Source organism: Oreochromis niloticus, linkage group LG8, assembly GCF_001858045.2.
Source record: "Oreochromis niloticus isolate F11D_XX linkage group LG8, O_niloticus_UMD_NMBU, whole genome shotgun sequence".
In the NCBI taxonomy this organism is placed as follows: Eukaryota; Metazoa; Chordata; class Actinopteri; order Cichliformes; family Cichlidae; genus Oreochromis; species Oreochromis niloticus.
Window position 1 is genome coordinate 6299422 of NC_031973.2, and position 72089 is coordinate 6371510.

At 40.2% G+C, this 72089-nt stretch overlaps 1 long non-coding RNA gene across 1 annotated transcript; it reads left to right on the forward strand.

The window, feature by feature from the left end:
- Positions 1–32236: 32236 nt before the first annotated feature.
- LOC112847665 (uncharacterized) lies at positions 32237–41536 on the forward strand. Its single transcript, XR_003221366.1, has 3 exons — positions 32237–32492; positions 32699–32764; positions 40699–41536. It is a non-coding gene; the product is annotated as an uncharacterized LOC112847665 (long non-coding RNA).
- The last annotated feature ends 30553 nt before the right edge of the window (positions 41537–72089 follow it).

The window sequence follows — 72089 nt, forward strand, 5'->3', positions numbered from 1 at the left end:
AGGGATTACTTTATATATCCTGACTTTATTATCTGAAACATTGACCCTGATTAACATGAGCATCTACCACTGTAGCAAGATACATATGACCAAAAAAACAAGGAAAACCAAAATGGGCCCCCTTCAAGAGTTACAACTCTACATGCCAAGCACAATAGTCTCTTCTGTGTCATTTTGATTTGGTTGTTTCAGGTTAATCTCCTTCTGTGTAGTAACGTTGTGTTTTAAATCATTCAAATGTTTTAAGGGGGAACTAAGAACGCAAAACCAAATCACAGGGGAAACACCTTCAAGTGATTCATAGGAAACATCGGCAGTTTCTCTTTAATGTCGTAATATTGCTCATGCAAACAATGCCAAATGACACAAATAGCTCCAAACATAACGCTCGCCCAACAAGATAAGCTTCCTTATAATGAAGCTCAGCCAACCTGTGGGAACACGAAGTCATACTGTCACATTCCCACGGCTTGAAAAACACAGCTGAGGTATTAAAGTGTGGTTTTGTGGAGTAGAGATATCATTTATCATCTCTCATTATCATTCCATCTGTTGACACTTACAGTTTTATTAACCACACCCACATCTGTTTGGCAGGTGTTGGCACATTAAAAGCTATTATTAGTACAGGCACTGATTCTGAGCTGCTTTCCTCTGAAGTGCTCTGAAGCTTTATTATTCTGCCAGTGAACCTTAACAAGTAGACACAACCTGAAATACTAGAAACATTCTAAATATCGGGATAAAAAGCAGGAAGTATAACATTTATATGTCTTTCATGGGTTCAATAAAAGTGTGAACTTGTTTTGCCTTTTTTTATTGTATCTTTTTTTTATTTCCCTGAAACAACTCAAAGTTGTGCATCTGGATATGTTCTTTTATTGTTTTATATTGATAGTCTATAGAGTAAAATTTTTGTGTTGGGATTTTTGCTTTTACAAAGCATTCGTACAAGGTTGTATCCTGTGCTCTCTCTCAGTTTTAGCTCCCCATTAAGGGAGTTAAAATCCATCGCAGCTTTCTTTTTAGGCAACCCTAAAGAAATCAAGCCTTTTCAGTGACTAAAATGGCAGAGTTTTTATACATAAACATATATATTTACAGGCACTTTATTAAATACACCTAGCTAGTACCAGCTTTAGCCTTCTTTTGCTTTCAGAACTACTTGGCGTAGATTCAACAAGGTGATGGAAACATTCCTCAGTGACACAAGTCAAGTCAAGTGGCTTTATTGTCATTTCAACCATGTGCAGTGGTACAGTACAGTGAAACAACACAGACCATGGTGCTACATATCACATATATAACAGACAAACAACACAGGACTACATAAAGTGAAAGTGTGCAAAAATTGCAAAAAACTAAACAAAGACAGTGCAACACCAGACAGAACAGATACAGACATGATAGGATCACAGAGTTGCTGTAGATTTATCAACTGCACATCCATGATGTGAATCTCCCACTCTACCACATCCCAAAGGTGCTGAGGTCTGATGACTGTGGAGACTGTTTGACTACACTGAACTCATTGTAATGTTCAAGAAACCAGTTTAATTTGATCTGAGCTTTGTAACACGGCATGTTATCCTGTTGGAAGCAGCAATCAGAAGATGATCACACTGTGGTCATAAAGTGGTCATACTTAAATGATACTCAGTTGGTAAAAAAGTGTGCCAAGAAAAGATCCCATGACACCATTACACACTTAAACCACCTTTCTTCATCTTGAGCATGTCCTTATTTCTAAATGCTCTGAATTGCTGTTGAACAGGTGTGCCTAATAAATCGAGTGTACTTGAACTAGTTGCGTCATCATACCGTTACTGTTTCCTTGATCCATAACAGATGTTCTAAAAAGGTTCTACTGTAATTAGTCATAGTTTTCAATCAGTTCTTTTATGCAAATGGGAGTTTTTACATTGACAATTCCAGCAGATAAGTATGACATACTTGCCTGGTTTAGAATAAGATAAGGCCTGAAACTGTTCCTCCACACAAACATTACTCAAAGATCCCTGATAGCATCACACTTGTCTACAACCCGCCTCTCTACTCCCTGTTTTTACTTTAGGATATCTCTAATCTTTTTCTTTTGGCCTATTAGTCATGGATCACTGCACAACACTACAATGTTGGTTATAGAAATGGAAAATTACAATAAAGTCATGGGCTATTATGTCAGAAAACATATTTCTATAAAACAACTTTCCAGGGTTTTTGCCACACCAACACCAACAGGGCCAGTTCTTGTAAAAACTGAAAAGTTGTAGTAAGCTGGGGTCATGAATAAACCCCCTCCATCACTTGGAGGTTAGATGTGAACAAGGAGAATGAAGGAGAGTGCCTCAGTGTTTGTGTTTTTTTTTATGTTTTCTTCCTTCCTTGTTGTTTTCCTTGTTTTCTTTCACATTATAAATGAAAGAGGAGCGACACTAATACCAACTTTAACCTGAGGTGCATGGTATATATGAATACCTTCTGAGTATATGTGTTATTCCTCTTTCCTTTTTTCTAATCTTTCTATATATAGTCTAAGGTATGACCTGGGTGGGATTTTTCTGATGAGCAGCGATGTTGTTGTCACTGGGAGCAGCCATATTCAACAATCATGACACAATGGCTGCCAGAACATAGCGGTCACGCGATGCTCGGAGAGAACCCCCGTGTTTGTATTTGCTTGTCTCTCCCCATGTGAGGTTGACCCAGATTACACCACCCATGGGTTGCTTTCTCCCTCACATCTGTCTCCAATTGACGGCAAACCAAGCGAGACCATGACCACTCATTATTCAGAGACAACCAGTTACTTACGTGACTTTACACCAGTCCGGTTACGTCATATTTGTTTATGCAGTTTGACAACGAGCCCCTGCTGAGTGGAAAGGCCACATTGTGAAACATTTATTGAAGTTTATTTCCCAAAAATGGGTTCCCTCATGAGTTAGGTTGTCTTGTATAACTAAGACTAATGGCAAGTGTTATGTTGTTAGATCATTAGAATTTGTTTTGGATTTTGTTGTGCTGAGGAGAAACAGATATTTTACAGCACCTCTCGAGTGAACTGACTAAGTGATCTGGGCAGGTTGTATTTTTTCTGTCCACAAGTGGGAGCTGTGTCACTGCAGAGCACACTTCATGTTCAGCCTCTTAGCCTGAACCACATTCACTCCTACCTGCAGAGAAGAAAGTGAAATTTTCAGGTAAAATCCAACACTTTGATCATCTATCTCCAAAGATGTCATATATAATTAAATGTATTTAGACAAGCCAGTAATTTAATATAGACAGAATGATTGTACTTTAGTATTTGGGAAACAAACTTGCTCTACAGGTGCCCTTTGGACTTCTGTACAGATATAAATCCACTGAATTTCATAGAGGACTTAAGCAGGCCAGTTGCCTTTTTTTGCACAGCACACAGATGGATTGTTGTAGCTTTTGGAAAAGGAGCAGCACGAATTCATCTAGTGAAAAGACTGCGATGTAGCCTGGTCAACCTCTTACAGGACAGTCTCCAGAGCAAACTTGGACATGTTGCATTAGGATATCTTTCACACAAGGCCCAGTCTGTTTCAACACTTGTGAACCTCCTCGCTCCTCGCTGGAGGACAATTTAACATCCGACTCAATAAACAGGAGTCACTTGTGTGTTTGCAAGTGTGCGCAGAGGTGCATATGCAGTTAAGGAGGGAGACGTGTGTTACTGTACGTGTGTGACCAGTGCAGTCTCCCAGCAGTTTTTATCTATTGATTTGTGTTTGTGGACATAAATTTTCGAGTTTTTCATCTTCCTGGACACAAATGTCCCACTCTTATTTTTGTCTCCCTCTCTTGTCAGTCTACTGGTTAGTGTTCATGTACATGGATTTATTATTTTCCATTTTTAAAGGGCCAAAAAGTCCACTTTTGGAGCCTGGAGGTATTGAAAGTAGCATTAATCATTTTATTGATTATGTCTATGTAGGCTCTGAGTTATTCAGGTCATGGTAGTCTTAAAGATTATCAACACAGGAAGCAATTCATAGCAACACTGTGACCCGAGATCATGCAATCTCAAGTGAGAAGGGGTGAAAAAGTGGGTTTGATTAATGACAAGGAGGCAAATAAATTAGATGGTTACCTAGGCAACCATAGCCTGTAATGTCCACTAGTTGCTGACTGCAGGTGACAAAGTCATGCTTGATGAGCGGCCTATGTGGATGTCCATTTAAGCATTGGGTATGAAGGCAGCTGTTATCCCCTAGTGAGGCTGTCACATTGGAGGTCACATGGGTCAAGATTAATAACTCACATGATGGCAGAGTAGGGCAATATCTAAAAAAGAATTCACACCCTGGCTCTTGTGGCCCTTATTGGTCAGTCATATAGGAAAAATTGGTGGTTGCCCGGTGAATGCACTGATTTTTTTCCCTTTTTTGTATTGAGGATTACAAGTAGTTACAGAGAGCACATTTGTTGCCAGAGGTTGAGGGTGCTGCACATTCATCCTCTGTGCAACCACTTGGACAGGTTGCTTGGTACAGGAGCACCGACAGTCACTCTGAGAGAGATTGGAAAAGGTTTGCTGGTAATTGGTGTCTAATTAATATAAATGCAAACAGAATACCAAAATGCTGCAATTAATCTAAGTCAGTTTGTGCTGAGGAACACAACTTGTCTGTGATGTGTCTCTTTGCAAAAAGGAAGCTGCCATCTGACTGTATTGTGGTTATATTCCATTATAAATGCCAGGTTTCTGTGTTTCTGTGTGATGCTGCAGGACAGCAGGTTAATTGCAGCAGCTATGTCACTGGAATGGCTGTGGCTCAGGTGGATGTAGAACGGGTTGTGTACCACTTGGGAGGTCATTGAAGCCATATCTGACTCCTCCAGTTGACATTCTTACTTAGCCCCAAATTGAGTGGTCAAATAAACAGAAAGGAGCTATTTAAGTCCATTTATTTGTGAAGAATTTGTGTCAATGTGATTCCAGCTGGACTCTGAATGCAAGTAGTTATGGTGACTTTCTATGTATGCAGTTGGCAACATTTGGGACTTCCATAGATTTGTCGCAGTTAATTGCCATTTTACCACAAACAGATTACATGTATTTTGCAGTTTAACGCCATTCACTCGCTACAGACTGGCTTCATTTTGTTGTTGCTGTTATCCTGCTGTCTTAATGCAACAAAGTTGCTTTAAGAATGGCAACTGACTACAACTACTAGCAATCATTTAAAAAGCAATGAGATTCATTGCACACAGTTGCAGTAATTTTATTCGTTATGTAGTCCCCAACCACTGCTTTCTTTAGTGTGACTGTAGCATCGACAGCTCACATGATGAAAGGATGGGTCAGCAACTCTCAGCAGAATATCTCTGTCAGCTTTTAGAGCTGAGGAACCTAAAAGGAAATCTTCAAAAGTGTTTAACATCACATTACTGACACTAATGATTGGTTTGTCTTAGGCTTTAACTGATTTTCTTTCTTAAATTTGTGTTATAAACAGTCATTAAAAAGTATTTCTTTACAGTTAGGCAAAGTAAACAAGTCAGTTAAGGTCATTCAGTAACAGCTACTCTCTCAGGAATAGGTAATAAAATCAACTTGGCTAGGTTCAAGCATAAACAACTGGTTAGGGTTCGGTGTTAAAATCTATTTGGTTAGGAATAGGTAATAAAAGCGACTTTGAGAGTTAGCAGAGGATGGTTTGTGTTTGGTTGCTTGGGTCCGTAAACACAAACAAATTCATTACTTTTGCGTGACTATTTCACATTTATCCATGACACCAGGCTGGAGTGACAGTTTTGAGCACTTGTGCGTCAGATATGGGACAGTGAACACTTCAAGGCCCGAGGGACATCTCGTTAAGTTCAACATCAGTGTTTCTACGCTGCTGTCTCGACCTTCCCTCCCCGCTGCTCATCACTCAGCCGTGGATAACTGGGGAAAAATAAAACCAAAGCCCACACCCACACAGCATTCACACCATACTCACACAGTTTTGTACACACACACATATATACAGTACAGGATGTTCTCACATCAGCCAATCATAAATGACAGATCCCCCCCCAGCTAAATCTCTGTTCTCTACACCATTGAATTTGAATGGGCATGGCAGTCAGGGTCACTGAACACCACTCACCGAAGCATATCCAGTGTTTGCCCTGAATTTGACAAATTTTGCAGACATCCCATGCCGATATGATTGACTGAAACAAAACAAATGCATTCATTTTTAGAACTGTGGCTTGATAGTCATCTGAGCTTTATTTTTTCAGAGCCTAAGCTTGTGACAGCTTATGCATAATATGCAGCTCAGTTCCAATAAACAGTAAAGTTGAGAAAATAGTAGCATTTACAGTGCAAGCATTCATGAAGTTTGGTAGGCAAGTCTAGCTCTGCCCTTTGCCTTCTCCGTGGCGTCCCTCTGTTGTACCTACTTTCCGTTTCTTGCTTGCAAAATAAACACACCGCGCCATAGGAATGTTATCCCAAACCTACTAATTGGCCTTGATTACATTAATATTTTTTCGGTCGAAATTGGCCTTTTCCCTTTCCTACTGCCGTTGTTTATTTTCCTTTTCTCCCCTCCCGCTCGGCTCCTCCTTCCCTGTATTGCTTTCACTATTAGCACACAATTAAGGGTGATTAGCTGTTAGACAAATGCCCAGTATTTCCTGTGTGAGAGTGTGTGTGTGGGTGTTGGGGTGCTTTTATTGTTGTGTTTTTGTAATCATGCAAAAGGAGTCATATATTAAGTGGGCGTATAAAGATCTTTTAATGGGGTAGAGGATTGGAGAGAACAGGCAGCAAACAGCGTAAACCTTTGCTGCCTCAAATGAGGTTATTGTACAATTATGTTGCGATCTGTAGTTGTATATTATCTTTGTATGGACTAAAGTACATCAACGTCATTTTGACATAAAATGTCAGGTTCCTACTCGTTGTGTTTACATAGAGACTTGTGGGATTTAAGACTATTAACTAGTAATTATTGATGTTTTGACATGCACCAAGTCCCCTTATCAAAACTTACTTTGAGGCTACGATGTGTTTGTTTGCTTTTGCAGCATTTGGAAAGATCTGATCCCTCCCTGTTTATCCTCACATCACCCGTTGCTCATAGATGGAAAAGTAGACTTGATATGAAAACAGAAGCATCAGAAAGTCAGGATTTTCACACAGGTCCTTTATAAAGTTAGAATTTCTTTAAATTTCTCCTCAAATTACTTTTTAGAAAAAAAGCATGACGGTCAAAGGCAGGTCTTTGCTGACCAGATCAGTGTGGATATAGGTTCAGATTCTTTCAGATTCAAATGCAAGAGTAAGAAAGCGGAGAAGCAGCCACTGCTTGCTATAAGGAAATTATGGCCAAATCATGTTTCAGATGTCAGCTTGACATGCGTCACGATTTTGCGAGGCTATGAATCCCTTTATTGCTATTTGTGTAGAATGAAAGACCACTGCTTGCTTGCGGAAGATATTAACAGGTGTTTGTCTGTTTTGTGAATCTGTTGCAGCTGCGTTACGTCCAAAAGGACATTTCTTTAAATTGTGACTCAGATCGTAACGCTGGTGCTTTTCAGGTTTGCCTGAAAGCATATGGTGCTCACAGCCTTGACCGATACCTTATATGCTCAAGTAATCCTAATTTTCCCAGTGATTATTTATACAGATTCAGGATCAAGACCGTGGCTCTTAGTAAAAGCAGACAGCCCATAATTCAACAAGCCAGTTTTACTAATTTTTTTCCTCTCTTATCATAATCCCAGTGAAACCCACATTGATTTATTGTGTTTTGAATTGTGCTTTGCTTTCAGCTATGTCACTGCTTGGAGTAAAAGGGAAAAGTCTTTCAAAGCTTGTCTGCATTCCTCACTAGTATCGCTATCACATGGCTGCGACACAAGGCCAAAGATCATCGTAAAAAGCCCAAAGGAACATCCACTTTATCTTTAACATCAGTTACATGAAGAGCAAGAAAAATAAAAGCAAAAGCAAACTTGGGACCAGAGTAGAGAATAAATATAATAACAAAAACTGTTTTGTGTTTTTTTTGCTGCTGCAGAGCAAGAGTCTTCTTTTACAACCGGGTTTGGAGACGTTCTTGTGTCTTTGATGAAGAGGCTGACATTCAAGGCAGGGAGAGAACAAAAAAGAAGAAGAAAGAGGAGAGGAAGAGAAGAACAGAAGAGCAAGAGATTAAGTTTGCGGTTCGAGCTGAGGCACCATGCCAACAGAAACTCTGCTCTGTTTTTGTGACACAGATAAACAAAGTTATGCACAACTGTGTTCACTCACATGCGCACATGCAAAAGCAAAACAACATACACAAATGTAAAGACACTGACACCTACACAGCGCGTGCTTTGCTGTATAATTGGATAACGGGGCATGTGTTTATTCATTGCAATGTTTTATTAAATATTACTCAACCTAGTACTAACAATTTAATACACAAGCCTAAATATTTGGAAAAATCTATATGGCAAACTTTCAAAACCAACAGGGTTGCACAATGGGTGAATTGGTTTCACTCGGCTTCACGATATTTTGTCGAAAAGCGATTAATATCACAAGTAATGTTTGAACAATTGGGGACATGTTTGAAACAACCCTGAAGATTAAAATCAGATTTCAGAGTCGATTTTTTTTTTCATTGAAACAGCCATAAACATCCTGATTACATCTGTATTTGTGCAGCAAAACAGTTATGGAAAGAAACAGGGCTTTCTAAGAAGCAACTTTCGATTGTGATTGTTGCACTTTCAAAGTGTCACTTGCAATACAGTACCGCATTTTGCATGGAGAGTTTCAAAATGTATACACTTGTTTGAAGTTTGCATGGGTCTGTGTGGGTTCTCTCTGGGTACTCTGGCTTCCTCCCACAGTCCAAAGACATGCAGTTAGTTGGGTTAGGTTAACTGGTGATTCAAAACTGCCCATAGCCTTGAATGTGAGTGCGAATGGTTGTCTGTCTCTATATGTTGGCCCTGTGACAGATTGGCAACCTGTCCAGAGTGGACCCTGCGTCCAGCCCTATGGTAGCTGGGATAGGCTCCAACCCCCCGACCCTGAATTGGATAAACGGAAGAGATGGAGTTTAAATGGTAATTCTAAATTGCCCCACAGGCGTGAATGTAAGCATGAATGGAAGGAAACTGGTCTCAAACTCAGGATGTTGTAGCAAAGACTCTAACAACAGTAAGTCAACCTACAGAGAAGAGTTAGAGTACCTGGAGTAGTGGAGCTGCCACGGCCAGGAGGCCAAACCAGGAGACTGGACTCAATTGCAGACAAAGATGGAAGCACGGATAAAATTGGTAATAGAACTTTATTTGCAAACTGTGAAATATAACTTGAAAAGTCAACCATGAACTGTGAACTTGAAACTCTGTGACTTGGGGCTTATAGGGGTAGTCAGACTGAAGGGTTGGAGTGGGAAGCTCAGGGTAATTGTAATGAGAGGAGACAAAGGTTCAGTAGGGGTTCCAGTGCAGTTCCGGTAAGTGAAAATGAGGACGTGAAATGTCTTACTTGTTGCAGGTGGAGTAGAATAGAATAGAATAGAATGCCTTTATTGTCACTATACAGTTGTACAATGAGATACAGAGCATCTCCTACTCAGTGCAAACATGCTGGGGGGGTACAGTTCTGCAGCGCTATATACATATGGACAGTATTAACAGAGGGAAGAAGATATATATATATATAAAATGTACAAATATACAAGCCGGTTTTAAAAAAAGTAATATGTAATAAATAGTGTTGTGTATATACAGTTGGGTTATTGCACATAGAATTGGTATTGCACAGTGGTGGTCCATAGAGGAAGTGGGAAGAAAAAAAAATTGGGGGGGGGGCTGTGTTATCGGTGCATGTGTGAGTTCAGGGTGGTTATGGCTTTGGGGAAGAAACTGTTTTTGAGTCTGTGGGTTTTTGTGCTGATGCACCTGTAGGCTGAACATGTTGAAGCCAGGGTGGGAGCTGTCCTTGATAATGTTTGCTGCTCTGCTGAGGCAGCGGGAGGAATAAATGTCCATCAGGGAGGGGAGAGGGCAGCCGATGATCTTTTGTGCTGTCTTGACTACACTCTGAAGCCTCACTCTATCCGCCTTGGTGCAGCTGCCGTACCATACCGTGATGCAGTAGGTTAGCAGGCTCTCAATGGACGAGCGGTAGAAGGTCAGCAGCAGGTTGGAGTTCAGCTTGTACTTCCTGAGGACTCTCAGGAAGTGCAGCTGCTGTTGGGCCTTCTTGATGACCGCTGAGATGTTGTCTGTCCAGGAGATGTCAGCAGAGATGAGGACACCAAGGAACCGGAAGGTGTGGACCCTCTCCACACACTCCCCGTTGATGTAAAGGGGGGCTAACGGCATAGAGAGGGTAGGCAGTCCGGGTGAGCAGAGGAAAATCCAGACAGAGGTGATCCAAGAAATCCAAGAAGCTGAAGCAGGGAGGTGAGGGAAGTGAGCATGAGTGCAGAGAAGCTGCAAAGAAGACCAGCGTCCTAATGAAGATGAGTATTGTTAAGGTTTGATTGAGGTGACCAGGTGGATTACTGAAAGCAGAGAGAACGCAAGGTAGGTAGAGATAATCGCTATGATAAATTGAACAAGAGCTGTGGCGGGCTACACTAACACAGGTTAGTTGAAGATCTGGCAAAGAGTAGTTGCGAGCACTGGTGTTAAGTACCAGCAGCTTGATTGTCAACAGGTGTGGACAGCACGCTGGAATGCGGTGACTCCGCCAGCTCTATGGAAAAATACATGCACTCACCCGGACCATGACAGGAGCTCAAACAACAACTTTGCTCTGAACTCTAAGAAAACAAAAGAACTGTTCCTGCACTTTAAGTGATGGAAGTTCATAGCTTCCATTTCCTTAGAGTACATAACAGCAAAGATCTCTTGTGGGTCACCAGTTCATGAGTGATGGCTAATGAAAGTCCTCAGAGGGACCACGTCTTGAGGAGCCTGAAGAAAGCACAACTCAAATAACAGCTGCTGGTCAGTTTGTACAGGTGTACTGCAGTATCTGCCATCACATGATTCATCCCAGCACAGTACTTCAGTTGCACCTCTGAGAACAGGAGGTCATTCCAGCATATCATAAAAGACGGCTCTTGGAAATCACTGGCAGCTGGACATTAACACTGGATGAGATCTATCAGTGGTTAGCAAGTGTTTTCAGATCAATTCAGCATTATTTATATAGCACCAAATCCCAACAACCATTGCCTAAAAGTGCTTGATATTGTAAAGTAAAGAAAACCCCAATAATCAGACAATCCCCTATGAGCAAGCACTTGGCAATAGCGGGAAGGAAAAACTCCCTTTTAACAGGAAGAAACCTTTGGCAAAATGAGGTTTAGGGAGGAGCAGCCATTCACTGCCAACAGCTAGGGAGGGAGACAGGACAAGACACTGTGGAAATGAGGCGGAGATGAATAACCTGATAATAATCAGGTCAGGTATGTTTTTATACAAAATATTTCTTTCTCATTTTGCATCAAAAGCAGGAAAAATATGACTGCAGAAACAAAGAAAAAAAATCTGCTGTTGGTCTAAGCCCATAATTTCACAATCAGCGCTTTCATACTTTGTGATGCTGTTGTGTGAGTAATGTCTCTGATTCAAAATACTTCAGTTTTTTATTTCAGAAGTATATGATTGCAGTGACACTTCAACAGCTTGCATCATCTATCTGGTTTGTGTTTTAAAATGACAGCTCCAGAAGTTCTTCTTCTTTGCCAAAGTCACACAAACAATTTTTTTTTCTTTAGCCTCCATCGTTTTGGTTTGGATCATCCAAAATGTCACCACATCTCTCTCACAGCTGTCATCTGATACAGCCAAAAATCTCAGCACTGAAGGGGCTTTTTGTTTGACGTCATGCCAGAATCAGACATGCAAATGAGGGAATACGTTAATCCAGGATGATGGCTCTCTGAGTGAAGTAATGACAGAGATGGGGCTCGTGTCTATTTATGTTGTCTGCGTGTGCTGTGCGTGTGGAGCTGCATTCAATGAAGCCTACAGGGGATTTGCCTATTCAGCTAAATCAAGGAACTCTTATCGCTCCCATTTTGTTATCGCTAACATGGTAATTGCTGACTTCCAATCACGCTTCTTTTCCTTTGATAGGACAACTTTTCCTCCTTAGCGCTGAGTTCACTTTGACTTAGAGCCGCCCCACCTCCTCACCGACACACAAGAAATACCCACAGGAATACAAAGACGCACACCCGTATGCCCTTTGTTCATGCCAAGACTAAAAAGGAAATCATTGGAACACAGGATATAAAAAATATTACAGCATCCACAGTATCACAGAAGTCTTGCTACATTAAGCTCTTACATGAAAGCATCATTAAGCGGATGTAATGTAGCATTAAGGAGAATTTGAACTTCCAAAGGTGATTGATGATACAAGTAAACAGCAGGGATGTGTTCTTACATGACACACTGGATACTGCTATTTAAGGTTTCCAATGTGTTGCATAATGTTTTTTTGTTTTTTTACTAGAATTCAAATGTGGGTATTTAGAAAGATTCAGCCTCAGGGACTGAAAAATAAAGCCAAAATGGAAGTGCTAAAAACTGGCCCCTTGAGGATGACTCTGAAAGTCAATTAATTCCCAAAGATTTTCATGTTAAAATGCCCCATGTATTAAAAAGCATGTCTTTTATGTATTTATACATATACAGTATGTAATTAGATATGTAAGAGATAGTCAACTGTAGCCAACAACTGTAGCCTTCATGTTTATTGAGTTGCTCAGTGATGCTGCAGTAACACTAGGAAAAACAGTGGTTGAAGACTGTGGCGGGGCGTGGTTCGTGGCGCGGCTGCAGGAGGGGGTTGACACACCGGAGCTCCATCGGCACATTACCCATCCCTTGTATTAAACGTGTCGGGACCTGAGGTGGTTGTCGTTGTGGTGTATGTGCGGCTCGAAAGATACGGCATCCCAAAGAAAGAGTAAAAGTGTGAACTATGTGGTCTGATCCATCATTCCTGTCACAGAGACCAAAATGATTGTGGATGCAATTACCTTGAAGTCTTGTTGCCTTTAAAAATGTTGCTTTGCAGACAGGGTCCAGGTCTGCAACCACTTGCAGTCAGATGCTCTCTTGAAAGCAACTTTGGTGCTGCTCAGTCTGCTATAGTTTGCAATTAAAAGTTAAGTTGCCAGTTACATGAAATCTGTTTGTGATAATGCAGCAATCAGCTGTGATAAATTTAGGGAAATCACTAATCTTTTGTTATCTACATAAACAGAAATTCACATTAACTGCTTACATTCAGAGTCCAGTCAGAATGTCATAGATTTGAATCAGAAAATCAGAAATTACTCCACAAACAGTTAGATTTTGACTGCAAGAAAAATAACATAGGCACTTTTATATAGGAATAGAAATGGAAAACAAACACTTGGCAACTGGCTGGATCAAGTCCCAAAGAGACATGTTGCAGGCGAGTAGCACTCATAAGTGTAAACTTATTTAGATGCACTATGTTGGCAATATGTATTCAGAAGTTAGACAAAGTTATTTGCAAACATTCTCCAAATTGTCTGAGAGTAGTTACAATCAGTCAGTGTTTGCAAACAACTTGTCTCTGACGAGGTGACACGTGCAATTGCTTTGCAAACAAAAATGATCGCTCTAGAGTTTGAGGGTGTTATATGCTCAGCCTTTGGACAACTGGTCATTGCAGCTATTTGCAATCATTCACCCCCTGTAGTCTGTGGATGGAGCGGCTAACCAAGTCTTACCAAAACCTAATGCTCTACACTATTTTTGAATATGGCAACTTTAAAAACCCCCACAGGAGTAGCAGCCAAATTGAAGATAAAGATAAAGAATTTCAAAGGAATTCTTTATCCTAAAAAACAATCTTTCCTTGTGTTTAAACAAACAGGTTGTTTGTTTACCAGAACCTTGCATGCAACACACAGGAGTAGAGTAACCAGATTTAAGATGTAAGACTAGTATATGTCAGCGTTAACATTTATGAAGTTTCAAATAGATATCACAGTAGGTATACTTTTTGACTCACAGTCATGCAGACATCCTGCATAACTATATGCATCAAAGCTTTCTCAGTCTGGCTGTGTTGTCAAATTTGACCAAATTAACAAAGACCAAATCTAAAGAGATTTGAATCAGTATCCACTTATTTAAGTACAATATCATCACAGCACTTGCATCCTTTGCCCAGCAATCATCATTCTGATTAAATGTCCCACATTTTCATCAACTCCAGTTTACCTCAAGAGATGTCCCATCTGTTATTGCATTCTGACATGAAATCTATAATTACCATGCAGAAAAGAAGGGGAAAAAATACTATATATGTTGGTCAAATGATAGATGACAAACTCTTAGCCTGTATAGGTTTTTGTTTTTAAATTTATATCTCAAAACTTCTAATTAGAGAAATAGTAGTATTTCCAACATAAACATTCGCTCATTTGTTATGATCTGGTCACTCTACACACCTTCTGTGAAATATCTGCCAATATCGTACTTCATTTCATTTTATTTTCTCTGTGCACTCCCAAGAACACACAGTTACAGCCCTGTGGTGCTTGGCTTCCTTGTGTTGAAGGGGGACTGCACCACATGTTGTGTTGCGGTTAACCAAGAGCCAGCCACTTTAAAAGATCCCAAATGGATGCAAACCATCTTGAACTAATCTTCTGTTTGAGGATGAGAGAGACCTGGTGGATTGATTACTCCACCACAGATAGCATCTGTGTAACCTGGGCTGGTTACACGGTGGTAGACCACAGCAACCAGATTGCCACTCGAGCATCTGTTGGAGTCTGTTGGAAGCAGCTGTTTTCTGACAACGCCGCTATATTAGAGAAGTCGGATTTGACTATCAAAGCCAAATAAACACACTTGCAGAGCTATAAATTTAACTGAGTTTTGACAGAGTGAGATTTAATTGCTGTCCGCACCTGAACTGCTTGAGTCATCACAGACGTCACAGTTTGTATTGTGTTATACTGACAGGTGGTGTCATTATACAAAACAATGACACACCCATAACACTCAGATTGTTGGAGCACACATGCACTACAGACATTACATTGTAGACTTTACCCAATCTGAATGCCCACAACAGTTTGATCGGACATTAGCTAGTCTTTAGCCTGTAATGATGGATTGCACCAGTATGCAAACAGCACAGCCAGTAGTCCAGTGTATTACCCTCTAGCAAGTGATGTCAACTTCACATCTTACCCACATAGGTCCCTCATCTAAAACACATGAAGTATTTTCAGTTGTGCAAATCATTCTGGAAACCATTCTAAAGGACAACTGTGGAAAATATTCCAGCCTGATTCTAGTTCAAGACTTTTCTGTAGCAGTTTACTTGGAATAGAGATGTATTGGAAACTTCGCTGAACATTCAGGAAGGAATCTGGTCCAATACGTATGAGCGCCCAGCTGTTAGGTGTGTGGAAACAACTAAATCAAAACAAAGAAGTGGTAACTCTGAAGTGGTCCCTTTTACTGTCTCAGTGGTGTCATTTAGCTTGCTATCCAGTCATTGCTTTCACTAGTAAGTTACTCTACCCAAAACATACAGTACTTGTCAACAAATGGATTTTTTGGCTCACATCTAAAAGGGCATTTTACTCTTTCCCCACTAAGGTGCTTCGGCAAGAGTTTTAAGGAAAGTCGGAGTAATTATATTGGCTTGGTTACACCTGGCGTACAAAAACAATAACATAGGTCCTATTCACACTGTCACTTTTAAATGTTCTTTAAGTGAATTCCTGCGTTTAATAATTTAAATTGTTTATTTTTCCAAATGAATTAAAGTTTTCAACAGAATATGAAAAAAACACCTGATTTTATGTATTTTGTTTAAAAGATATTAACAGAAATTTAAGTAGTGCTGAGCTGTACTTTAGTGTAATACCATTTTATAACACAAGATGGTACACTGAGTTAATGTAACCTTTCCTTAACCAGGCAAGTTATTAGGACCACTTGTTTTTATTTACAATGGGGGCCAGAAATAGACAAGATCTGTTAAGGAATACATCTGAAAAGGTTTCAGAACATATCCACTGGTGAAAATACTACCACCGTGTGGTCAAAGCCTTACATAAATTTAGCAGTGAGACAAAGATTTAAAAACACAAAGAAAAAATACTTTAAAAGCCAAATAACCAATCCAAGTCCCTGGATCATTACTGTCATAAGATACAGAAGTTTAACAAATTAAAACAAAAGTCAGAATCCTTGAGCCATGTGGTCATGCTAGGAGTGTTTTGTTAGCATGTTTTAGGTACACTTGTCCCTTAAAGGGAAGGCTCACCACAAATCAGTACAAATTTGTCCTGATTGCCTTCATCACATGGTGAAACATTTCTTTCTTTATGAGTGTGAGCTCATCAGGATAGGCACCAGTAAAATGGTTCAATGAGTATGAAAATTGATGTGAATCATATGCTATGTACTTCACAGTCACCAGATCTCAAACCACCCCCTATGGGAAGGGTTTTCCTCTACCATATTCAAAGCCAGTCATCAGTACCAAATCCCAACAAGCATAGCTGAAACTCCACCGTTATCTCCCTAGTTAAAACTTGTGATGATACAACCAAAAAATATTCACGACAAACGCAGAGATGTTGACTTTGTTTCCATGGAGAAAAGTGGTCTAGAAAAAACAGGTTTTACAAAGAAGGAAACATTGATCATATTATTGAAGAAAGCCAATGCATGTCTTTTTTTATACAACAAAATTTCATTGAAAATTTCGATGGTTATGAAAGGATTGTGATCACAGCCACATTAATAAACGCTGTAGGGAAGCAGACAATTACTGGAGGAGTACCATTTTTAAAAAAAAATTATAGACATTCATGCCATTTAAATATATATTATGTAGACAAAAATATACCTGCAGGAGCTGCTTGGCTTTGGAAACCTATGCCATTAAGCTCTCAGGGCACAGTTTCTGTGCTGATGTTAAGGCCAGAGGAAGGTTGGAACTCTGCAGTTATTGAATCAGCAGAGCATTTGTGACTTTTAAACACTATTTACACACATTCAGTGACCCCGCTCTGTAACTTTATGTGGGCTTCTAATTTGTGGCTGAAATGCTGTGTTTTCTAAATGCTTCCACTTTGCAATCATATTGCTTACAGTTGACTAGCTAGGAGACAGACACAGACTTTTTGCAATGGTGGCATCCTATTACAGTACCGCAATGGAATTCAGTGAGGCCAATACAACAATAGATACACCACAGATACACTCAAAGTTTAAGTTCTTTCTCATTGCTTGTCTGCACTGTTACAACCATTTTCTGTCATTGCCCACAATGTAAATTTATGGTGTGACTAACATCACGCTTTTAGCTGTGGCCTTTTCTGTTCTATCAAGCTCAAGCCTGTGTTGATTGGACATGGACATGCCCATGTAAAGTACAGAAGCCACAGATTTCAGATTTCGTGGCTGCTCTCATTTTGTGTTGTAGCAGGTTGAATAATCCTTTTGAGTTTGTGACTGTTGTGCTCTTTGTGTTGGTCACATGTTACTTTTTGCGCGTTCAGTGTGGCAACTTCAAAATCCTCATGTAGGGGCGTCCCTGTTTAAAAATGCCAACTAAAGAAATGTGAGTATTTAGTTTTGTGTTAGGAGAGCTGGTAATAAAGTGCTCAAGTTTGTGCTTTGGCTCAAGCTTATGCTTATGTTTGAGGGATCAAGGTCCAGAGGGGCTTTTTAAAAAAATTTAGGGGTCCTAGAGGAACCCTTTTGAGGGAGGAGGTGTTACGTGCCTCTGCAGCCCCTAATCTCCTCAACGTGTTCAGCTGGTGCTAATTGGCCACACCTAGTCAGGTGTGGATAAAAGCATACTTGAGGCAGGCTTCCCAGGAAGCTCATTAGTCTTTGCCTTGGTGGCACTAGCCATTTAAGCCAACCTGCGATGCCACTGTACGATTAAAACCTCTTCTTATTTACACTCTGGTATTCGTCTCCTTTTTTATGTTGCGGCCTTGAGCCGGGTCGTAACAGGAACCAGATTCAAACAGAATCGAGCCTGCTTCCAGAGACAATATCCAACTGTGGCCACAAGATGGCAGTAATTTATGGTTGGATGCAAAGAGATAAGACATCATCTTCATAACCGAACATTATTTGAGATTTAAAGAAGTGAAATTGTTTTCACTTTGGTATGTTTTATTTGAGCTCCAGTTTTAGTTTTCATTGGGCATTGCTTGCCTTGATGCAACACTGATTTCCAGCAAAATTTATACTTCTTAACCTATTTTTCTAGCGGCAAAAGATAGAATCTATTAGTAAAATTTAGAAAATATAGAAGACCACCCTGTACACCGCCTGCCCAGAACCAAACAACATAGAGTACATATGAACCCCACTTCAACTCACATTTTTTTTATGTGCTCTATTTAAACAAATCACATTTTCTTCAAGTAGTTTACAATTGTTTTATAATTTATACAGCATAAACCAGCCTTTGTTCTTAGGTTAGAATAGGGGAAAAAATAAAAGAAACTGATATTTCAATGAAATTTTAATGAGTTGGTTTAATGACTACGTAATGACTAACTGATTAAAAGTTCCAAGTTATTTTCCCAACACAGTCACACAGACATCTGGGCCACCCACAGAAAAACTTTTCTGGCTACACCTCAGCTCTTGGTATCGATGGCAGGGCGTTTTTTTTCTTGTTTTTTTCTTTTGCATGACACATTAAAAGAAAGAAGGTGGCAGCAGTGGTGATGGAGATGGGAGTTTGGCCACACCACTGGAACAGTTGAGTTCACTGAGAACGGTGCCGGAGTGTGATTAGCTTAGCGGCGGCGGTGCTTCGCCAGCTCCAGAGAAGCCAGTTCTCATCTGTCAGTGTGCGTTGTGTACGTTTGTATATGTGGGTGTGAGGGGTGGGGAGGGTGTGAACGAGAGTAAAAAAAAAGAAAGAAAGAGAGACAATAAGAAAGAGGAAAAATAGGTGGGAGATATTGTAAGACAACCACTTGGGATTGGTATGTCTGCCTGCTATTTGAAACTGCAGGGACGTGTGGCCAGGCACCATGGTTTCAGTGTTACACCCAAAACAAACAAACAAAAGACTTTGGGCAGAGTGTGTGTTTGTGTGTGTGTGCAAGTGTGAGAGAGAGAGTGAGAGATTCTAAACCTCTGTGAATTTCACTGTGTGGCACACACACACACATGCACTTCTGCAGGATGGATTTCCCTCCCAAGGTAACAATGACACAGTGCTTAGAGAAATCTTGCGGTGTTCCGGTTCATTGTGAATCTCTTGGAAAACCGTCCGTCACATTCCTAACACTCACACATGTCACTGATTCCACCGACTGCCATGCAGATATAGCATCTGATGTGCGTGTGTCATATTATAAAAAAACCACGGTATAAAGTCACCGAGGGAGGAGTGTGTTGTCATGAGCAAACAGAGGGATGTATAATTGATACCAGAGCCTCCTAATAATGTCACTTTGATCACATTTCTCAGTAATTCAACACACCACAAGTGTATGTGTAGAAAGTGTGTGTACTGGTACCTGCATTTCACATTTTTATTCCAGCCACGTGTATAAATATAAATACAGTTCTTTCTTTTTTCTTCTAATTTGTGCCTCTTTATGCTCCGGTGGGGCACTGGGACCTCTTCATCCTCTCCAGATTTTTTGTCTGCTAAGGTTTCTGGGGTTAGGTCATATGAAAAACTTTTTCCAGGGTTTGCTTCATCTCACATGTTTTCAATCACCTTTTCCTGCAGACCTTGCAGGTTCTGAGGCAGACCTTAACTCCAGGACTCCTCAACCTGGATCAGGCCAGTCACTGGGGAGCAAAGAAATTAGTTGGAATGAAGAAAATGAAGCAAGACTGAGCATGAGAATCCGCTTTTGCACACCCTTGTTAGTCTTATCTAACTCCTCTTGTCCTTTCTTATCCTATTTATAGTCCCCCATTGTCTCCACTTGTATTTGCTTGTCGCATCTCTAATCCTTTCCTCTTCTCCGATCTTCCCTCCTCTCTGCTTGTCCAGCCTTGTCTCCTTTTGTCACATCTCCTGTCCCGTGAGTGTTGTTTCCTCTACTCTTATTTCCCCTTTTTTGTCTTGCTTTCCTCCATTTGATCCTCTCATCTTCAGTTTTTTTTCCACCACAGTTATATCTAGTGGACGCGTTTGCTCATTTCTGAGCCTTATCTGGTTTCCTTGCTCTCGTGTCCCTTCTCACCCTAGAAAACACACTTTCAGCAGCCACTGATCAAAATCCAACAGTTTTCAGCTGATCAATAACGATCTGTGACCAGCCAACCATCCGCAGATATATTAGGTTTTGTCAAGATCAAATTAGATTATGCTAGGACCTGATATGCACCTATCGACTATATTTAAAAGCTTAACATGGCCATCATTATGTCATCTAGTTGGTTAGTCCTGTTGTGAAGGAGAGCAATGTTGCTGTTGATCATCCTGGTATTTTGAATCTGGATAGGATAGGAAACGATGAATCTGACTGTAAAATCAAAGTACAGTCATATATTAACACCAAAGTGTAGCTCTTCCCCAAAGCACACACTGCTTTATTCTCCTTTTTGAAACTAATGGATACCATAATACTCCTGCTTAAACTATCAAGCTGCATTGCAAAAACTCATCAGGAAAGTGTTTACTGAGGTCAAACTTCAATGGATAAGAATGCCATTTTCTCACAGGCTTCTTTACAGCTGGGTGCCTTTTTAAAAATCTGAATTAGTTGCCTCCCCCTGTCAGGAGGAGGCAACTAATTCAAGAACCTGCTGTATTACTTTGGTAGGATTATGAAATACTTTTTTGCTGATTTGCAAACCAATTTATCCAACACAAAATGATGTGCAGCGCCGCTTTTCACATATTGCCATCTGTATGATGTCACAGGGCTGCACACGAGACTGAAAAACAAAATGAGCGTTTTATGCACTGGATTTCCTGCCGTCCCCTCGGTGCCATACCCTTAAAAAAAATCCTGGAAACACTCCTGTACTTTTCCTCTCATATCCCCTCATATCTTCTCGTCTCCTTTCGTGTCAACTCCTCTCCTCTGCTCATATCTTTCTGCCGGTTCTCATCTCCTCTCCCATCCTGTCTTCTCCTCCAATCTCCTCATCTGGTTTCCTCTCATCTCATCTCTCTTCCTCTCATCTCCTCTTTTCAAGTTTCATTTTTGTCTCATCTTGTCCGCTCACATCTCCCCTCATCTTGTTGTCCGCACTTCTCTTTATTAGGTTACAGTGATATGTAGCTTTCACTCCCTCATTGTTGCAGCGGACTGCCGAGTAAATCTCATGTATTCTCCGAGCAGTGTTTATTGTTTCATCCATTGTTGAGGCCAGAAAGTCTCAAACTCACAAGATAGACAGGACAAGAGCAGGAAAAGGGACGCCAGTCTTTTTTATGCTTTCTTTGTCTTCCAAAAGTAGAAGCAAAAGAGGAAACAGCCTTGTGCTGGTGAGAAAAGAAGCATATGCAACCGAGACAAAATTAAACAAAGGGCCTTCCCTTCTCTTCTCAGTGTGCTAGAACGAGCTCTATTCCAAAGGATTTCCCTCAACACCACTCTTGGTGTCAACAGCAGGATTCATGGAGGCAAAGTGCGTTCACATGGATCCTGCAGAGAGGAGGGGCAGCCAGGGGTCACCTCAGGTCAGCGGCAGGCACCGCAGGAGGATGTGACTCTGCAGCCTAACAAGGCTTTGCTGATGCGGGCCTTCACATCACATCTGTCAGTGTAACTATTCCTCCTCCTCGCTGGCAAGAGCAAACTACATGCAACATTGAAGCCATGAGGGAGAAACGGTTTCCTGAGGAAGAGACCAGTGTGAAGGCCAACGAGGAACCGAGCTGTGGTTCCTTCTCCTACTTTTTGTTTTCATTCTCGCTGGGGTCGGAAGTGTTATTTGGGTTATTATTCGCAGTGGTGGTTTATAAGCATGACTTCTGTACGATGGGAACAGGGAGTCTGGCGGACACATTTTTGAACTTTCTCTACTACTTCAGCCTAATTCGGCTTGAAGTAGAACAATAACATGTCGTCAAATGTAAAGTCACTGCTTGACGTAGATGAATACCACACCACAACTGTTTTTCAAAAACATCTTGGCACTTGGTTGGGCTTTGTCATTTGGCCTTCACTTTAACAAATATGACCTAATCACACTTGGGAGAAGCAGCTCTGCATAAAAGAAATAATACATCACATAAACTGTGGTCATACTTGCCAGGTGTTAAAAATTTGATTTTAATCAATTTGCCTCAGGACACACAACCATATAAGTTACTTTTGGGGGAAAATTCCAGTTTATTAGGAATTGGGTCATATTTTAACAGTTTTGGCAACGTCTTTGTAATAATATGCTCTCCAAGTTGGTTTTGGAGATTTGAACACACAGCTACAACATCACTGCAAAGAAAATCACACAAGAGGCTGTCCTCTCCTATTTAACTGCTTGCTTCACGCGGAGTTTATTTTGTGTTCATGTTGTGTTCATGTGGTTACAAAGCAAGAAGCACACGGTGCTTAGCTTAGCTTTACATAAGAATGAAAGAGGAAACAACTTGCCCAAGGTGATTAAAATGTACCTGGCAGCACCTTTAAAACTCGTTAATTAGCACACTATGTCACGCTTGTTTTATCCCTGTATAAATGCAGTCTAACACTGACAGCTCATGAGAAATTAAAGGCTTCATAACCACATAAAAGCAAATAATCACCTTGTTGGTTTTAGACGTTTGTCTGTGCATGCACTTGACATACTTGATAATGTGCAAATAACTCAGCTGACAGGTAGAGGCTAGTTGATTCTCTCTGCTCTTATTTTTATGGACCTTTTGCTGCATGGCATCCCTCTCTTTCTCTCAGGCTAAATATTTACAACACCCCCCACCAAAAAGGGTGTGTAAAATGAAATTAATTATTATAAATAAATAATATAATGATTTTCAAATGTCACAAATCCATATTCTATTCATGACAGAACACAGACAACATCAAATGACTGAAATGTAGCATTTTAAGAAAAAATGTTAGTTTAGTTTGAATCTGTGCAGCTCAAAAAGTTGGGACATGTCCATGTTTACCACTCTTCTTTTAACAACAACTCGAAAACATCTGGTAACAGAGGAGAGCAGCTGCTGGATTGTTGGGAGAGAAATGCTGTCCCATCCTTGTTTGGTTCTAGCTGACTCATCAGTCCCGGTTCTTCTTCGCCACATTTTTCATTTCATGATGAATCCAAATGTTTTGGGTTGGTGAAAGGTCTGGACTGCAGGCAGGCCAGTTCAGCACTCTGAACGGCTCTATTATTAAGCCATGCTGTTGTATTAGCTGTTGAAATATGCACGGCCTTCTCTGAAGAAGACATCATCGGTTGGGATATATAGGACACAGTATGGAATTTCATATTTGGATTTGTCTCACTAAAGTTTTCCACTTTGCCTCAATCATTTTAAAATTAGCTTTGGCCCAGAGAAGCGGGTGGCATTTCTGGATCATGTTTATATATGGCTCCTTCTTTGAATGACAGCTCTTCAACCTGCATTTGTGGATGAAACAGTGAACACATACTGATTTCTAGAAGTGTTCCCGTGTCCATGCAGTGATTTCCAAGGCCCCACCTTGCCTGTTTTTAATGTGATGTTGCCTGAAAAACCCCCAAAACAAATTATACAGCCTCATCTCAAACTTTCTTTGCCCTTTCCAGTGGGACCATCTGCTTCCTGGGTCCAGTACTGTCACAATCAGTGCACCAAGGCACCAGCAATGAAGAAGACTATACCCAAATCTTATTTTGGCTAAAACTGCAGTATTTACCCTGAGATCATACTGACATGATACCCCAGAGAGCATATTGGTTTAAATAATGCTATTTTCTAGACATTTTTTCTTATATTGGCTATTTCCAACTTTAATCTTTAATATCTAGCTTCTAGCTAAACAGTGGTCCCTAAATTCAGGGCTAAAAAAACACTACTCTGTATTACTGTCTGCATGGGCTAGACAGGTCAGTTGGCCATGCTGATAAAGATCTGCTGTTGAGCTGCATAGTACAACAAACATGCACCCCGATAAATGACAGGACAGTTTACCCAAGGCAGTAGACATAAACACAGCAGCCCTCTTGGATGGAGGGAGGTAATTTAGGTATACCACTACCATTAGCCCTATTAGGGTTCAATGCCTATGAATCCACAGGGCATTCCCCGTTCATGAGGGAAAGGGGAAAAGTACACTGCAATTACATGTGTTCATCAAAATAACAACAGAGGAGGAAATGGGAGGAGGAAATCAAGGTGAAGTCTTAGCATCGGAGGTTCTTCTCAGCTGTCTGTAAGTCGGCCACTGAGGTAGGGTTGCACTGGGAAATGCCAAGAGCCGTTGGTGACGCCTGCTGGCATTTCTGACACTGATCCTCGACTGAGTTAACAGAGATAAGGCATCCTGTCCACTCCCTCTGCGGGTCAGACATGCAAACTTTATCCAAGTTCAGTCTAACTCGGCATCGCCTTGTCTTTCACTGTGATGACTGTCTGTGAGGTTTGAGATTTTTTGTTGGATTTTATATCAGATGTTCTATAAAATATATTATATAAGTTTTTAAAAATTTGAATATTAGTGGCACATCTAAAAAAATCTTCAGGAATTTGGATAACAGTTTAAGTCAGACAAAACCACATCCTCAGGATTTTATCAGCTGTTTTGTAACAAACACAAGTGGGTATAACTGGTCTGTGTCCAAATGCCGTGGCTGTGAACCATTAAGTCCTCAGGCTGCTTTGGCGTCTGATGGAGTTGATCCTTGAAGGAGCCAGCCTCAGTCTAAGGACTGTCCAAGCTCCAAATCTGCCATGACTCGGCGCACCCACACAATTGGAACAATTACAGGGGGAGGGAACAGGCAGTGGAATTTCAGAGGCCATGCCATCGTGGAGCAGAGTGAATTTCCTTCAGACTCACTTGGATAGTATCAAAGAGGGAGCATAATAGTCTGCATTTGTCAAAGCTGATTGGATCTCTGCAAAAAAGCATAAGAGCAATAGTTTCAAATAATTTTGATAAATAGCATCCCGGGCAAAGGTGACATTAGGGAAAATTCAGAACCAACATACTGAATCACTCAATACGATGATACTTCTGGTGAACGTCGTGCATATAATCTAAATGCTTCACAAAAATGTGACATCTTATTAATTTATGCTTCTTCTTTTTCTCTTGTTCTTTCTGCATCCTCCTCTCTGCGAAGATCCCGTGGCGTAATTATGTGAACAGAAAAGGCCACAGCCCTGTTCTTTGTTTCACATTTTTGGGGGGTTTTAAAGAGGTTGTTATGGTTTGCAGATGTCACCCTGCATAGCATTTGGAGGGAGTCATTCCCCGGTGCTGTCAGGCAGGGACCCTCCTTTGCTCCCCTGTCTTCTCGCCTGGGTGTGGTGTCAGGGAGGGGTCTGTCCTGGGAAACCCCACAGGGTGGGTTTGAACATGGCCTCCAAGTGGGGTAAAAACACAAAGTAAGTGAATACACGTGTGTATTCAAAGCTGAATGCAAAAGCACAACATATAGCATAGAGATTACAGTAAATCTACATTCATGTTTGTAAAACAGAGGCTTTCAAATTCATCCTTAATATCAAAGAGGATCTGTTGCTCTGTAACTCACTTAAAAAAGTACATCCATAAAAAAGTCATACACCAACAGAGCAGCTGCTGCAGGCATGTGTTAGTAAATAAATAATGCTAATTTGTCATTTGTTGACCACAGCTTCACACCCTGCAGAGCCCCACGTCTTCCAAACCTTCGATCTCATCACTGTCACATTATGCTGTGAAAATGACACATTGCATCTTCCTGTACATATTTCTCAGATTAACGCCACAATGATGGTCGTTTTGAGTTTGGAACCTCGCTACTTTCAGCCTTTGGTGGTAACTGAAAATAAAGATTTTAAGACCTGTGTTCCAAAGTGTTCCAAAACCTGGATCGTTAAGCATTAATGTCGCGTGACACAGCACGGCCCTGTCTAGCAGCAAATCGACCAAAAGAAGCCGGTTGTCTTTTTTGCCTCTGCTAGACTGGGAACATTTATAGTGCTTAGCCAGAGTGTATAATCTGCCTGTGGAGTTTGGCTTATACTAACATGGTGCCACAAGCTAAAGAGGTACTTGGAAATGAAGCATTCCTCCTAAGAGAAACTTGGCTTACTTTAAGACATTAAGACTGTTTGTTGAATTGCAATAAAGTTTCTAATAAGATGATTAAAGTAAAGTATGTGGTAGTGCAGGTGAACTGTTTGGTCTTGCCAAAATAAAAAGCATTTAGGATCAATTAGATACCTCCATGTTCATACCCAAGATTTTGAGTGACTGACTAACTGAATAACTGTTGACTTTGTTCACGTTTTGTCTTGGTTTGTAAAATATTTCCAAAAATGAAAGTTCTGCCGATGTTGGATCCTGCTGGACAGCCTCTTTGTGAGTCTCTTAGATCGCTAAATATTAAACTATTTAACAATTAGCAATAAGAAACAAAAACTTCTAGCTTATAAAGATAATAAATTCATGACAAGACTGTTTAGTATGAGAGATCATCAGTTTGAGTCTTCCGTGCAGCAATTGCCCATGTTCTTTTGTTGTTTTTTAAAGATTTATTTTAGTCTTTATTAGACAGAATAACATTTTACAGGAAAGCTACTCTGTGTATTCTTTGGTTACTAAATAGATGTGATCACACATGGCATGTGTATGTGCTTTCTTTGTTGCAATAAAATGATCAACATTTCTTCCATTTTAAAAGACTGGGCGTCATTGTAAAGGGAACCAATGTTAGTATATCCATCCACTGCCATCATCATCAATGATATAAATATTTCTATGGACTGGACTCAGTTTAAAGTGCTTACAGAATGACTGCAGTGAATTTACTTCTGAGCTTGTAAATAGTTTAAAAATATGAACATTCATTAAAATTTAGGTCGGTCATGTCTTCAGGAGAATGATGCACGCTTTAACACCAAGTCGGCAGGGTGGTTTTAACGACGCTTTCTCCATTCCAGCTCTGGCCTTTAAAGGAAAGCAAATGTTCATGCCCCGCTGCATTATAAATGGATTTGATTTTGAGGAGTACTTAGGCGCAGGACCAAACTAGTCTGAAAGGCCAAGGGACTGTACACTAATATTGGTTTACAACACATGGCCCAGATTTCATAACCGACATTAAGACCCAATCCTAGTGGACACTCGTGTAGAAAAAGGATGATTGATGAACGTAACGTAAGGTGTAAGTCCTATATGTGTGTGTCACTGTGTGAGTGCAGTTGTTTGCTGCATAAAAGTCCCTCTGTGCAGTGAACTGCAGGTACCTGTGACAAAATACATCTGTTAGTTCAATGAGCAATAAGGTAGTTGAACACTTTAGGAAATGCACTTTCTTATTATGGCAACAGACTTTGCTTTCATGTCTGTTAAACATTAAGCTCCAACCAGTGGCCAGTTAGTCTATCTTAAAATGACTGGAAATGGGAGGAAACCGTTAGTATAGCTCTGTCCATAAAAACCTGCATACAAGCACCTTTTAAGCTCCACTGGTTGTTCGGGGACCGCAAAGTGACAACAAGACCCCAGGAAAGTGAATGCTCACAGCCAAGAAATAGTCATGCAAAATTTCTTGTGCATTTCGAAAGGATCCAGGTTCTTTTCTTCTTTTGTTTTTGCAAAGCTAACCTGACTATACCTTAATAGTATGAGAGCAGTCCAAGCCGGCAATATTTTTTTCAATCTTCTTTTGGTGATTCATTCACTGTAGCTTCAGTTTCCTGTTTTTAGGTGAGAGGAGTTGCATCCTGTGTGGCGTTCTGTTGCTCTGCCATTCAGAGATTCTCCTCTTCGTACCTTGGTTGTAACAACTGGTTATTTGAGATACTGTTGCCTTCCTATCAGCGGCAATCAGCGTAGTCATTCTCCTCTGACTTCTGACATCAACGAGGCATTTTTCCCCAAAAAACTGCTGCTTAGTGGATATTTTCTCTTTGGATCACTCTCTGTAAACCCTAGAGATGGTTGTGTGGATAAATCCCAGTATGATCCCAGATCATCTGTTTCTGGATACTGAGACCAACCCAGCAACCATGCATATACAAAGTCACTTAAATCGCCTTTCTTCCCCATTCCAATGCTTGGGTTAAACTTCAGCGGGTCGTCCTGACCACATCTAAATGTCTAAATGCATTGAGTTGCTGCCATGTCATTGGCTGATTAGAAATTAACAAGCAGATGAACAGGTGCCACTAATGAAGTGGTTGGTGAGTGTATTTTTACTGTTTCAGCAACAGAGCAAATAAACCCAAATGTTAAGCTATTCCCTTAAAAAATGCCTGCAGAGTAACCTCTCTTTGTTTTACATGTCCTTTATGTAGGGTGCCTCATTTCCTACCTTCTCTAATAAAAACTGTTTTTCAAACAAAAGCTGGGTCTTTGATGAACACCAACAAGAAAAAGCTTGTGCCTAAATGCAGACCTTCAAAAGTTCCACAACAAAAGCCATGTAAAAAGACTAAAGTTAAACATTAAGGCTGAGAATCCTAAACTGAAATCTATGGGAGAATTTTGTAAAAGGAAAGAAAAGAAACTGTTAATTGTTGATTCTATTTATGCAGTTTAAAAAATTATTTTTCGTAGTTATTTTGCCCATAGTGACTTGAAATCATCAAAGCTCTTCATCCCTTTTTTAGGCTTGAACAATTGATGAGTCAAAATTTAAAGAAATGGAGGGTGACTCAAGACTTTTGCACAGTACTTTATATCAAATCATGCTGCCAAGCAACCACCTGCCAAAGGGTTAAATGACCAATTTTTTTTTAGCATTTCTGTACCTATTAAACCTTTCAAAAGGATTTGTGTTGATTACATTAACCATGTTAGATTTGAATCGAGATACTCCAGCTAGGCCAGTGATCTTTCTTGAAAATCGCTGGTAACCTCAGCAGGAATAACATTATTCTAACAGGACACTTGAAATAAGTCTTTTCTAAAAAACAAAATTAAAAAAATCCATACAACTTACAGCGTTGAAAATCATAACTAGAAACCGGTTTTGTTTTATTTACCTATATATTTTAAATTAGTGACGCTGTGACACAATGTGTGCAGTGGGTAGCAGAGGTGATATCACCCCCATGGTAGTGCAGACCGGTATGTTCAGAGGGATGCTTTGCTTATATTAAAGAGTTGGAACGAGAAACTAAAGCCAGGCAGTGATCAGTCTTACTTACCTCAGTATTAATACTGTTATGCTTTGACTTTGAGAGGGTAAATGGAAGGAGACTGGAAAGAGGCATTGAACTTAAATTGACCAAACAGAGGAAGTTTGAAATAAGAGTCTGCCACCACTAAATGCCTGCTTCAAATAAATGTCTGTTACCTTCAACAATACTACAAGAAATGCTAAACTGTTATTGTATTCCACCCCCTCTATACTGCCTAATAATCCAGACAATAATACTGTTATTTAGAGGTCGCACAGCACGTCTGTGCACCCAGTCTAAAGCTCAGACTTGGCTGTTTGCCAGGCTCTGGTGATGGGTATCGGCATGCTTGCTGGAGTTTGTGCTCTGAGTCATTACAGTAGTTCTGTAAATAGCAACCCACCGAAAAGGAAATATCTTAGATCAAATCGGAACATGAGTATTTTTCCCTAAATGCTTCCCCAAACATAGCACACACACACACACACACACGCGCACACACACACACACACACACACACACACACTCACACACAGCAAAGAAGCAACCACCTACATACAGGCATGCACACTCACACTTTGGTACACTCTGCTTTGTCTTCTGAGGATTAGAGACTTTCTGGGATGACGATGACTCAACTGCTCCGCTGCGAGGATAATGGTAACAAAATAGAACATCTTATCAAACTGGTTCCTTGCTGCTTTACCACTCGCAAAAGAAGGATCGCAATCTCTCTCTTGACATGTCCCGTTCAAACCTTTGATTTAGATGCGAAACCAGATGACCAGAGCAGTAGAGTTGCTCGCCATTCCCACACGGTCGATATGTTTCACTCAGATTACCGATTGTCACAACATAAAAATGAAGAAGTGACCGGTGGGGTCTCGTTGCAGCCTTTCTCTACTCTCTGGAAAGTCTCCCACGAAACGAACTGAAGTGCTACAATAACTTCACAACACACTTTCCCACTCCCAGAGGCTACATCCATACTACAGAGTAGCTGTTAATCTTGATGACACAGGATACAACGGCTCCGCTGTGGCTGCATTGCAGACTCAAATCTCTTTCTTACCCTCCATTTCAGTGACACATATCAGATATGTTATTTGTTGTCTTAACTAGGGTTTATTTACACAGGTCCAAACTTTTAGATTTTTAACTCTTTGCTGTACCAAAGCGGAAATGTCATATTCAAATATGCTTTTGCGTTTCAAAGTGGATTGTCTTAATGGGCAAGAGTTGAGTTTTAGGGTCTTTTTTTTAATCTACGCTCAGATCAGATGTGCACACAGTCTGGAAGATTTATTGTTACTATTAGATATAGATATCTCATGATTGTGAGACTTTCCTGACTGATAATATAAATGAGGAAACCACATTAACCTGATTCTTTTCCCCTATTGTAGGATGTTATTAAGAGGCCACATCTGTGCCACAAAATACTTAAAACCAGATGTGTGTTACAATGTCAATACAGCCTGAGTCCTGTGGGCAGCATGTCAGGTTTATGCTGAGTGTGTAAATGTTGCCAGTGACAATTGCGTGCATTGGGAGTGCAGTTGTATATATTTCAGCTGGGGTTTTTCGGTCTGATCCAGGAATGTGTAGGAGGCCCTTAAAGGTGACATCACCATGCTGTGTATGACTCCCTTGAGTCACGATGTTGACCAAAACCAAGCTGCCTGGTCATGACCTTTTTGCTCTCGAAAACAGAATGATGCAATTACTTTTAAACAGTGGCAACATCCTAAAGTGGGAACATTTTACACAGAGTACAAAGAGAGTGGTTTCCTGAGTCATACCAGTGATTTAAATGTTACTTTACCCGTGCACCCAGTGTCTGTTTAAGTTTTCTGTGACAAGCACGCTGACTGTACTCACAATTTATTAGGTACACTTGTGCAACTGCTTGTTTAAGGCAAATACCTAATCATATGACAGTAACTCAGTGCATTTAGCCATGTGGACATGGTCAAGAAGACCTGCTGAAGTTCAAAATGAGCGTGAGAATGGGAAAGAAAGGCGATTTAAGTGACTTTGAACGTGGCATCGTTTTTGGTCCCAGACTGACTGATCTGAGTATTTCGGAAACTGCTGCTCTACTGGGATTTTTCCACAAAAACATCTCTAGGGTTTAAAGAGGATCATCCGAAACAGGGAAAATATGCAGTAAGTGGCTGTTTTTGGGTCAAAAATGCTTTGTTGTTCTCAGAAATCACTGGAGAATTGGAGAAAGCACTTATACAAAGGAAACAATAACTCAACCACTTGTTACAACCAAGGTATGGAGAAGAGCATCTTCTGAATGCGCAACATATCAAATCCTGACGTAGGAAGCAGAAGACCACATGGGTGCCACTTCTAGCAAGGTGTAGATGGCATGCTCTGCTGGACACACAAATGGAGTGGTTAGTAAGTGTAGATAACTGAGTAATATATTCATTTACTTGTTGACTCTGAATGTTTTATCTTACAGTACAGCTGGTGATGGATTTTTGTCCTGGTCCTCTACAGCCTGGGTTAGCTGGTATATGGCACATGAAACACTTCTCAGCCTGCCACAGATTCAAGCTAAAGTGAGCCTCCAGTTTACAGTAAATCTCAAAAGTATATGAAACACCAACATGGTGGAGTTTGAGTCCCACAACGCCAGTTTGACCAGAAATCCAGCTGCTGAGAAAAAAAACACAAGACGTGAAAGGCTAGGCCTGACTAGCTAGATCAAGTTGATCTTTCAAAATAAGTTAAAATCTTCTCTGAGTGTTTTTTCCACTCTGTGGAAACTGTGAAAGTAAGACAGACTTTAACAATTTATTCTAACTGGCAGAAGTGTCTGTCAGGGTCCGGGCAGGTGTGGTGTTTTTCTGTAATTTTTTCTCTTCAGGTGGAATGGTGGGCAGATCTTGTCTCATCTCCGCCCCTTGGGTGGAGCCGCTGTTCCTTGGCTTTCCCTGCACATCTGCAATTCATTCACTCATCAGCGGGCTGGGGTATTTAAGATCGGCTGAGGAACTGATTCTCTGCCAGTTTGTCCCAAGCATTATGATGGTAAACTGGCAAAACTTGTTGTTTCCTATGCCTTATTGCCCCCTAAAGGTTTCAGTCCACTTACCTGTAAAACCCATCTGCCTCACCTTGTGGAATTCTCAGCTCACAGCCAGATTGGATACCCTCCGTAACCACAGTCTTCTGCTATTTGCCGGTAAATCTTTCTTCTAATACTCGCCTGCCCACTCTCCACCGCATCTGTCAAGCCTTCCTTAGATTCCAGCCTGCCCTCAGACAAATCCTCTCTCAGAAACACTAAAATACTAAATTTTGACACCCCCTCAAGTAAGACCTCTAAACTCACAACCCACAGTAACTATTCAGTCATACCTGCCAACGCTACCTCTGTCTCTCCCACAGAAACCCAAGTCTCGCAAGACTGAACAAGAAGCCGATGACACAAATAAGTAAAGGGGGTTACAAGAGGTACGGTGACAGTAATGGCAAAAATATATAAAGATTTTTCTTTATTTCTCTTACTCTGAATGAACATTCATTCCAAACATCATTGACCGGTCTCATTGACCACTACTGTCTGAACCCGTATTGGTCATAGAGTTAATATGTTAAATGGGGAAACAAGAAGTTCAATACGTGACAAACAGAAAAGGTTTGAGCTATGAGGAAAGGTAAAATCAAGTGTAACACTAACATCAACACCCTGAGCACATGTGTCTTCAGTGACCACAGATGTACTGCTGTGTGCATGCACATGTGTACTGTCGTATACAGTACGGACTCTGCATTGGTGGTCTGCTTGTGCATTAGTGCTGCGGTGGTCTGAACCTCAAGCTGGCTCCGTCCCAGCAGCTCCGAGGCAGACGTGAGCCCCGCTGCCAGCTCCGGCCTCACTGTGGGAAACAGCCTCCATGTTATTGTATGTGCAATGAATTGCTGATGACGCATTTGTTTATGTGCTCGCCTAAATAATGGGAACATTAAATATTTGGTCCGAATAATAATAATCCATTTCCTTGCCACTATAGAAATATGACTAATCACATGGAAATTAAAAATAAGCAAACAAGCCGTGAAATGATTGTATTTTGTAGAAATGAAGATTTTTCTGCACACACCCTGCGAGGTGAACATTACCTCAGTTTTAAATGCATCACAGAACCCGTCCTTTACAGGAGGACAGCCACAGTTTTTGGAAATTCCGCAATGTTGATTTGCATTTGAAGTGTCTGAAATTCAGGACTCTGACGGTCATTTTCGGGAGGTGTATGGAAATTCTGATCAAAATTATGAATCTTTGTTTGGCAGCAAAAATAACGTCTGGTATTAATGGATGAATCAAACTGTGTTTGCATGTGTAGCCTTGTAGTCAGCATCTTCACTGGAAACTTCAAACTCCCTTGCAAATCCTCCCATCTAATACACTTTCCTTTAACTGTGAATGTGACCACAGAGCTGTTATTCCCCTGTGACAGATATTCCTCTGTCGAGAACTGTTACACTCTCCCACAATCATTCTCACACGCTCCTCGCTCCATAAATGCAGAAGGAAAAAAAAGAAGATCCAGGACACGTGAAGATCAAACACAGGAATAAAACACTATAAACATCACACGCATGCGAAGGGCTCTTTATGGGTCAGCACATTTTGACTGACAGACGGCATGGTGGCTGGCATGTAAAACGGAGGGGGTTCAGGTCTATTCACTGACTTTCCTGTTTATATGTGGTGTGATTTGTCTTGAGCTGCATTCGACGGGCGAGCAGGAGGAGTGTTTATAAATGGCTGACTGGTAGAGGGGAGAGGGAAGGGTGTGAGAAGTTTGGAGGAGAGGAGAGAGGAGGTGAGGAGCTGTGCAAGGTAATTTAAATTCCTGAGGTTTGGCTGTGGCAGCTTTACAAAGATGTGAAGAATAGCAGGTTGGCTTGCAAGGTGTAAGGTTTTTAAAACATAAAGCATGCTGGAAGGTAGGAAGCAGGGTACTGTAGTTTGAACATTTCCAACCAGAAACTGCAAATCAACAACCAGCAATTTCTGATTTGTGTGTGTGCAGCACAGACAAACAGCCACGAAAAGAACCTAAATGAAGCAATAATGGACAATTTGCAGCCTCTAAATTCAGGATCAGGGTCTATAGTGACCTGTGGTAACTTTTATTCAGATTGCAGGCACTTTAGAAGAAGATTAACCCCTTTGTTTGGTCATCATAGCAGACTTAACAGTCCTAGCACTGTCAAATATAGCAAGTGACAAGAAATGCCAGCTCACTTATAGTTGAACGACTGCCATGTCCACACTAATACGTTTTAGTTTGGAAACGCATCTTTTCCTCTCCGTTTTGGCCTTCCGTCCACACTGAGACGGCGTTTTCGGTCAAGGAAAACGCTCTCCAAAGCAGATACATTTGAAAACGCCGTTTTCGCGTCGCAGTGTGGACAGCGAACCTGGAGCCTTTTCGAAAATGATGACACATTTTAGTCATGTGATGCAGTCATGTGACCAATTAAAGATAGCGGAGGGCATTATACAGCAGTTGTTTTGTTTGCTCTCAGTTTTGACAGCCCTATTAAAGATTAATATCAGTTTGTACATGCTCCAGATAGCTTTTCTTCAAATTCTTTAACTCTCACTCACTTTTGCAACTTTGTACTTTTGTGTCACTCGCAGCAACAACTCCACCTCATTGTTAGTCCATTTAAAAAACTCGGTGCTTTTCCTCGACATTTTGCTGCGACGTTTCAAAGAGCCGGAAAGTAAATAAACGGCAGACGGCAGGTCGAATCGTCTTGCGTTTCACGCATGCGCAGTACTGGAACATAAGCGTTTTCGGCAGTTTCAGTGTGGACGCACAACTCTGTGAAAACGCATAAAAAAGATAGTTTGGACACAGCGTTTTCAGCTGTATACACTGTTTTCAAATTTATCTGGGCTAGTGTGGATGTAGCCTATGTACAGAAATGACATATTACAAATAGCATATGATATCTTCTTAAACTGATATCCCTGCTTTAAGTGAGAAAACAGGTGGTGATAGTACACCCTACTATGAACTTAGTATGACTAGTGTACACAACCTGTACTGCCTGGTGGTGTTGGTAAGGTTGGGTGAAATGATCCATAGTCTGGCTGTCGTATGGTCCATGCAAGCTACGGGCAACTACAGCAATTTGCTAGTATTCAAATCAATCACAAGGAGGATCTGAAAACTCCTCAATGAGTACAGATTTTTCTCTAGTGAACAAGGGTTGCCACAGGTTGCTGAGCGGACACTAGGCCTGTATGACTAAGGTCTTAACTGCTTATCAAACTCAGGTGGGATACATCCTGGAGAGGTTGCCAGTCCATTCCAGGCTAACACAGAGAGGCAGACAGCCATTCATGTTTCGCTTTAGTGGAAAAACAGGCAGACCACCTAAGAAATGAAAAATCAGGCACATGAAAATCTAATAAAATGATACAGTTTCTTGTTTCAGGTTCTCTCAGGGTCAGTGGAAAGTAACTCGATATCTTACATTTAGTAAAACTACATCTGCAGTAATACTATTTAAGGAAAAAAAATACTTATTACATGTTACAAGTGTAACCGCATAGCTGCTGTTGTTTGATTGAAAGTAAATAAAAAAGTAATGGCAATACATTTTGTGTAAAACACGGTATCAGCTGACAAAATACTAATCACATGAAAACATCCAGAGCCGAACCACACAGAACATTTCCTACAGATTTCCTTGAAAAAAGAAGTGCTTGAAACTCCTTCACAGATGTTAAGTATTTGTTTTCTCTGCAGATGGTATTTATCAGTACATAGGAGTGAAACAAGTCATCTTGTATATGTTTCTCATGCATCACTGCTGATCAGCCTACATCATTTCACAGACCAGATTCTGATGAAATGCTACAAGTCACATTCTTATCCCCAGGGAAAAAACCGTACTCATGACTGAGACGGCCTGAAGACCAACCTGGCGCACCGACACGGAGCAAACAACAAAAAAATGCTTCGTTTATTGAGCTTGGCTCGCTTTACATGAAAGCATTTTCACAATTTCATTCCTTGGCTTTTACTTTTAGTTGATAAATATAATGGAATTTGGATTTTTCTGCTCCAGAGGGGAAAAAAGAAGGGGACGCGAAGAGAAGAGCACTCAGGTTAAGACCTATCCTGCCAGACATTACTAATGAACTCAGCTGTCTGGGGACTTGCAATAGCAGCCTGCCTTCCGGCATTCTTATCATCACCCACACAAAACCTCCCCACCAATCAAACTGGATTCTGGAAAGGAAGTTGAAAATGTCAAAGGCTATTAATTCTGCTGTGGCCGCTTTGTCTGCCTCACAGAATACTAATGGACGAGTAAGAGAGGGCCAACCCTCTTTTTTATGTTCGATTACAAGGAAAGTGAAAATCTTTTAAAGACAAGTGTGCTACAACTCACTGCCTAAGGGAAGTGAGAACCATGTAAAACCCTGTTATTTTAAGATTCAGCCTAAGACCACCTACACAATAAGGCATTCACATTTTTTAAAAGCATGTTGTTGGCACTGGTTAAGCCGTGTTTCCTCTTTAATAGTAATGATATCCTGTTCAGCACACTTTCTTTCAAAGGATTCAGGTAAAGCATGGGTGGGACCTTCCGTTTCATGACATATTTTGTCAAAGTGATGGCTTTTCTTTGTGCCTCTGCATATAAAGGGGCTAAAGTATACTCTTTAATGCACTTCCTACAGGCACAGGACCTTTACAGGAACTACATGTTTCATTTGAAGCTGAGACACTGTGTCTTAACAGTTATCCTTGCTCAAAGCAGGTTTTGCCCCACTATTATCATTATTACTTTGTCATTGCTCCAGAAAATAAAGCCTTACATGCTCTCAGGGTTAAAGACATCTAGGGCACTTTGTGGCCACGTTTGTGCTGCACATGACAGCAAGTATGTTCCTTGAGCTTTTCACAGAACAATTGTTCCCATACCACTCACTCACCCACTCATTCACTCACATACTGCAAGCAAACATGTTTGTTAGATATAGCATGGTTTGAACCCTTTCCAATGTCAGCCCTATCTATGTCAAGTGCAATTTTGCTTTGTTACGTCTATAAACCCAATGAGAAACCCTGCAAAACACATGTGATGAACAGCCTGTTATACTTTACTAACCACACTGTTTAAAAATTTTATCTGGATTACACAGTCTGTATTGTATCTACATCAATCAGGACTTTTTAAACATTTTAATCAAACATATGTATTCTTTAAAGATGCCTCTTTTAAAATGAGTCTGCAATGTGAACTCATTACTATTCCTGTCAGTCTCACCAAGAATGAACACCAAGCTCTTCTGGATTTGCATTTTTTGGCCATTTTATATCTATTGTTTACTAACAAATGGTTCTTATCAAGTGATCTTAAATTAAGGCCAGATAAAAAAATAAAACTGCACTGACATTCGTCGAGAGACTTCCTCAGATCTAATCTTTTGGCTGCCACTATGGCAGCTTTTTGGAGCAAGAACTGAACAAATTAGGATGAAAGGATTGAGTGACAATCAGCAAATGCTAACTAGCTTGGTTACCAAGCTGCATCCATGAACAGGGACACATATCTTTTAATTTGCAGTAACAGACTAATAATTTAACCAACAAAATTAAAGCATAAACTTTTTGAACGGCTAGTCATACTATCTGTCAGATAATTGCATCAATAGTGCTCCAAAAGGAACCAACTCAATGGCATTGAGGTTCAATTTAATAAGTCCAGTTAGTAAGGCCAGATGCCGGGTTCAGTTATTTGTGTTAGTACATCTATCGAATCAAGCTGGGCATTTTAAAACGGGAGTATGAGGAGTTACTTCATTTTGGAGCCAAGTGGCCATTAAATGGAACTGCAGTTTTTGGCGCTAGCACATGGATGTTAATTTTTTAGCATAAAGTCAAGAGGTTACTGGTCTCACTCATATCAGTAACCACCATCCTACTAAATACAAGGAAGATCATTAAAATCCACATAGAAAAGGCTCAGCCACCAGGATTGAACTCTGGAACTTTATTTGCTCCGAGGCAAAAACGCTAAGCTGCTTAGCTGAATAATACACAATGAATATGAAATATAATTAACTGAAATGCCCAATCCTTGTTAGGTTTAAGCATAACGAATTGGATTAAAATATATCGCTTTGTAATAGTAGAAAAATGACTCTTACAAAATGTATTCAAATGGAACTCTAAGCAGTCTTTTACAAGCGTCCATATGCAAATAGCTTGGAAGAAGACCTGTCTCATTTTTATGTTATAACCCACTGCATAACAGTTCACACACCTAAGGACAATTTGTATCTTTTAGATGTGAATAAGCGCATCAAAGCAGCAACCTCCAGGGCTGAAAAATGAAACCTTCATGCTAGAGTCATTTCCTCTAATGACCACTGCTCCAAAGGCTCCCATCTAAAATGCTCAGCTCCAACCATGAAATTAACATGTTTGTCATGTCATAGCAGGAGGAGGGAGGGCATTTTGATTGACAGCTGTGTCAAAATAGGCAGCCAACTGCTGCATGCTCAACCTCTCCTCTGCCAATCCCAGTCATTGAAGTGGACCTCCTTACCATGTTATGCCTTACGGAGCGAATAATATGGCCTTACGTGAGGCATATCCCATCCAAGAAGTTTGTGCTCCAGTTTTGGAGGCTGAAATTACACAACTTTGAAAAAGTGTTTTGGGGTTTTATTTTTGCACATTTGTCACACTTAAATGTTTCAGATCACACAAATTTTAATATGGGACAAAAATAACCTGAGTAAATATAAAATGCAGTTTTGGAATTAATTAATTAAGTGAAAAATGGCTCTTAAAAATCTACTTGACCATATGGGAAAAATTAATTGCCCACTAATCAAGTGTTTGTGGTAACTTAGTGTTTTGGCTCTCTTTCCTTTTCTGAAGAATTTTTGAGCACGAATGGGACGTTTTTTAAGTTCATCTCGGATTTAAGCCCAGAATTTGAGAAAGCCAATCCAAAAACTTTTTTTTTGTTTGTTTTTTTCAGAAATGGATTTGCTGGTGTGTTTCAGATCATTGTCCTGCTGCATAATCTAAGTGTGCTTGAGCTTCAGGGCATTAACTGATACCCAACATTCTTCAAGATTTCTGGCAGGGAATCCACAATGCATCAAGTACGGCTGACTTTGTTTCTTAACTCTTCTATAGTTTCTTTAGGTTGTGGCATCATGTGTTGGGTTTTGGGATAGTTAATCCTACATAACTTTATCAGACAAGCTCTTTTTAAAGTATTTCTTGATTTAGCAGATCTGGCAGGGAGTTGCATACTTTTTCATAGCAAGTAAAACATTTTTCAAGAAGAAGAAGGCATTGATTGCACCTCATAGTTTGCGGATGCAGCTTAGTAGCCTAGCTTCCCAAGCTTCCTTATGTTAGTTGATAACTTAATCTTCTTTTCCAAATATGGACAACTTCTGGTTCCAAAAATCAACCATGACCATGGCCAAAATGCTGAAGTTGAAACTTCAAAGTACTGAGTCCAAAAACAGATGTATGATATCAAGGTGTTTAAGTCAGTCTTTTGCATGCAGGTTATGTGTTTGATGCCCTGGGATTGAGAGCAATGCCCCTTGTGGTCAAAGATCGCTTGTAGCTGTGAATACTTTGGACTGTGCCATCCATGCCTGCTTTTTTGTTTTTGAGGCTTTTGATGCCCATAAAGACAGAAAATTGTGTGTTTTCTTTTCAGTGTGTCCACAAACCACCAGCTTTCCCAGCTATCTCTGATTTGAGGAAAAAAGCATTTCTGTTTTAAAAATGTTTTCATTGCCATTCAGATTCAGCCACACTCATCACTACATCATAATGCATATTGGAAATATTGGCAGGAACATCTAAGACCAATGATAGTGAAATAATACTGTTGATGCTGAGTTGGAAAGCAAACAGATAGATGATGAAACAGGAAATCTTTGTGCATGTGTGTTCCTCTTTCAGCAGTTTTTGATCTGAAATCTGACATCTTCATGCCAATTTAAAGTTTTTTTTCCCCGTCCTCCAGTCTGTGGTTGTGTTGAAAACAAAAATCATGTGTTTAAGTGGCTGTCCTCCTCTGGGCCATGTGGCCAAGACTGAAGGCTTGGGAGCTGGTGACTAAGGCAAGATGTAATGCTTGGCACAAGGACACACGTTCTCTTTTTTATTCCTCCCACAAATTCCCCCACTTTGGGGTGTGCAGAAGGATCAACAGGATAAGGTGCAAACTGTTCTGTGTGATCTAAAATGTTAGAACTTGGCTCATGAGCTTTTTTTTTCCTTACTATCCCTTTTCTCTATTATCTTTGTATGGAGTAATAGAAAAGCAAAGAGCTTATAAACCTCACTTATTGCTCTTTTTCTTCCCAGGAGTCCCTCATTGAGCCTGTTGCTTGGAAGCTGGACAGACTGAGAATGATGGGAGCGTGCTCACCAGACCTTAGAGCATCTTAAAATGGACATATGTGTGGGATCTTTGTTTGAGCATGGGACCAGCTGGGTGCGGTAGCGTAGGTGTTCAAAGACAAGCAGGGGGTATCAGTGAAGTCATCTCTGACAGTAAAAATCAAGTTTCAGTTGAAAGAAATAACAGGTCAGATGCAGGGGCAAGCGAGTTGGATCGGCATGTTTTACCTCATTTACTCCACACTCTGTTCCGATGATCTCATTTCCTCCAGGGCATCCCGCTGGACGTACCATCTTGGATGCTGACCAACCACTTGGGCCTGAATGATAGAGTGTGATCTGAATGGGTAGATCCATGAGTGTTTTGCACATCATTGTCCCACAGAAAGGACCATTACCAGGACCTTTTTCTTTATGTCCAAGCCAGACTTGACCACAGCAGACTTTCTTCTGTTCCTGTGCATCTGTTTTAAGACAGGTGAAGGTGCCACTGCACATAAGTTTCAGTTCATTCCTACAGTTTGTTTTTTGTTGATAGACTGACAGATTTACTAGAAATCTACTGAGTCCAGTACCCATCCATGCATCCATCAATTTTTTTCCACTTATCCAATTGTAGGGTTGCATAGGGGCTCAAGTATATCCCATATCTGTCAAAGCACTTGAACGAACTTCATCACAATATTTTTTGACTTAATAGCAAAGAAAACTTCTAACCTTTCATTGTTAGCGTCCTTTATATTACATTAGCTCTACTGCTGGCATCCCATGCACTGCTGCTGATGCTTGGCATAGTAAACACAGAGCAACAGATTATAAAGCGCCTCATCATTTGGTGCCATACAAATAAAATTGAACTGAAATTTAATTAATTTGTGACCAACAATTTGCATTAAAATTATCATTTTTATTTTAACCAGTATTTTTAACAGTGTAGCTTCTATATTTGTCTACTGTAAATTAATCTATTTTTCTTTTTTTTTGGACATGATAACAACATTTTAGAGTATTAATTCTTTTTTATAACTGTCTAGAAAACAGGAAATGCCATTAGCATTAAACTATCGATTCTACTCACCTAAAGCTGAATTCTGTATTTTCTGATCCCAACAGATATCCCTGATAAACATGCACAGCTTGCTCACTCATTTGCTGCTATATCCATCGAGGACACGGGCTGAGACAGCTAACAGCTACTGCTGTTATTCTTCTTTGAAGTATTCATTTTTAAAAAAAAAAAGTACAGCAGGAATTTAAAGGAGTATTTGAAATTTAACTCTTTCAAGAAAAAGTTAACATGGTTTGGAGTCAGTGCAGTTAATATATATAGTGATGATACCTAGTTCATCCAGAAGGACTGGATAGGGCAACTGAGAGGCTGTTTTGGATTTCTGGGCTCATGCTGTTGTGTTTTTTTCTGGGTGTTGTGGGATTGTTTCCAGAGCTCTTGGATGCTTCACTGCAGCCCAGTGTATGGAGGCATCATACTACTGTGACAGGCCTTTTGTGAGCCAGTGGAACAGATTAAAACCCTGCTCCGCCCAAGTTGAGAAGCAATCAAAATAAATTTAAGAAAAAAAAAGAAGAAGAAAAAAGTAAAAAGTGAGCACCTCTGTCTCCTCCTCTCTCCTTCAGTCTGTCCTTCTGTTTCTTATATCTCTGAACTTTACCATCTGTTACCTGACACACACATTGGCCTTCAGCCACAAAGCACCATTTTCAAGGCCAGGACAATAGCTTGCCCCATGAAGAACTTCTAAATGCACAGGGTGGCATGGCTGTGAGGTTACAGTCAGCTATTGTTGGCCAGCACAATACAGAAGTACATCCCTCTTTTGATTATATTGTGGCACTCGCGCTCTAAACAGCCATTGTAGTGCTATTCCATGCACGAGGTGATTTCCGCTTGCAGGGTATCGGCTTTCAGGTTGTTGATGTCTCGTTTTGTTACTGGTGGCTTTCACGCAGCAGGTCAATGGGGGTTTTTTGGAACAGGTTGTCCTGTGAGTGTGTGAGAATGTGTCTGGGGAGGAAATTCTACAGAAACATAGGATGTAGTCATCTTTTCACCTTTATCCTGTAGCTCATTTCTCTTTCACCCCCTTTTGTTTTTCCTGTCTGCCTGTGGGAAGATAGCTTTTTTTTTTTTGTTTGAAACTTTAAGAGCTTATCTCTTTTCATCAATAAACACGCTACAGTCTGCTGGAGGATAGAGCAGAACAATTTCTGGACTAGGTAAGATGTAGTGTGTTGAATTCATTGTAATGTTTGTAGAGCTGCAAGAATAAACATAAAGAAACATGGATGTTATCACCTCAGCCTCCAATAAAACAGAGGAAGGTTTGCATCTTTATTGACCAGGATCTTTAATGTGTGCGTCCTTTAACACACGTATAAAATAAATTAATGTGTGTGTTAAAGGGCTTGTGAAAATTAGAAACATCCCCGCTCAGTGATGCTAAAAAACGAGTTTGTGCATTAGTCGTTTTGAGGCTAAACTTCTAGGTTGTTCTTAAAGCTCGCTAAAGTTCTGTTGTTCTATCTATCTGTCTATTATCCTGGGAAAAGTACAGTATTTTCCTATAATAATTACAGAAATTAAGTAAATTACAGAAAGGGCAGTGTAAAAATTACAGTAATTGTAGGGCAGCGACTCATGTACTCTGAATGAAAACAGTCAAGCCTACACTGTCTTTAGTATAACTTTCTTTTGACGACGCCGGGTAAAAGTATTTTAAGCTATCTTTGTTGGTTAAACACAACAAAGACATCCATCAGAACATGGGTTCTTTTGAGTGTCTTTCTAGCCACAAGTCTGCTTTCTAAGCTGCAAGCAGACACAGTATCACTAGAAACAAGTTGAACATGCTTTTGACTGGAATTAATGTTGTGAAATGGCCCATTTGTTTTTATTTTCCCACTTCAACATCATTAAAAGTATCTACTAGAGTCCATGGGTCACAGACATGAGACATTAACTGAAAACCTTAACTGGATTTTCGTGCACAATGGACAGTTTCTTTCCATATGTGCTTGTGGTTATACTTGTTCTTGTAAAACACGCCATTCATGTACGTGTAACCCTTGGATTACAGACTGCTCTAGACCAAAGCCTTTTTCTTCAAATTAGATCAAAGTTAGTATTTCAATCCAAGGACTGACTTCTAATCTGTGACATGGCCAAACAGTTTCTGGTGTTTACTTGGGTGGTGGCATAAATATGCAAAGTCTGGATCAAATTAGAAAAATACATTTGAAAATATTTGGAAATTCATGTGGAATCGCTCAAATAACAAATCTCGCGGAGAGTCGCATGGCTTTTTGGCTCTTTGACAGATTTGGTAGTCAACCTTTCATGTCTGGTTGTCCAAAACATATTTTCAAAATATTTGTAAACCTAAATCACTTCAAGTACTTTAACAGGCCTTCTGCATGCCATCTACTGAAAAGAGTCTTGATGGCATAAGGAGAATATTGGACTTGGCACACACTCACACATATACACATGGACGCACACACACACACAGTCTGAGAACCAGCTGGCCTTGGTAACCTCTGGCAGCATGGCACTGTGACTTCGGCCTTGTAGCATTGACCCCCAGCCAGTCAGAGACGACTTGGGGAGCCACAGGGACCAAAAATTAAAAATGGGGGGCTTCCCATGAGCCCACTTGTAGTCCCTAATTAAACAGAATTGCATTCCTTTTCCTGGGATAAGGCTGGAAAAGGGGAGCATTTTTAGGAAAGCCAATCTTCCCCCCCTTTAAGTTTGTTTTCCCACAAAGCATGGATAAGAAGCTGGGAGGCTATTCCATTTTTGAATTCGCAGACAAAATATTTAGTCTTCCAAAGCATGAGCAACAGCATTATCTGCTGGGGCTGCACTGTTGTTGAATCATTAATAATCAGAGTTTCTTAATTTGGCCATGTGTCTGAGTGCACAGCCAGGCCATGTGGTTTGTTTGCTTAATAAACACAAAGGGAGAGGGAGCTGGTTTTATCCTTTAATCTCGCTCAACAGAGGCCCAGTGACTTGACATTACTGAGCTTCTGAAAGACACAGCCATCAATTAAGAAACAATAAGGAGCTCTGAATGACCTCTTAAGAGAGCCAATAGACATGTATCAGTATAGACAGGCTTAAGATTGTCTTGTCAGATTAAGATATTTTTGATGTGGAGAATACAGCTCAGCAACATGGATAAAAATGAATTCTGTGAGGTTAAAAAAATAGTCTAGTGACTAGTCTAGTGAAGCCCGAAGATAAGCTTTCTAACTGTGCCCATCTTAGCTTTTTAAGAGAAGATGTACTTTATTTATCCCCAAAATTGGGAAGTTACTGTGTTACTATCCTTACTTCCTGTTTTATTTTGGTAGTTATTTGTCCCTAGTGTCTCATCTTTAGTCTTACTTCCCCCTCCTATCTCATTAACTTTGATTATCTGAACCTGCATCTTGTTACCCTCCTGTGTCCAATTCCCTGATTACCTCTTTATGTATAAATCGTGCTGTCCCAGGCCCCTGTCTTTGTCTCAGTGTCTCCCAGTACTTTTTCCTCTGCATGTGCTCAGAGGTTTCTGTTTGGAGCTTTATTAGTTTACTTTTGTTACAACTGCAATAGAAAATGGCTCAGAAAGGTAAAATATACTATAAAGAACAAGCTTAATGTACAAAAAAGGAAAGAAAAGTTAATCAATTATTAATATGATACAATAAGGTGGTTAAATCTAAAATGAAGACTGGGTTGGTGATGAAGGACTTTCTTTATCTGTGGATGTGGCAGTAGAAAATGATGTTAAATTCACGTGTCACAAGACTGGCACAGATCTGACTATGAAACCATAACAAGTGTACCCATCATGACCCACTGGTTCATGTTCCTTTAGAGAAAACATTAAAAAAAAAAAAAACCCTCACTTTATAAAGTTTTCTATCTTTCAAGCAGTCAAAGCATCTCCCACTCAGAATTTGTCATCACATACTCATTTGTTCAACCTGGCTGCACCAGCTGCTTCAGGTTACAGTAATCGAGAGACCGAGCACAACCAGCAGAAACAACACTAAATGCTTGAGCCTTCAAATGCAAAGCCCCAAACATGATGTCATTGTTCACGAGTGCATCTTTTATGTGATTTCCACAAATAGAGAAACTTTATCTGTTGCAATTAGTGTAATGTTAACACCAAGTGAACGTAGACTTCTTTTTGAGATATTAGTTTTGATCGAGTTGTTTAAAACTTATTGTGCCACTCGGTTAGTTGAGAATAATGACTCCTCTGTGGTGCCGTATGAAAAAGTCACTTTTTCGAATTTAGCAATTTCATCATTTTGGTGATTTATTTGTTCTTGAGCTTATTTCAAAAGTGTGCGTGTGTATGCATGCTTGTATAAATTGTGACATGATCATCAATTAAATCTGCTTGGAAAAAACACAAATACCAAAACAGCCATGATTTGTTATCATTTGCATACAAATTGAAAGCTTTTTCTTGGCATCTGCCATCGAATACATTTCAAGGGAAATCACTTGAGAGGTCGAGTCCAAAAGGTGAAACTGCAGGTGGGGAATATTTTTTTTTTTAGATGAAGGAAAGGGGAAAAGATTTAGTAATGCTCACACATCCAGCATTTCAAATGAGCCGAAACATCACTGGGGAGCAAGTGAAAGACTGAAAAGGTGAGCTGAACACTATCGTACCATTTACTCAATTAGAAGCTGGAGCTGCACCAATCTAAACACTGGCGTGATGACAAAGTGATCACAGAGTCTTGACAAGAGAACTTCCAGTGTGTGACCTGCATATGGGTTTGTTTTGGCTGATGCTCATGGCTTGTTGCCTCTCAAAAAAAGTCCTGGGATCTCTAAATCTTCTTTTCTCATTACACTTTATACACCACTTGCACCCCCTGTATCTACATGCACACTCTGACATGTACATATACACACGTGTTGGCTGCTGGAGAGAATAACATTCAGAGAAAGCTTGGTAAGCTGATAATGTTTTCTCATGGATAAAAAGCAGTTGGAATCTGTAGTTTCGGTGGAGGTTATGTTGTAATTTACATAATCTTGCTGTACAACCACTACAGGCCAAGAATTGATGCAGTTTAGCGTTCTTTTTGTGTTGCAGTAACACCTAAAAAGTATTTGGAAAGCTACATCTAACAACCTCTATCCATCCAGTTATTGCTGCTTATCTGGGGCTGAGGGGGCAGCAGTCTAAGGAAAAACGCTCCCCAGCTGCCACCTCCAGTTTTTCCAGGACCTCACCAACGTGTTCCCGATCCGATCAACAGACATTTTTTCTCCACCGCGTCCTGGCTCTGCCCAAAGGTCTTGTAACAGGAACAGGACATCCACAAAAGACCTCACCTAAGAGGTATTTAAGACACCCTGGTCACATGCACAAACAGCCTCAACTGGCTCCTTTCAGTGTGTTTGTTTAAGCTTTCTTTGTGTAATGGAGTGCTCACATTTCTGCTGGACATGATCACACTTGACCTTGCTGGAATTTTTAGGACTTCTTTAGTATTAATGACTTTTAAAAGTGCTTTGCACTACAAGTGTACTTGATCTACCTCACATGCATGGCCAACTATGTCTCATGTAAACTCCAAAGGAAGGGCCCAGTCAACATGAAGGTCCAAACTAGGGAGCTTCTTGCTGTGTAGTAACAGTGCAAACCAATGTAGCACTGTGGCACCTAAGGCCTTAAGCCACATACACACTGGAAGTGATTTGCTTGTTGCACATTGCTTTGAAAGTGCCAGATGGTTGTATTTGGACATTCCTGGCTATGGTTGCCTCAGTGACTCTCTAATGTATTAGATAGCAGGTCGTATATCCACCAATGATATTCTTCACCCTCGATGGAAGTCTCTTCGGCCGCTTGCCTGAAGGTTTATTGTGAGTCCCACCCACTTTGCATCGCCAGCAGTTATTTTACCCATAGTCACAAATCGCCAAGTATCATTCACTTTCTACTGGTCGCCATGTCACTTTGAATCACTTCAAGTGTGCCGGCAGCTTTTACTCAACTATAGTGATTTTTCTTTTAAGCTGGTTGGAGCCTTTAGCTTAACTGTTCATTTTTCCCCCCTTGTTGGATTTGTTTGAAAATTAAGCCAGTATAGCTTAGAACAGCAATATGCATTTCCCATTAAAGTAATATATGGGCTGTGGTCACTCTGACAGGTGTGCTTAATTCCTCTAAATGGAGTCATTTAATTGGATTTTAGTTTAACAAAAATGAAATACTAGAATTTTACAAAGTTTTTAAATGAAACCACAGACAGAAGGTGGACACAGCCACCGTGACATCATCCACTGGTTTCCAAAGTCCAGTTTTGAAGCCTCAATGAGCATTTTCACCTTCATCATAAAAGTACGTATTTTTATGATGAGGAGGGGCAGGTCTCACCGTGAAACTGCTCACTTAACAACCTGTCAAAAACATATTGTTAGCCAATGAGGATAGGAATCTGTTTCTCTGTCTCTTTCCCCCAGTATGACCTGAAAAGAGTGGCTGAGCCCATACCTCACCAGTGAAGTATTCGCTGGGGTCAAGTCAGAGAGCTGTTTTGTTTTTTTCCACAGTCATTTTCCAATAGACTTCTATAGGACTGGAAATCTTTTTGCAGCTTTTGCCATCCATTGGCCTTCAGACTGCGTACATATTTAATCTGCACTTCCACAGAGGCGTTAAGTCTCTCATCAAAATGTGAGAACTTTTAGTTCCAAAATGATCAAAATGAAAATCTGTCACAGTGGGTTCATCCTTCTTTTATATACAGCGTATGTTTGGGTTTTTTGTTTTTTTATAATTATGGCTATCTAAAAGGCTCAATTTTACTGGTTACACCAGTAACAAGAGTAATGTTGCACCTTAGCTATTAGCCTCTGTCAACAGTTCACCAATACTGCAGGCCAGGTTGTTGCACGATGAGCAAGTGCTGGACTCAGATTAGTGACCTTTGATCATTCAAAGCAGGCCTAATATTAACATCAGCATGCCAGCAATCTCTCAATATATCATCACATATATAAAATATACTTTCAGCTATTAGACATAGTCTCCAAGGAGCATCTACTTTTGCTAATGAAGTAATGAGGAATTTAGAAACGAGACAAGACTTATTTTTGAGCGTTACCCAAATTATGTTTGATCATGACATCATTGATGTAGGACATACAGAGGATACAAGGGAGAGTGTGAGATGGAGGCAGATCTTGCAGTGTGCTGGCCCCTAAAGGGAGCAGCAGAAAAGAAGAAGGAAACATGAATATCTGTATTGCTAGTCCAAAAATTATTAAATAATATGAACAAAAAACAAAAATATTAGTCTGAGTGTTTACTAAATGAAATATCAGGTGGTCATTTGGCGTTATCACCTAGGGACCATCAGACCACATGTCTGCCTGCAGATCGACGCCTCTAGCATGGTCCAGAAAAACTATAAAAGGATTGCAATTCACAGATGAAATAAACCCAAAAAATATGAAGTGTTTGGACATGCTGGATGCTGTTTTGGGCCAAAGTCCAGCATGTCAAACCACCTCATAACTTCTGCTTCACTGTTTGCATTTATACCACCACAGCTGTGCCTTGGCTTCAGTGTGAATAAATTAACAATATCACCACCACTTTTTCATTGTCTATCCTTTGGCATATTTCTTTTATGATGTGGGTCCAAAATAACCCCATTTGTGTGGAAACACAAGGAAGTTGAGCCTATGCTGAAAATAATTCTTCACTCAGCGGCGACAGAACGGCACACATGCACACGCATATACAAACATGTGGTTACACATAGGTGAACATAAATACACAGACACACGGATTAGAGAGCGGAGGACGCCTAACCACACTTGGGCAGGCAAGTTCGACTGTTTATTCACCACAGGGGTGGGTCGTGGAGAACAAACACAGCCTCAGACACGGAAAAATGTGATTCAGGTGTGTGGGAAGTAAAGATACTGTATATAAGGTGCAGCACAACATTAGTATGACATGCGTAGTGGAAATATTTATGAGCGGATGAGAAAGAAACAAATCAGACATAATGTCCTGGGTGTTGTCTTGGAGCATGAAGAGAAACAATGGAGAGGATCAAATGGCATTTAAACCTTCAAGAGCCAACATGGTCATCATTTACAGATACTCAGAGCTGGCTGCTACTTCAATGCGCTGCTTAGATCCCTCTCAGAGTTTGATACACAGACCTGAGCTGCTGTTGGAGTATTTACTTGACATCAGTGGGTGTGAAGTGACATTGTTTATGTGCAGTCTTATGTAGCATGACATCAGCTACATCTGTAAAAGCTGGCTTTTTGTGGCCGTGATTGCAAAAATGAAGCAGCAACAGCTGATGTGCCAGACTCCCACAGCGTGAAGCCATGTGCCATTTTCCTGAGAGCCCCCACCAACACCGCCCTCGCTACAGTCCTTCCAGCATTAAAGAGCCTCTTTAACACCAGTAATCATTTTAAGATGTCAAAAAAGGAGCACTGTGTTTCTGAGAAAAATATCTATCACAACTGATGTCTGCAGCCTTCTAATGGATGTTAAGCTGAAATGATAAAGGGGCTAGTTCAAAGCAAAACACTCCCCTTGTACCTTGAAATCTTTAAAAGCCCCCCTCAAAGAGTGTGCAAGCATCCCAACTGGGCACCACCCTTAAATAAATTTGGCTCCACAGCCAACGGCTGCCAAGAAAGTAATTGATGGTGGCTGACCAGTAATACTTTGAATGCAAACACTTTGGGGAGGATTGTGATGGTTCAACAGCATTTCTAAGAAGAACTCTCGGTCTCTGGGCAGTTTACTGGCTCTCTGCGAGCAATGAGGGAGGTGAAGCAGAAGGCTGACATGTAATGCACACTGACAAAAGCCCCTGGTTTTCATTTGGACCAACATTTACTGCATTTTCCGCTATTAAGTCTCAGAACAACAGCGAATCAACCTAAAGCCCCTATACTGAAGCAACGGACTTAGCATCATACCCACTGAAACAAAGCACTGCCCTTAGCTGATGCATACTGCAGTGGACAGAGTATGCACAAGGGATGGACGGTAAAGCTTTGTAACACAGCTTGCATGAATTAAGCTAGAGCACCTTGGAAGCGAAGCTAAACGCGCCATCTGTCAGAAAGAAATAATTCTCAGAAAACATAAACCTTGCAGGTACATACAAACAGCCAGCAACAAGCGTGACAGGCGCTCCAAATATTTAGGCTACATGTCCATGTACTCTACCGTAGGTACATGTCCATTGTTCCTCAGTGTGCATGTGCATGTATGTATTTAAACATGCTTGTGCTTTAATTCATCCCCATGTTGCTATGCTGGCACAGGGAGGCAGCTGAAGAATCTGCTCCCAAAAATTATCTGCTTCATCTCTCTTAGCCTCCATCCATCAGTCAGCTGTCAGAATTAGAAACCTCAAACTGACCTTCATATGTTCCCACAATGTCCCCTGTGGCACTGCCTTTAAAACCGTGGCAGATAAACAAGTATGTTCTTTCAGGTTTAAATTTTTTTTAAATGGCAGAAAAGTTGGTATAACAAATAAATGTAATTATAATGATCCCTCAGTCCTCTTCATGCTGGCTCACCATTCTTCATTTGTGGGGCGATCGTGGCTCAAGAGTTGGGAGTTCACCTTGTAATCGGAAGGTTGCCGGTTCGAGCCCTGGCTTGGACAGTCTCGGTCGTTGTGTCCTTGGGCAAGACACTTCACCCGTTGCCTACTGGTGGTGGTCAGAGGGCCCGGTGGCGCCAGTGTCCGGCAGCCTCGCCTCTGTCAGTGCGCCCCAGGGTGGCTGTGGCTACAATGTAGCTTGCCATCACCAGTGTGTGAATGGGTGAATAACTGGGTGTGTAAAGCGCTTTGGGGTCCTTAGGGACTAGAAAAGCGCTATACAAATACAGGCCATTTACCATTCTTCAGTTTTTTCCTCCTGTAAATGGTAAATGGACTGGTTCTTATAAAGTGCTTTTCTACTCAGCTTCCTCATTCACCCATTCATACAAGCACTTCTTTCTATGCCCTAACAGGCACACATATTTATACTCCGATGGATGCATCGGAGAACAACTTGGGGTGAGTATCTTTCCCAAGGATATTTGGCATGCCGACTGGAGGCATCACACCACCAATGTTCCGATTATCAGTTGACCACCAGAGCTACAGCCACCCCAACACAGGCAAGTTTTTATTACTTGCTTGTGTTTGGTGGAAGGACTCTTTTTAGGTCTCATCCCTCTGGATCCACGCACCTGGAAGTGATCAGCTCACCTGTTCCTGATGATTTTGTTTTCAACCACTATTTAAGTTGACGGTTGATCTTCAGTCTTTGCTGAATTGCTAAACTACTCCCAATTGACCATATCTGGAAACCTCCAGGTGCCCTAAGCACCTTAAATGAATAATTTAAATACAGTGAGGGCTTACAGATGAGTCTGTTTGCCAGGTCTGGATTCATGGGGCATGCTGGGCACAGCCTAAAGAAATTATATGAATCCACTGCCCTGTATCCTACAAAAATATCCGTCTAAAACTATAAATTCCACATATCTGATTTATTAGCAAATTACCTAAGGTACATGTTGGTACACTGACTGACAGGATCACAGTTTTTCTATTTGTACTTGCTGATGTACTGTATGTGTCATAGGGGCACCCACACATCTCATTCCATGGTGGCTTCACCTGGGTAGTCTAAGGAGCTTAGAAAGAAAGAAATTGGACTCCTTTAAGTTTCATGAAGATATTTCACCTGTCATTCAAGAGGTCCAAGGGGCTTTTTGATGACAAGCTCAGAAGAAAGCTCATAACTGAATAACTGAACTAAATAAGCGTCTTGGTTGGATATAACTTTCTATCCAAGCTCCTTAGATCACCATGACCTGAATGATTGAGAAGCTATTTCAACTGGGTGTTTGCCATTGCCATTTTTTTGTGTTGAAAGTAATGTAACACATGGGAAGTGGCTCAGACTATGAAACCCAGCGTCAATGGCTAACAACTTGTGACTAATAAGTTCGCCAATAAGTTATCCTAAATAGTTCTCCTTTCTGACTCAAGTGATCACAAGTTACAAAATGATGTTCATGTTTTATAATGTATGACCTGAAACTAGCAACTAATCCATTCATTAGAAAAGTATCTACTAAGGTCAAAGAACAAGGCAGCCATGGGCCATTTACCCATAGACTTCCATTCAGTTAAATTCAGTTTTATTTATATAGTGCCAATCACAACGGTCGCTTCAAGGCACTTTAATACAACTGGAAGATTTTTTTTTTATAACTCCAGAGGTCACCCCTGGTGGCTGCTAAAAAGAATGCAGATTTAAGCCACTCCTGACTTGACCTTTCAGGTACTAAAGCTACATTTATTTTATCCCATCTATCTATTTTCATTCCAAATGGTAGAGGCCGACTCTACCAAAGCTTGCAATGGCCACTAGTAACCAAATGTGATCTATAAACAGATCAGTAATGAGAAAATAGCTGTTGTACATGGTCATTTATTACCAGTATCCTATTGGATGTCCTACAAGGTTAAGTGTTCAGCAAGTTATGAAAACGTAGATCTGGGTTCTTTATGGTGTTGGCAGTGCTTTCCAAAACAAATATAAATTTTTTGGTATTTTTAAAATTTTTTACTAAGTAAGAAACAAAAGGAGGCACCGTCACACATATTTAACGTTAACAGAAAATTGTTTGCTTTTTTCTCGAAGGTGAGGCTGTTTCTCTGTCTCCCTATTATGGGTGTTTGTTTTTTGTTTTTTGTTTTGTGGACTGAACAATTACACCTGGACAGCCCACCCAAGTGAAGTGTCTGTACGGGAAACATTTCAGGGGTTTTGTCATTTAAAGAGGCAGTAGAAGCAAAGCATTCTGGCAGATTAAATGTGGAGTAGGTGGACAGATGTGAGAGATCAGATAAACACTGGCAGACTCAAAGAATTGAATTGATCCGTCTGTACAACATATGCATGAGTGTGGTTTCCCTCTGAGACAAGGGAAACAAAATGAGGAGATCTTAACAGATAAGAAAAACACAATTGCAGAGAAAACTTTCTTTACCCCCTGCCTGATGAGGGTCTCCTCCATGTCTCCGAGCGCTGATAGACTCAACATGCCCTTATTTAGAGAGCCGGGGGATGAGGAGTGTGTGAGGCTGGGTGATAGAGAGGATGAAAAGATGGTGGGACAGGAGTATGAGGGATGTATAGATAGTGAAGGTTTATTGGTTCGGCCTTAACCCGAGGCCTCTCCCAGGTTGTACGACTGTCCCAAAGGATCTGAGCAATGCAAAACCCAGAGATGGAGCTCTCCGATAAAGCCTCTGAGACTCCGCCCTTTCCCGCTATCTTCATTTATAAACACCACAAGGGGGGTAAATAGGGGCACATACTACACACACACACACACACACACACACACACACACACACACACACACACACACACACACACACACACACACACACACTTCTCACCATACACCATCTGCATTCCTCTAATGCCCAGGGGATGGGTTTATTCCCTTTTCCTCACACGGTTGTGTATGCTTTGCACATGTTTGCTATAGACCTCAGTACACACAGAGACACCTTGACACACAAACACAGGCACACTCGAAAGCAAACTCACACTGTAATCTCAGATTTGATAGATGTATGAGGCCCTCTTTAAGCGTACAACATGTGTGCCATATGATGCTACGGCCCCAAAGCGGGATGATTCAATCATGGTTTGAGTATATGATGACAACTCTATAGTCGCTGTCCATTTAGAATAGCTCTGTGACATCAGATTTTTACTGCAGTGATGAGGTTTGGGCCCTCCGCGGACCGCCGTGATGCTTTCCCCACATCTGACTTGCATTTGTTTACATTCATTTATCAAAGCATTTGTTGTAGCTGATTTATTTGCATGAACATTTTTGTTTGTCCCAAAGGAGGTCTTGAACTAAAAGTTTGGAGTTCATCAACAAATACTTAAGCCAAGCAACATTTATATGAGACGTCCACAGAGGCTGGTAGAAAATTATGTCTTGGCTTGTCAGCAAGATTAATCAACAAGACTTTTAGAGCTTTTTTCTTGGATAGATTTTCAAGAATTTTAAGCTATAATGTTCCTAATCTGTTAAATTTTTCGAATACTATGGTAACCATTGCAGTAATGAAATTCAGAGCAACTTTAAACCTCAGGACATCTAACAGCTGTTTCTCCTGTTGTCAAATACTGGAAAGAGAGGCTTAGTGCAATATTAGCAAAAATGTTATAAGCAATAGACATGGCACTAAAACGATCCGGAATAGAATTCGATGGGAGAATTCTGTAACGGCAAACATGGCAGTCAGCACCACCCTCCAACCGACAGCTAATCTGTCAGCAGTTCAAATACATTTGAAGATCACTGCATAGAACACTGCATTTTCATTTCTGTGCTTAATCAGCACATTGACAATGTTGGATTTTACTTTTTGTGGATTAACAAGCATATAGGAAAGGAAAAATAAAAGGTAATTGTTTAGGCTTTTAAAAAAACAGAAAGCAAACTATTATATTCAAATCTTCCACGTAGAAGTTGAAGTATGATGTGATGCTCGAACTCAGCAGGCTGCCCATATCCAAATCATCTGTTTGAAACTTGAATATGAATGATAAAGAGTGGGCTTGTACTGATGACATTTCTCATAATATTGGAATTGATGCTGATGCTGATGGATTTTTGACATCTTTGCATCATCGAACTTTAATTAAACTTTAAATTAAACCATTTGTCTCATCTGGCTTTTTGTGTGTTTATTTTTTGGAAATCCTGCTTAAATGTTAAATATTAGTGATGAGCAGCTCTGTGATGAGCAGTTTGTTTATTTTATTTTTTATTAAAAGAACTCAGGGTGGGTTTTTATTTTTTAGTTGATTGCTCATTAAATATGAAATTATCCTTGAAGAAATAACATGCCTGTTGTCTGGTGAATTTGAAAGGGTGTCATTCACTTTACTTTAGATTATTTTACCACTTTTTGCTGATGTGAAGGTTATCAGAATGGAAATAATATAACTCCTCTTTTGGCAATGAGGTGGGCCAGAGGTCCATAAACAGAATTCCTTATACAGGGAGTGCAGAATTATTAGGCAAGTTGTATTTTTGAGGAACAATTTTATTATTGAACAACAACCATGTTCTCAATGAACCCAAAAAACTCAATATCAAAGCTGAATGTTTTTGGAAGTAGTTTTTAGTTTGTTTTTAGTTTTAGCTATTTTAGGGGGATATCTGTGTGTGCAGGTGACTATTACTGTGCATAATTATTAGGCAACTTAACAAAAAACAAATATATACCCATTTCCATTATTTATTTTTACCAGTGAAACCAATATAACAGCTCCACATTCACAAATATACATTTCTGACATTCAAAAACAAAAACAAATCAGCGACCAATATAGCCACCTTTCTTTGCAAGGACACTCAAAAGCCTGCCATCCATGGATTCTGTCAGTGTTTTGATCTGTTCACCATCAACATTGCGTGCAGCAGCAACCACAGCCTCCCAGACACTGTTCAGAGAGGTGTACTGTTTTCCCTCCTTGTAAATCTCACATTTGATGATGGACCACAGGTTCTCAATGGGGTTCAGATCAGGTGAACAAGGAGGCCATGTCATTAGTTTTTCTTCTTTTATACCCTTTCTTGCCAGCCACGCTGTGGAGTACTTGGACGCGTGTGATGGAGCATTGTCCTGCATGAAAATCATGTTTTTCTTGAAGGATGCAGACTTCTTCCTGTACCACTGCTTGAAGAAGGTGTCTTCCAGAAACTGGCAGTAGGACTGGGAGTTGAGCTTGACTCCATCCTCAACCCGAAAAGGCCCCACAAGCTCATCTTTGATGATACCAGCCCAAACCAGTACTCCACCTCCACCTTGCTGGCGTCTGAGTGGGACTGGAGCTCTCTGCCCTTTACCAATCCAGCCACGGGCCCATCCATCTGGCCCATCAAGACTCACTCTCATTTCATCAGTCCATAAAACCTTAGAAAAATCAGTCTTGAGATATTTCTTGGCCCAGTCTTGACGTTTCAGCTTGTGTGTCTTGTTCAGTGGTGGTCGTCTTTCAGCCTTTCTTACCTTGGCCATGTCTCTGAGTATTGCACACCTTGTGCTTTTGGGCACTCCAGTGATGTTGCAGCTCTGAAATATGGCCAAACTGGTGGCAAGTGGCATCTTGGCAGCTGCACGCTTGACTTTTCTCAGTTCATGGGCAGTTGGTTTTTCCACACGCTTCTTGCGACCCTGTTGACTATTTTGAATGAAACGCTTGATTGTTCGATGATCACGCTTCAGAAGCTTTGCAATTTTAAGACTGCTGCATCCCTCTGCAAGATATCTCACTATTTTTGACTTTTCTGAGCCTGTCAAGTCCTTCTTTTGACCCATTTTGCCAAAGGAAAGGAAGTTGCCTAATAATTATGCACACCTGATATAGGGTGTTGATGTCATTAGACCACACCCCTTCTCATTACAGAGATGCACATCACCTAATATGCTTAATTGGTAGTAGGCTTTTGAGCCTATACAGCTTGGAGTAAGACAACATGCATGAAGAGGATGATGTGGACAAAATACTCATTTGCCTAATAATTCTGCACTCCCTGTATGGGGATAAAGGCGTAGTTTATAAGGCGGTAAGGTTTTGCTTACTGACAAAGACACACTGATCTTTTAATAGTTCTAACGCTTGCAATATATTTTTTATCTGTAAAAACGTTCAAATGTTAACTGTAAAAGAGGTTATTGGAACATTATCTAAACCTCTGTCTTCGTCACTCTCCACTTTACCTCAAGGTAAACTTATTTCCTTATCTGGAAAAATGGGGGTGTGGCTGTATGCTGATAATATGCAGATTGTGGTGATTTAGAATGAGTCTTATTTACTAAGGCAGTAAATTTAGTAAAATTTTCTGATGCATGTATGAAAAAGTTTGTATGCATGTATTTTTTTTTCATAACAACAAAAGTCTCATACTAACAATGTAGGTGACTGTGGCAGGCATAGCAATGTAATACATCCTCTAGGGCTGCAGGAGCACAAGGGGAAAGTATTTGATTTCAGACTCCTATCCTCAGAGTTAAACAGAGTTTATAAGTACAACCTGGATATTTATTTATCCACACAGATGTTAAGAAAAAGGTGACAACAACTGAAAGTAATTTACCCCAGGCTGAAGTGAAAATAACAAACAGAACGGAGCTATCTTCCCCAAAAGGGGTGAAAACAAACAAAAACACCTCAACGTAACTCCCTGAAATCCACAAAACAAAGAGTGCAGAAGAAGAAGATTGCAGTTCACTCCTTATTTTTCAAGGCCATTTTTAAGAAAAGTGGAAAATTCTGTTATGTATTATAGAAGTCTGGCATTGAAAACCAAATTATTAGCACTAGACTGGCAAAAAATGGAGCATTTTCCATAAGAAACGCAGAATAAATTACAATGGATTTGAAGATGCTGCTGCTGCTGTCACTACTAGAGGAACCATGCAGACAAATGGATCTGCTACAGGCCACATAAGGCTGGAAGGGAACTATGATTCTGGCGATGATAACTCAATTCTTCCATGGAAAAGGCACAGGGTGAACATCCTCTGCTCCATGTGTCTGTTGGAGCTGGCTGCACATTCACGGCTATTAGATTACAGCTGTACCTGCTTGCTTTGCATCCCCCAGATGAAAGTGGTTAAGACAGCCCAATTAGGAAATTATGCTTGATGTTTCTAATCAGGCACTCGGCTAGAACAAAGAGGAGACTCACCCTGGCCCGTGGGGCTCGAACACGCGGATGTGGCCATAGCTGTGTGTGTGTTTGTATGCATGTGAAACCTGGATGAGCCCCAGTCCCTTACTGAAATGAAGAACATTAGTTCAATCACTCTGCTCGAGCAGATATACAACACAACTCCCCAGTGCCTCCCTATTTTTCTCCACAATAATTACAAATCTGAAGTTAAATGTGGTCTTTATTAACTAACTGCAGATTACACTTTAAGTATGACTAAATATCACAGTCATGGTTCTTGTTAGTTGTCCACGAGGACCCCTCTACTTACTAAACAGCCCTAATGAAATAGAAAATCTCACATCCAACCACAAGCTGAGCTGCCCTCCTTTTATGGACTGAAGTTCAGCCATAGTGTGCCACGGTTTCCTTTGACCCGAGTTCAGGCAAGAGAAAGGGGTAGTTTAAAAAAGCCCACAAACCCCAACTGTTGTTTTAACCATTTAGGAGATTTTGACCACAAGCCAGGGTGCTGTAACAGTATCCACTTTTATGTGCTCGTAAAGCCGTTCTTTTCACACCACAGTGCTGCCTGTTTGTAAAAACACGAAAGCTTTTGAAGTATTTTTATCAATATGGTATGAAGTCCAAGTGCAGCATATAGTACATATGTCTGGAGATCTAATCTTTCGTGTCATGATTTCTGTTTTTAATGTAAAATGTGTAGAACTGGAAGGGGTTTTCCTGCATAAAGAGCTCATTAGTGCAGCTAAAGCATAAGCATTGTAATATTTAGTAAAACTGTTTCATTTACTCCAGGTTCAGACGCATTTGCATTCAGATTTTTGCCAAATAACGTACTCGGAGACATAGTGTTTGCATGCATAGTCACCCCCTAAAAGGCCAGGAAGAAATGATGGAGATCTCAAGCAAACACCTTTTCTTTTAGTTTGCATTAGCTGACTTGTGAGCATAGCACGAATATTTCCGGAGAGCACAGAAACAACAACAAACAGGATTAAACATGTTCTTCAAGGCTGTGATTCCACTGCAGTTGGCCTGTAACGTTATCACGATGTAAATGTCTTCCTGGGATTCGTGTTGTTGTAACCACATTGGGAAACCTTGAATAAATTGACTACAGTGTGCAGCGCTGGAAAGAAACTGAGCAGATAGAGAGGCGAGGTTGTCCACGGGTCACGTTATGAACATGGGGGTCACTGCTAATATTCTCTGTGGGGGAGATCACTTTACTCCAGAGGGGACAAAATCCTGGCAAACAGCCACGGCACGTCAGTTTGTCATTGTTTCACCTCCATGTTCACTATTCCAAAGCAGAGACCTGTGACTAAAAAAACAACCCAAAACCAGGTTAAAAGTACGTACTACATTTAAAACAACTCTGCCGTCAAGTTAGGTGAAATATCGCACCAATTCAGTCCTCACCTTCTGGCTGCTTTTTCATTGTTTATAATGAGTTTCTGCTTTTTTCATATCTGTCAGTGCTCTCCCTCTCTCCCCAGAGGGCAATGCGTTGTTCTAATGAAACTGTTAAAATTGACTTTGGAAGTACATTAAAGGAAGGGGTGGACAACTTTTAACGGGGCTTCTGCCAAGATGAACAAAGTAAGTCAGCTGCCCCGTTGGAAGATGAGCTAGAACACATCAGGAAACACACAGTCCATCTCCTCTCTGCAGACACGCAGTATTTATCTCCTCTCTCTCCCTCTTTTTCCACAGTCTCATTCCAAGATTGTTTTTTTTTTTTATTTGTGAATGCTAGTCATGCTAATAGAACAGCTAAAAACGGTTCACCGCTCTTTCATTTTTCCTCAGATATTCATGGTCCGGTCTGTCGATTAATCACTGACAAACTTGCAAACTGTAAGCCAGGCAGCTTTTTTATTCTTCACAAAAATCGTTCCATTTACCAATACTAGTAAACTTAATGTATTCCTACTAGCTTGATCAGACAGCTGTGGCAATAGCCCTTTTAAGCCCAAATGCTTTTATACAAGACTTTATTTTATTCTTTTTAGCAAGTTTGCACAATAAGTTCAGTACAGAGGCAGAAAACCTATTATAAACACCTGCTGTGCTACATAACTGTGCTAAGGCAATGTTTGGTATGAGTACTTTTATTTGTACTCATGTTAGCTTAGATAACCTGTACCACTGTTAAAGGGAAATGGGTGCAGTGGTTTATTGAAACATGCCAACATACATGGAAATACAGAAAGTTATGAAAGTCAATACCTTCATTCTTCAACACAGCTTGAACTCTTTTCAGGCAGATTTTCTGGGAATTTCTTCAAGTTGTAGTAGTTCTTCATGCTTCTTGAAAGACCTTCAAAGCCCTTCTTTGGACGTTGGCTGCCCTTCGTTCTATTCTCTGTTAAAATGATCCTACACCGCTTTAAAAATGTTGAGGTCTGGATTCTGGGGAGGCCAGTCCATTACTGATGGTGTTCTTTTGTGTGTTTTTGCTACTATTCTAGTATATATGCTTCATGCTTTTACTGGATTGGCAGTGCACTTCATTACCATTCTTAAAAATAACAGCCACTCTTCCCTTTAAGACCATTTTTCTGATTTTAGCAAATAGTAGATGGCTCAACTGAAGTGCCAGATGTATTTCTCAGGTACTGTAACAGGTCTTTGCTGGATTTTTTCACCTCTGTGTTTGTAAGGATGTGACTTTCAGACTTTTTGTAGATGGTTCTTTAGGTCTGCCACTTCTTTTGTCTCCACTTGGCCAGTTTCCTCAGTTTCTTGGGACACACAAGATATGCCAAGTCTTAAGCTAATGGGTCTTTGGGAGTTATTTTGTTGGTGCAAAAGTACTAATTTATGCCTGTTAAGGTGTGTTATCTTATCATAAATTCAAGAACTGGGAAGAATGTATGTCTGGCTACAGGCTGTTAGTAATGACAGGTGCCAGAAGATAAAATTATATTATAAATTAGTTCTTTGCCAAGTTGACTGTTATGTGTAGACATATCTATTTAGTGTCTTTTGTATGCTTAAATGATTCATAGGCCAGTGGTAAGTGGCTTAACCGACAAACAAAGAAACACTCCTCTGAAAATGGTCATGTACAAAAATTGGAATGAAACTGAGTGAAAAAGCAGTCGATGTTCAAAATGGAGAAAAGGAAGCAACAGATTAAAGCTGTGCGGGGACCAACTGAAACATCAGTTGACTTCCTCATCCACTTGATCTACACTAGAAAGTACTGTTTGCGTCTTAGCATGCACAGTCTGGTCTGAATATAATAGAGTTAGTCCAAAGTCAGTGTTTCCGGTCCATCATGTGAGGACTGTCAAATGACAATGTCAGGCCAGGACGAGATCAATAATGATGAATTACCGTTGCTAAAGATTCAAATTGTTTAGCACAATAAAAATCAAAAGAAGAGTGAAAAGAAATGATAGTAAATGCCAGGAGAAATTCTTGCACTGAGCTGAAATTAATGCAAATAAACTAGGTTAAAAAAAAAATCCCATTGTTTAAACCAAAAACCAATTTGATTCTTGGTTTGGATTTAAATGTTACATACATAAAGTTAATGGGAACAATTCAGAGACAGACAGGTGTGTTCTTTATACCATAATGGTTTAGAAATTTGAGCTAGGCCCAACTATGGACTACAGCTGCGTGCACCGTAACTTTAAACCTTAACAATATCAAAATGAGTCACTGTATCCAGATACATTTATTTATTATAAAATTTACCTATAATACATTTATAATTAAGTGAGAACATATCCATAGAGGCCAAAACTGTTCCATACCAGGCTGTAAAGGTGTTCATTTCTCCAATAAAATTGGCATTTTAACATGGCAGGCTATGGGGATTGACTTTTAGAGCCAGCCTCTAGTGGTAAGTGGATGAACTGCAGTTTTGCTACTTTGGTGTTTTGTACATCGACACTGTAAATTTTGTTTTACAACATTGCCTCATACACATATATTTACGATACCCAGACTCTTCTTGACAATTTGGAACATGTTATATTAATTTATCACCGGTATTACACTGATACACAAAACTTGGATGGGTCCATTTGTAGTTGGAGCTTGCCAATACACTAAACTATGCAGATGATAAACACGCCAGACATAATTCCTGAACAGCAGCACTTCAGTTTTGGCATTACAGAGCATTTTCATATACCTGGGAAGAAGCTCCAACATACTGCAGTATTTGGGTTGTCAAAATAACCTCGGACTTGCATTCTTCACAAAAAAAACTCCCACTTTCTTCCAAAGTTTTCTTCTCAAAGAAACACGGAGGTCCATTGAATGAAGTCTGAGTCATGAGGCTTAAAGGCCAGCCGACCTCTCCCAGGTGCCTTGTATGAGCGCAGCAAGCAATAGGGTGAGTGTGATGATGTTATGGGATTATTTTTATAGAACTGCTGCAATGAGGACACTTTGCCTGTGTTGCCATGAATTATTCCACCCCCATCTGTGTTGTTAGAGAACTCAGTGGTGCTTTGTGTGTGTGTGTGTGTGTGTGTGCGTGTGTGTCTGGGGGGGGGGGGGGGGGGCTGCTCTATTTTTCATGTAGGAGATTAAACGCATGTTGCCGTTTTTATATGAAGCGTTGCCTTAGATGTACATTGGGTTGCCAGGGCCTCGTCCTCAGTGAGCTGTTTAAATTCACCACCGAGCTGCCTGCTCCCACACTAGACACCGCCACCACCACCACCACCGCCACCGCCATGCACACGCTCATGTACCAGCGTGAAATGTGCCACACACATTCGTCTTTCCCTGCATGAAAAGCTCTTTGGCCAGGTTTGCCTGCCTGCCAGGCTGTTCTATGAGAACTTAGACAACTGAATGCAGTGACTTGGGATGAAGACCACCAGGAAAGTGGATGATGAGAACTGCCAAAGGAGTGTAAAAGTTGCCAGATTTGCTAGCCTGTCAGCTCAGTGCCAAAGTACTAAAGGTCCCACAGTGACAGCACACCCACATGCAGGTATTTCAGTGCTTTACTGGAGACTGGAGCCCTTTGTTTTCCAGTTTTCCACAACAAAGTCTTTAAACCCTAAAAGACATCAATGTCATGCTTCAACACAACATCATTCTGCGATCCTAGACCAACTGCGGACAGGTGAAATTGCTTGAAAAATGGGGATAGTCAGAAAGCAAGCTCAGGGGAAAGCCCTCGTTTTCCCTGCATCATTAAACTGAAATACGTCTTGGGTAACATAACAGCTTTCACTACCACAGAGCAGTGCGCCTGCCATGTCTGGCACCGGCCTTAAAAGTGTGCATCACTATTTCCCAGCGCATTAATAGTCACAACATCCTGATTGGGTGAGAATTAAAAATGCCAGTTAAAGCCAACAGTCGGTTTGCATTAAGTATACCGATGCAGACTCCTGTTATGATTCCTCACTCAGTCTCCACAAGAAACGCTTAGAAGATATAAGGTTACAACAAACTAAATCTCCACGCGATGGAACAAATTTGCTCCCATATGCATTCGCTCACTGGCATTAAGTGGCCTTACTTGTTGGTGGAAATACAGATTTCTAACCAGTAAGTTCTAATAATTCCAAACATTAGATTTGTGGCAGAAGGACTTGATATAATAAGTACTCTGGAGAGGGTCCAATAATTTTGACTCGATAGCTGACCAACCAAACCATAAATCCACTTCTCATTTCTAATTCATTGAAACTGATGTAGCGTCCCAACACGGTTCTACCATCATGGACTGAAATACTGCTCCCTAATGCATACCTAGCTTTATCATCCATTTTACTCTAAATGCAGAGTTTTTCCTGTGTAGAAGAAAGTTTGGTACTATCCCAAGCCATTTTACCCAGCGATTCAGGAAAATCACGAGTGCCAAAGTGATAACAACAGAGAATAAAAATGTCAATTCAAAGACAATGATTGAACAAGAAGTGGAAACGTCAGTATGACACTGTTATTTCAGTTACAGTCATTGTATTTTACAGTATACAGGCGCTGGATAAGCTAGCTAAAGCTACGTTATTTTTATTTTGACTAGGTACGACTTTTATACCATCTGCGCTCCAATCGGTCTGCAGGAAACGACTCAGTTACAGCCCAGGCGGTTTTAAAAATAGCTTTTAATCTGAATCAGTCAGGCTATACCAGTCCAGTCATGTACTACTGATATTCAAAGAATTGAAGTCCCAGGGAAGTCATTTTATTTCTAATAGCAGTGTCCCCACATCAGCAGGGTAAAGGCTATGCATGTAATGCTTTCTGTGCTCACATTGATCGCATTTTAATTTGGCAAAACTCCCAGTGAAGCTGTTCTTTAGTACATATTTTCCTGTTTTTGTCGTCAGATGACTATACAGGTATGAAATGGTAAAACAAACGCCAACCACTGAGACAACCACTGGCAAAATCACCATTGACTTTAGTTAAAACTAGTTACAGCTGCTATATTTATATGTTTTATGACCAGGCTTTTGTTTTAAACGACAAAAGCCTGGTTTAGCATGTTAATGTTGCCTTGTTTAGTCATCGCAAATTTCTGAGAGAAGGACGGGGGTAAAATGTGTTTTAGTAACTACATGTTCAGAACAAAGAAATACAAGTCACTCAGGTTCAGGACATTGTTTAGTTTTTATCTAGTTAAATGCTCAGATGCTAAATTCTAATTTTTATATCTAAATTTGAGCCAGCACACTGAACTTAAGAAATGAGAAATAAAAACACTAAAATTACTTTTTCTGTTCAGGAATGCAAGTAAATAGCTCTAATTTGGCATCTCAGTCAAAAATAATGATGTGCTTTACAAATTAGTTTTTTTAAAACAGCAAATGTGAAAAATCACAGACTACAAGAATAATTATATTTTAGCATTTAAAATGTAACATTGATTAAAGAGCCTGTGGACACTGGTGGATTAACTATTACAGAAGTATAAACTGTTGAACCTTTCTGTCATTGTAGATTATATTTAGCAGATTTAAATAAATATTTCGTCTTTTCTATCAACTCTTTGCATCTTTATTTCAAATTCTCACTTCAAACCCGTTTATAGTTGATGGTAATTTAAAAAACTTTTATACTTAGTTTCCAAGTTTATAAAATTGATGTTTTATTACAGTTTAGCTGTGACTGTTGATATTTTTGCAGCTATGACCCAGTAAATGTCAGCGCTAAAGTTTCTTAACTGACCTTTGCATTTAAATGTCAGCGAGTCAGTGAGAATGTCAGCAAGCTCATTTTTAGCCATGTTAGTCTCTAAAGACCCTGTGAAATCATTACTTTTTATTTAATATTTTAACCACTTAGCCTGTGGTTACACAGACAGAGAGAGAGACAATATAATGTTTTCCACAGGTTTCAGGAGCTCTTTTAAGTTCTTAATGGAAATATCTCTTGCATATTATTCCTAACCTTGGATGTTTTAGCATCACTGACAGCAGAAGTTGGTTTAACCATTATTTTCTTCAGGAGGGAACATTCTCTATGCTTACCTGAAATCTCAGTACCGGCAGTATTTGTGACTCTACGGTTAGTAAGGAAGACAATCACAGTCCAATATGTGACACAAACAAATGTAAAGTGGAAACCTGAAGCCTCCAGAGCACACTATGAGAATGCACTTTTCAGAGAAGGAAACATCTTGTGACTAGTAGTAAAACATGAAATGAACAACAGATGCTGGAATTTTTTCATCCAGGGAGGAGGAGTGCATGGACTATACTACAAGGTTGATGAAATCTGAATGCGCAATATGCTTTTAAATAGTGTAGCAATGCACAAATAATTTTACAAGCATTTTCTTTTAACATATGTCTGGATGGGAGGTTTAGGAAGAATTGTAGTATTGAACTGAATCCATTTTAAGTATTAAGAAAAATTTGCTGTGGACCTTCAGATGTAGGTTGTGTAATAGACCCCCTTTTTTTTACAGCAGACACTTTGATGTGATTAATGATGTATTTCTCTTAGAGGAGGTTCTGCTTTTGTACATGTTGGTTCACTGTCAAGGCTTCCTGGGACACTTAATGGAACAGAGCCATCATCAATTCCTGTGGTTTCCTTTCTGTAACAAGGTAAGGAAATAATGTCTGCCATGGAGAAGGTCAATTTTAATGTAACTTTATAACCTCCGCCAAGAAGGTTTGCTTATTTCTCAGGATTAATCAAAAAGTTATGGATGGATTTGCATGAAAATTTTACCAGAGGTGGAATTTGTCTCAACCTAGACGTGATTAGCTTTACATCCAGATCTATAGGGATCGTTTTTTAAAGGATAAAGGGCAAAGGCGAACATGTCTCAACCTTCATAAATCCATATCAAATCAAAATACGAAAACCTGGGAGACAATTTCTGAATGTTTTCTAGGTAATATCACCAAATAATCTGGATCCAGGAACTAATGCATTGTTCTTGCATGGTGCAAAGGGAATTTCAAGCCATTGAATTGCTTTTGTTAAAATAAATTAACCACAGATGACTGTCCAGGAGCTGATTTGTTCATTTCTTCTTTTCTTTTATTAACCATCTTAAGAAAAATGTTCAGAAGTGACTTTTTAATGTTCGATATTAGAAAAAAAGTTGTTAAAGCATCAAACTTAAGATGGATTACTCTGTTTCTATTGATTGTTGTGGTGGTTATTTTCTGTGTTGGACCACTTATGACAGCCCCTACAAAAAAACACTAATTGCATCAAATGGCAGATTGTCATGTCACACTGATATAAATGTTTTGTAATGGAGTTATGTCAACACTGAGCTTAAGCTAAGCCGCAGACGCTCAACAGGACTCGGCAACAAAGCTACACAGAGAAAAGTCACATTGAATGAATTATTAACTCCTCCACGCAAAAAATACCCCATAGACAACTCCCATAAACACGGCTGAGCATTGATTACATATCATAAAGTCTTACAGTATTCTGTGTAGTCACAGTGCTTTGGAGAGTCTCATGTCTTAAAACTGTTGGCGAAACGGTTCGTATTCCTCTTTCTCCCTCCACTTGTGTTCCACTGGACCAAAATTTGCAAAACCTTCGCTGATTTACTGAGTGTCAGACAAGTCGTGATCTCTGGCCTTTGCAGACAGCCAGTGGCAGTAAAACACACTCCCCATATGTAACCCACCTCCTCCGCTAATGAAGCCCATAAACCAGACTGTTTGACAAGCAGCAAACACAGCTGAGAGAGCAGGCCGGGTTTTAATCGGGCCTCTGGAGGGAGACCCACACCTACAGGGAGAGGACCCTGGGACACGCTGACATACATCAGGCGCGACAGGGAGGCCCGAGGCCCCATGCAAGGCTTGAACAGGGACCGTCCCTGAGGTCCTCGGCTGCGCAGGTGTGTGACAGAGACACAGGGAGAGGGGTCAGAGTCAGGCTTCGGTAAACGCGACTGTTCGGGATGGGAAATGGTTTGTGCTGTTATTTTCCCTTAGCCGAGTCAGGTCGTGAAAGTGAAGAGTTATGTCATCTCTAATCGTAATCAGTAACCAGTGGCGTTTGCATGACCTTTAAGAGGTTATGTTTTTGGCTTTTTTTAAATATAACAAACACCCAAACCTTCAAAGTTATTTTAGATGGCTTTTGAGGCCAGCTGTGATATATTACTCCCTTCAATACATTTGTCTTTTCACTTGTTATTTTATTACTTTTATCATTTTCTGCTTTACGACTCCTTTGTTTAATTGCTATGATACCAAACTAAACTTTACTACAAAAACATGGCAAGCAGAGAACCATTTGAGAGCAGACCAGAAAAAGCCATTATGCATGTTTATTTAAATAAACTCATTTCATTTAATACGCTCTGACCTCTATTACACCGATACCACCTCAGGGCTGTTTGTTCCCCATTTGGCTCCTGATGCCAAATCACTTTATAAACCGGACTCAAAATGTGGGAGATTTTCAAAGTTAAGACTTTTAGTCCTCCTGTTATGAAAGATTAATCAATTTCAACAAAAAAAAAAGAAAAGAAAGAAAAAACAGAGCGGAGACTTCCACTGGAAAATAAAGCAACAGATGCTGAACCACTCCGAGACGCAGCCTGCCAACTGAGGGTTTAGCAGAATGATTCCCCGGCCATTTTTTCCCCTGATCTTGCAAGGAAAATAAAATCTCTCCTTGGCTGCAGATTAAGCATAAACGGAGGGGGGTCAACCTTGCTGATGCCTTTTCATCATAATTTATACTCCATCTGCCGACTCAATCAGCACCTCAGAGACACCCAGCTCTATTTGTCCACAGAGCCATTATTCCTAATGGATATTGCAGCACATTTCAATGACCGCCATAAAAAGTACACACATTATGCATCTATCTGACCCATCACGAGTTCACCCTTTAACGGGTACGTGCACGGATACAAGAGGAGTCAGATGGCACTGTATTTCTCAAGAAGTAAATACAAAAGGAGGACATTAACTTGCAAAAACAGTTTTTCCTTTCTCCCTTTGGCGATCTAAGGTTTCGACACAACAGCCCCGTTTGGATGCGGCTCTGTTGTTATTCACAAGAGGATGCATGTTTTTAATGGCACAAACATCAGTGGAATCCTACAGCCTTTCGCCTTCCCCCTCTCTCGCTGACTTGTAACGTGAAGTCAAATGTTTGCAGTATAGTTCTGGCAGAGGAATCTCATGTATTATTTCAACTTTATCTACAGTGTTGTGTCACCACAGCGGTACGTAATGCAAAAAAATGGGTAATTACGGCTAAGGTTTGTTAAATTATGCTAATGCAGTCCTTTGGGTTTTTGTGATTTTGAAGAAAAGCGCCTTTGGGCAATGAAATCTCCCAGAAAATATTTGGATTGCAGCTGGTTTGAAAGCAAAAACATCCTCCCAGCAGAGGCACATTTCTAACGCAGAACAAGCTCGGGAGCAACGTAGGAGTTTTCTTTTACAGTTAAACCAGATACCCATCTGTCGTCCTGCAGCCCCGTATCAAGAGCTGAAGACGTTGCTTTGACAGAAATCTTGTCAAGAAGCAGGTTTTTCGGTAGAAAACTCTGGCATTTATTAGCAAGTTTTAAAAAAATCTAACATGAGGGAGTTCAGCCAAACCAAAGTAATAAAAATAATAAAAGAAGAATAAAGCGGCACACTTAGCCGACCCATTCTCCTACTTTACAGCCTCTCGGCCTACCACCTGCACAGGTAAGTGAAACATGAATAAAACTAAATCTAAATAAGCAACAAATCATAACCTGATTTCTGCTGGCATGCACCTGAAAGAAAGCAATATCAAGTATATAAACTGTGCATCCATATATCAAACAGCATGTCAGTGACTGCAGAAAGCCCCTCTCCTACTGACCCTGCATGTCTCAAAGTCCTTTTTATTGTCAGTTCTGCAATATGCACATAATATACACAGCACTGAAATATTGTTCCTGTGACCCATGGTATGCAAAAGAAATGGATCATGAATAGAACAGAGAAATATAAGAATACAGATTAAAGGTATTAATATATAAAGTATACACAATTTATAAAGGCCTATATATATTTTTGCAGTCTAGGTAAAAAACACACACACACACACACACACACAAAAAACCATAGAAGTACAAGAATTATTAAACCCGGTTCATTAGCTTATCTGATTGTCCTCATGTCTTGAAATTAGATGCCAGAGGGGAAAAAAACAAAATAGAATGACCACTAAAACAGTACAAATCAATTTTCATAACTTAATATTATAAAAATACTAGTATAATAATAATAATAGCTGACAATGTTCAGAAACCAGGAGAAATGAAAAGTGGGAAGAACTGGTCCATTTATAGCATAATTAAAAAAATGAGTAGCTGATATTTATTTCATCCTTTAAGCCAAAATCATATAAAGTGAACTGCAAGAAGCCATCAAAATAAAATGAGGGGAAAATATGCAGGCTGAAGCTATTCTGTGCTTAAAATATACAGTTTTATAATGAATAAGCTCCTCAGTAGCTATAATACATTTAGTCTGGCTGTACGAATGCACTTCTAATTGAAAATACAGACCATACATGCATATGCAAACACACACACACACACACACACACACACACACACGCTACATTTACAAAAAACATCTATCCACATCCACCCCAGCAGCTGTGGCAATAAATATCATTTTTAGTGATTTTGTCAAAATGAATGACAATTACTGCAGCTTTCATGATGAAACTATGACACCAACAGCATGGGAATTTGTGTTTTATACATTTATTTTTGTAAAACTTTGCAGTTGTGGCCTCTGCAGTCTAAAAAAACGTCTCCCAGACAAAGTCGTTCAGAGCTTTACTTTTACTTTACTTACTTATCTAGACATATAAAGTGAGCCACGCAGTGTATTGTGGTGAAAGATTTCATACGGCTACAGAGCTTTTTTTTTTTTTTTTTTTTTACCAAGTTATTATTAGTTTCTAAAGTCAGTGCAACTTGAACTAAAGGCTGTTTTTCTCTTCAGAATGCTGGTCTCACATTACTTATTTGTTTAGCTCTTTGACCAAACTTATTTTAATGGATAGACAATCTTTAGATTTGCATATATGGTCGAAATCAGAGGACAGTATGGCTGAAACAAAAAAAATCCTAAAAGAAAGGAGTACTCTACTCTGTCTGCAGCAAGTGGCTGTTCTCTGATAGTCCATTTTTTTGTTTGCATTTGCTGGAAAAGCTGTGATTGTCTGTTAAAGTTCTGAGTAGCCCTTTACAGACTCAGTGGGACATTTGCCTTTTCATCTGCCGAGTGCATGGTCTGTTTCCTCACAAACCAAGTTTTACAGCCAGAGCCCAATTGGCCCGTGCAGGCACATACCATGCCAGTGCCTTTATAAGAACCGAGTGTGAGTGTGTGCAAGAGTACGTCTGGAGTTTCGAAAGCCATTAAACTGGCTAATTGTTTGTCGAGTTATTTACTTTTAATCGCATCCCTCCCGTTTATGACGAATCGCAGCTGTGGAGGCAGTAAAGACAGATTTTGGTCCCAGCAGCGCGCCTGTCCATGCCAGGTGATCAAATACTGCTCAAGTCATGGGAAAAATAAAATACAATCAGTGGTAGGTAGGTTACAGGTCACAAATAAGTGCACAAATAAAATCAAAAGAAGATGTTGAAAGAATTTTTCTCTCTTCTTCTTTTTATTTTTCTGCCTCCATCTCACCCTGTCTCACACATCACACTAACCATCTGCATGTCCACCTTTGCTACATGAATCAAGCTTCTTCCCCTTCTTTTAAAAAGATTTCCCCAAATTTTGAAAACTAGTACTTTTAACTGGGTTACAAAATTTGGGGAAATCTTTCAAAGTAACCACGAAAACCAGTCTGACCAGTGTTTGGATATTTAGATGATCGATATCTGTGCTAATTCTTCCTGTTCCATGAGCTGATCATTGTTTACAAATGCAGATAAAGTTTAATTGTATTTTTCTTTCCAATTTACTTTTCAATAGTTTTCAGAGAATCGCTCATGATTTTGCAATTGCATTTTGGTTAAGGAGGAGACATGGCACCCCACAAATTTAAAGATGGTGAATGTCCCGCCCCTCCCACAAAACAGCCAAACCCAAA